Source organism: Schistocerca piceifrons, chromosome 10 (genome assembly GCF_021461385.2).
Source record: "Schistocerca piceifrons isolate TAMUIC-IGC-003096 chromosome 10, iqSchPice1.1, whole genome shotgun sequence".
Taxonomy (NCBI): domain Eukaryota; kingdom Metazoa; phylum Arthropoda; class Insecta; order Orthoptera; family Acrididae; genus Schistocerca; species Schistocerca piceifrons.
This window is the reverse complement of record NC_060147.1, coordinates 45,970,955-46,043,043: the sequence shown is the minus strand read 5'-3', so window position 1 is coordinate 46,043,043 and position 72,089 is coordinate 45,970,955. Positions and strand designations below refer to the sequence as shown.

General features: G+C 40.2%; 1 protein-coding gene and 1 pseudogene across 1 annotated transcript; one reads left to right on the top strand and one right to left on the bottom strand.

Annotated features, from left to right (window-relative positions):
* Positions 1-12,734: 12,734 nt before the first annotated feature.
* Positions 12,735-67,204, top strand: LOC124718994 (translation initiation factor eIF-2B subunit alpha). The gene is made up of 8 exons (XM_047244665.1): positions 12,735-12,880; positions 13,098-13,199; positions 13,300-13,439; positions 17,952-18,068; positions 30,144-30,256; positions 37,401-37,545; positions 49,462-49,587; positions 67,004-67,204. The coding sequence occupies exons 1-8, from the start codon at positions 12,868-12,870 to the stop codon at positions 67,157-67,159; spliced, it is 912 nt and encodes a 303-aa protein (XP_047100621.1). The 5' UTR covers positions 12,735-12,867; the 3' UTR covers positions 67,160-67,204.
* Positions 64,572-64,689, bottom strand: LOC124719317 (annotated as a pseudogene).
* Positions 67,205-72,089: the final 4,885 nt, after the last annotated feature.

Below are 72,089 nucleotides of genomic sequence, written 5' to 3'. Positions count from 1 at the left end.
AAGTTCACTGTACAACATAAAAATCCCTGCTCAAATATCAGAGTGTTTAAATGATTGATTCATAAATGTTGCAAAGTCAGATGTTGATGTAGCAGAGTATCAGAGTAAAGTAAATCCTTTAGCACTCCACCAAGAAGCTGAGTATCTTACAGATTTTAAAAAAGTCACAATAAAGGATGTGGAAAATGTTACATTGTCCTTAAAAAATAAACCCTCTGCTAAGCGGGATTGGATACCCACTAAAGTGACAAACAATGTGTGACATAATAGCACCTCCCCTAACTAAAATATTCCACCAGTCTTTTAAACAGAGATGCTTTCCTGATGTTTTGAAGTGTGTGGAAGTCAGACTTCTGCTCAAGAATAGGTGAAGGAAAGACATGGAAAACTATCACACTATTTTTATTCTTCCAGGCCTGTCAAAAGTTCTAGAGAAAGTAGCTGCAAACTAGATCAAAAATTTTATTGTAAAAAATGATAATATTATAAGTAACCAATCTGGATCTCAAACAAGAAAAAATACTCTGGATTCAGTGAATAACTTTATTGCAAGACATACAAATCATTGGATCAGCAGAGCAAAGTTGCAGATGATACTTCTATCTTAATTGAAGATGACGATGCTGAAAAAATTCCGAGATATATCATAAGCAGATTGGATACCTTAGAAAACTGGTTTCAGTTAAATGGGCTGAAACTGAACATTGTAAAAACCCATACAGCATATTTCAAAACCAAACATTCGAAATGTGTGGAACTTAAAATACAACATAACAGTCAACTTATGTAAGACGCTGACATGGTCAAACTCCTAGGACTAAATGTGGACAAGAACTTAAGCTTGAACATACATATTGACTTCCTATCACATAAACTATGCAGTTTTGCATTTGCAATGCAAATAAAATACTAGCCAATTCCATTGACTTGAGCACATGAAAAATTGCTTATCATAGTTATTTTGAATCTATTATTAGATGTATAATTTTCTTGGGAAGTTCAAGCAGTGCATATCGAATTCTGAAACTGTGAAAGAAAATTGTCAGATACATGTGTACTGCACAACAGAGTGTTGGCACCCATTGTTTCAGAAACTACAAATCTAAACTGTTCACTCCATGTACATTTATGAAATTATAATCTTCCTTCACAGCAGACAAAAATTATTTTAACCACACATATAACAAGAGAAATAAAAATTATTTTATGTTACCCACACACCAGTTGAAATAATGTTCACAGACTCCACTGTGTATGGGGATGACAATGTATAACAGGTTAATGGGCAAAACATTTTAATATGCAGCCAGAAATTTTAAAAATGAGGCTTCAGCAGATTCTGTAGGAGAAATGCTGCTATTCAATAGGAGAATTCATAGAGGATGAACGTAATTTGAGCAATGAGTAATTAAGCATTTGATTTTATTGTGTGTATATATAACAAAATTCTATTATTATTATTATTATTATTATTATGCTTTCTGTTAACATCAGCTGTTCTATGTTTATGGCGAAATTTTACCACAATTTTGACATGTCTCCTGTACCTGAATCAAATGATTTTGTAGTAACTTCAAGTTGAACAAATATATTTCAAGGAAGACGCAATACATGTAAGTCACAGATCAAGTAAACAGAGTAAGACGTGTGTACACTTTAACAGCCAAATTATAACTGAGTCCAAGTCTAGCAGCCGATGGCTGGCTAGCCGCTTAGGTGGCGCTGCTGCTGCTGCATGGCTGGCAGACAGCGCCGCTGTGTAACTTTGAAAGATCGGCGAGTCACAACAGTTTTCCCCCCTTTGAATTTTTTGCACAGGACTTGATGGAGGTGGCCTGTAGATTGCTAACGTCCATAGGTGTCATTTGACTGGCCGTAAAGTCTCGAGGAAGAGGCTTCCTGTACGGACGGAAGTGTCCCCGATGATAACGGGTCGAGATGACAGGAGACATGGGGGTCGAATCTGCTGGGGCCCCGTGCACCAATCTGCCTGCTGCAGCAAGTCCAGTTGTTATAACAGGAGACATGGGCAATGTGTCCATGTCCGTAGGAGAAGGAGGCGAGTAGAGTTGCTCCGACAGATGATGGTCATCTGGTTCCTGCATGGGCACGTCTCCTGGTGGTGTCAGTTCTTGTGCTGGCATTGATATGATGGTGAGAGGACTACGTTATGAGTAATGAGAGATTCCAGTATCCCGAGCATCAGGTAGAGCCGAAGGCAGTGTAGTGGCATCCGGAACAGGCGTTGCCGGCACACTAGGCTGAAGCTGGTCCAAATGACGCACTGCAACACCCGTGTCCATCTGGATTTCATACAGGCGTCGGCCACGGTGTCATAAGATGCAGCCAGGACTCCATTTTGGCCGCCTGCCGTATCACCGTACCCAGACGAGGTCGTCGGCGGTGAACCGGCCAAGCGAAGGCACCCAGGGCCGTGAGGTGGAAGACCGCAGAAGACGAAGTAGCGTGCTGGGCTGTCGGCCATGTAAGAGCTCAGCCGGGCTCTGGTCGCCCATGGGGGTGAAACGATAAGAAGCCAGAAATTGGAGAAGTGCATCATCAGCAGCAGAAGAAGTCAGGAGTTTCCTCATCGAAGCCTTAAAATGTGCGGACCAATCGTTCAGCCTCATCGTTTGACTGTGGATGGAACGGAGGTGCCGTGACATGCATGACGCCATGACGGGCACAAAAATCCGCAAAATCGGAAGAGGCAAATTGCAGACCATTATCAGTAACAAGAGTAGAGGGAAGGCCTTCCAAAGCTAGAGCATTGGTGGTTGCCACGGTGGTAGGCGACGTGCAACGGACAATGAAAGGAAAGTTAGAGTAGGCGTCAATAACGAGAAGCCAATAAGTACCTAAAAAAGGTCCCGCAAAGTCAGCATGAATATGCTACCAGGGCTTCTCAGGCGAAGGCCACGGAGACAAAGATGACTTCCGGGCGGCGGCCTGTGACGCACAAGGGCCACAAGCAGCGACCATGTGTGCGATTTCAGAGTCGATGCCGGGCCAGTACACATTACGGAGCGCCAGAGATTTTGTGAGAGAGACACCCCAGTGCCCTTGGTAAAGGAGGCGCAAGACCGAAGCACGCAAAGACGCAGGTACCACAACACACGGCGAAGCATTGTTGGTGGAAAGGACGATAACACCATCACTAGCCGTGAGGCGGTAACACAAAGTGTAGTAGTTCTGCAACGGATCAGAAGTCTTAGCGGACGGACGATCTGGCCAACCCTTCTGAATATAGCGTAAAACCCGGGAGAGGGTAGGGTCAGAACCCATAGCAGCCACCAACCAGTCCCCGGTGATGGGAACCCGTCCACAACCCGCTGCTCGGCAACATCCAGGTGGAAACACAAAAATTCGTCCCTATTGAAAGCCAGATCAGGACCCATGGGAAGGCGAGACAGTGCATCAGCATTCGCATGTTGAGCCGTCAGCCGGAAATGAATCTCATAATTGAAATGAGACAAGTAAAGAGCCCAATGCTGGAGGCGGTGTGCAGCCTTGTCGGGAAGTGATGATGGATGAAACAAGGAAACACGTGGTTTTTGATCTGTAACAAGATGAAATTTGGATCCATAGAGAAAAACACCAAACTTATGAAGAGCATAAATAATGGCCAAAGCTTCTTTTTCAATTTGAGAATACTTTTGTTGGGCATCCGTGAGCGTTTTGGAGGCATAAGCAATGGGTTGTTCAGAACCGTCAGAAAAACGGTGCGCAAGGACTGTACCGCCCCCGTATTGAGAGGCGTCCATGGCAAGAACAAGATGTTGGCCAGGTCGATAAGTAGCCAGGCATAGGGCCTGTTTCAGCATAGTCTTCAATTTCTGGAAAGCCGCATCTCATGACACGGACCAGTGAAAAGGCACATTTTTATGCAACAGGCAATGCAACGGCTGAGTCACTGAAGCAGCAGATGGTAAAAAAGATTACACTTAAGACCAGCAGTCTGTAAGACATGAAAAAGTGTGCGGAGATTTTGAAGATGTTCGTCAGTGGCGGAGCCAGTGACAACAATGTCGTCCTGGTGATTTATACACCCAGGGACAGTGAGCAATAATTGTTCCAAGAATCGCTGAAAGAGAGCAGGGGCGCTTGCAACCCCGAATAGCAATCGTTGGTATTGATAGAGGCCTAAAAGCGTGTTAAGGACCAGGAACTGCCAGGAAGCAATGTTGAGAGGAAGTTGATGATAAGCTTCTGACAGGTCAAGTTTAGAAAAATACTGGCCTCCAGCAAGTTTAGTGAACAATTCTTCAGGTCGAGGCGTAGGGTAAGTGTCGATAAGGCATTTAGCATTTACAGTGGGTTTGAAATCGCCAAATATCACCATTTGCCTTAGCAACAACAATGACAGGAGAGGACCACTCACTGAAAGTGAGAGGAAGCAAGACCACTGAAGCAGTGAGACAATCCAGCTCCCGTTTGACCTGATCACGAAGGGCCACAGGAATGGGCCGAGCCTGAAAAAACTTAGGCCGAGCAGTGGGTTTGAGCGTGATATGAGCTTCAAAGTCGTTTGCACGGCCTAACCCAGGAGAAAAAAGGGACAAAAATGTCATCGACATGGAATCCAATTGAGCATAAGGAATAGCATCAGAGACGAGATAGACAGAGTCATCTGTGGAGAACCCAAAAACGCGAAAGGCATCGAAACCAAAAAGATGCTCTGCGTTACTATGGTCGACCACAAATATGGGAACAGTGCGAACGACAGATTTGTAAGATACCTCAGCATCAAATTGTCCCAAGAGAGAAATCTTCTGTTTATTGTAAGTCTGTAATTGCCTAGTGACAGGTGACAGGATTGGAGAACCCAACTGAAGGTACGTCTGAGAATTGATGATAGTGGCAGCAGAACCAGTATCCACCTGCATGCGAACATCTCGACCAGGTATTTGGACAGTGAGGAATAACTTCCCTGAAAGGGAAGAAGGACAATTGGCAGACAACACAGAATCAGAATCAGCGTCATGTTCATGAACAGCATGTATGCGGTCGGATTTACAAACGGATGACACATGACCCTTTTTTTTTGCATTTGTGACACACGGCCCAACGTTTTGGACAATCTTCTCATGAATGTTTTGTAAAACACTGTGGACATGAAGGAAGTTGCTGTGGGTTTTGCTGCAGTTTCTTAGAGGTTCGTTTACGGTTATGCTGAGGCTGCGCTTGGGAGCGTACTGCGGCCACGTCGGCTGCTGGGGACACGCCACACGCTTCGTCAACATCGCACAGAGGTCGTATTTCCCCGACGTTGACCCATGCCTCTATTTGCGCTCCAGCGGCGCAAGAAATTTCAAAAGACTGAGCGATGGATAGGACTTCGTCTAGAGTCGGATTTGCCAACTAAAGGGCATGTTGCCGAACTTCTTTGTCGGGCGCCGATCGGATAATAGCATCCTGTACCATGGAATCGGTGTAGGATTCTTTGTGAACTTCAGTAACAAATTGACACTTTCTACTGAGGTCGTGAAGTTCAGCAGCCCAAGTGTGATAGGATTGATTCGGTTGTTTTTGACAACGATAAAAGGCAACACGAGAGGCTACCACATGCGTTTGCTTTTGAAAATAGACGGACAGAAGTGAGCACATTTCAGCAAAGGACAGAGACGCAGGATCTTTCAAAGGAGCCAATTGCGACAACAACCGATACATTTGAGGTGAAATCCATGAAAGGAATAGAGACTTACAGTTTGTTCGTCCGCGACATGAGATACCAAGAAGTGCTGACGAAGACATTTTTCGTAATCAGACCAGTCTTCTGCCGTCTCGTCGTAAGGAAGGGAAACTGGGTAGAGACAACAATGAGAGACGCCCCGCATTTGATGCCACGACGAAATTACGAATCGCATTTGTGAGAAGCGTTTGCTGTCCTATGAGATCTTGTAATAGTTGCTCTAAAGTAGCCATGGAAACATGTGTGTCAACGATGGAAAAGAAAAATCACTATCTCATCACCATTTGTAGTAACTTCAAGTTGAACAAATATATTTCAAGGAAGACGCAATACATGTAAGTCACAGATCAAGTAAACAGAGTAAGACGTGTGTACACTTTAACAGTCAAATCATAACTGAGTCTGAGTCTAGCAGCCGCTGGCTGGCTGGCCGCTTAGGTGGCGCTGCTGCTGCATGGCTGGCAGACAGCGCCGCATGTAGAGGACGCACGTAACTGCGCGGCAGCACTTTGAAAGATTGGCGAGTCACAACAGATTTAGATTATGTGCATTATGAGATGAATAAACCACAATTCACAATTGACTGCAGACTCCGCATCTTTTTTGGCTAATCTTTTAACACCAATCTGTTTCTTTCAAGTTCAGAAATAGAAAATAATGAGAGATGGCTAAATCTGGTAAATAGGGAGCATGAGGAAGCAATTTGAACTTTTAAAGCAATGATTTTGAGCATGGTGATAATGGATGTATGGACTGGTGCACTGTCAAGATGAAAAAAAACTTTCTATTTAGCTAAGTATGACTGTTTTTGATTGATTTCATCATTCGAATGCTAGCATAAGTTCACATAATAAGCATTATTGACTGCTTTCCCTTTTGGAAGACAATCGGTGAAAATTATCACACATGTATCCCTAAAAATTGACACCATGACCTTCCCTGTAGATGGATCTGTCTTTGGCTTCTTTGCAGCAGATGAAGCCTTGCAGTCCACTGTTTTGACTTTCACTTTATCTCTGGTTTAAGGTGATGGACACAGGTTTCATCCACAGTTATGAATCAACACACGAACTTGGCTTTATTGTAGTGAAACATGGCCAAACAATTGACCGACACGTCCTCATGACAGTGTTTTTGTTCCACCGGGAGTAAATATGGCATTCTTGTTGCACACAGGTTTCTTGTGTCCACATTTTTAGCCATTATGCTATGTACAACACAGTTTGATATGCCTATGATGTCTGACAGCTTGTACATTTCAATTGACAGTTATCTGATATGATTTTGTGCATTTTCTTCACACTTCCTGTTGTGATTACTACATTTGGTCGGCCAATGCTATGCCTGTCTTGGCAGCTCTTGCAGCCTTGCTTGAACTCTGCCACCCAATATTTTACTGTTGTAAATGAAGGAGCAGACCCCACCCCAGAGTTTATTCTAGCTCTTTAATATAAGATGAACTAAGACCTTTCAACTGAAAATACTATATCACATAACAAGGATCAGTTTTATCCATGTCTGCAAATTCGCTGAGACTGTTCACTATTGATAGTTCCCAAACAAATACTAAACAATGTAGCATTGTCAAAGTTCAAACTCAAGTTTTATAATGCAGTATTTTCTACCTACTCATTTCTTTGAAACAACGGCTGTTATCTTTATGCCATGTCAGTCCTCCTTAGTAGGATTGTGCATTGCACTAGCTGCCAATAACAAAGTCAGAATAGTAGATAATCTTTGTTCTTTGCATGTCTGCTACCAGCCTTGTAACAAGTTTAAAGTGCCTGCACATCAAAATTCAACGATTGAAAAATCAAAAATTCTTTGGAAGCATCGCCATAATGTTAAGCAACTAACTAACTCACTGACTGTGATAAAAATCCACTGACAAAAGAAATGGCTACAAATAGTAAAACTAGTGTATGATTCTCATTACTACATTTTGTGCCACTTCATGTATTTAACGAAAAGGCTCAAAGGAACTGATCTTTACACCTACGTCAAACATCTACACGGTGATTTAAAAAAGTTCACAAACTGACAAGGCACAGCGGGCATACAGCAAGGATCAGTAATAGCAAAGGAATCAGGGGTCGTAAAGGCCATACAGGGCTATTAAATGGTGTTGCAGTTATTTAGTCACAGGTTACAAACGGAACACACAACAGGAGATGTTCAACGTTTTGCCCAGATGCGTCGAGACACACCTGAGTTGATACTGCATTGAATGGCGCACTCCCTCAAAGATATCTGGTATATCTCAAAGACATCCTGCTGCTGGAACAATTTTGTCCACTGGAGCCTCCGGTGGTGTAACATGTATTTCATACACAAGGCCCTTCAGAAAACCCCAAGGAAAAAAGCTATTGGGGACAGATAGGGTGATCACGGTGGCCATGCGACTGTCCCAGCATAACCAATCCAGCAGCTGGGAAAGGTTGCCTGCAGATGTGCCCTCACCTGTCTGCTGAAATGCTTGGAGGCTCCATCGTGCTGAAATTGAATGCGGTGATGAAAAGGCATGGGATGATCATTCAGCATGTTTGGCAGAACCTGTTGTTGGAATACAAGATACATGCAATCACAGAGTCAGTCTGGGAAAATGTACGGCCCAATTAAACAGTTTCCGATGATGCCAGCCCACACATGACTGTAGCACCCTCTCATGGCATTTGTGATCCCCAGTTCCTATGTGATTACTGATCCTTGTTCCATGTCAGTTTGTAAAATTTTTTTGAATCGCCCTGTATATCCATAGTTGGCAAACCACTGGGAGGTGCATGACACAGAGTATGTCCCACTCTACAACATATTACAACAGTGGTTCCCAATCTTTCTGAGATCATTATCCTTGACCGCAATCAGATATTTGCTAGAATCGTCCACCCCACCATTATATACATTAGTGCATAACTAAACTTTAGAAAGGAAAAGAATTTTCTTTGATTATTTTTTTTAAATGACAAAAGATAAATGACATTTAGTTTTCATAGGTGTTTTATTAAACTGCAAACCAATGAGTCAGTGACGTAATTGCCACTGCTTATTTCTAACAACCCTTTTGTATAGAATGATGAAGAAATTCTCAGAGTGTCACTAGTAAAACCTACAACTCTCTCTCAGAAAAGAAAGCTAACTATCCACTTATGCTGGAACATACTTCCTCTGCACCACTCCTCTCCCTAGCAGCACTTGCTTCAGCCACATGCTGTATTCTCACTTAAAACCAAACAAGTTAAAAAGCAAGCACTATACTTACTGTTTGTAAATCACTTAATTGCTAGATTCCTTATTTCTGAACTGGCAGAAATTGGAAGACTTCATGTTGCCAGCACTTTGTGTCTGACAACCACCACCATCACTGACAATAATACAGTGAGATGACTAAAGTCACAAGACAGGGACATGCACATATACAGATGGTGGTAGTATCATGTACACAGGGTATAAAAAGGCAGTGCATTGGCGGAGCTGTCATTTGTATTCAGATGACTCATGTGAAAAAGTTCCGGACATGATTATAGCTGCACAATGGAAATAACTGACTTTGAATGTGGAATGGTAGTTGGGGCTAGATGCATGGGACATTCAATTTTCGAAAATGTTAGGGAATTCAGTATTCCGAGATCCACACTGTAAACAGTGTGCTGAGAATACCAAACTTCAGGCATTATCTCTCACCACGAGCAACAGAGTGGTTGACGGCCTGCTCCTAATGACTAAGAGCAACAGTATTACAGTGTAACGATAATTTTTACTTTTGGGCAGTCTAACTACAACTGAAAGAAACAGTTTTCATGCCATGTGCATTTTGCTTTTATTCTCTGCAAGGCACCTTCAGTGGCAGGTTCTGTGAACAATTTTCTACATGTTGTGTTTTTGTTCCATTTTCACCACTATTCTTGTTCTTATAATTTTCAATTTGAGGGTTTTTTTCCACACTTAACAACACTAGGAAAATTGTGTTTCATTCAGTTGTAGTTAGGGAGTCCTAAAGTAAAAATTATCATTATACCGTAATATTACATGCAACTGAGGAAGACAGGAAAGCAAAAGTTGAAGAGAGAAACATTGTTTGCCTAGAGTTGTCAGTGCTAACAGGCCAGCAGTACTGCGTGAAATAATCACAGAAATCAATGTGTGACGTACGACGAACATATGTGATAAGACAGTGCAGCGAAATGTGGCATTAACGGGCTATGGCAGCAGATGACCAATGCAAGTGCCTTTGCTAACAGCACAAAATTGCCCAGCCTCTCTTGAGCTCATGATCATATCGGTTGGATCCTAGAACCTGACTGGAAAACTACAGCTTGGTCAGATGAGTGCCTGTTTCAGTTGGTAAGAGCTGATGATAGGGTTAGAGTGTGGTGCAGACCCCAAGAAGCTGTGGACCCAAATTATCAACAAGGCACTGTGCAAACTGATGGTGGTTCCATAACGATGTGTGCCCTGTTTACACAGAATGGACTGGGTTCTCTGGTCCAATTGAATCAATTGTTGTCTGAAAATGGTTATGTTTGGAGACCATATGCAGCCATTCATGGACTTCATGTTTTATGGATGACAATGCTCCATGTCATCAGACCATAACTGTTCACAGCTGGTTTGATGAATATTCCAAACAATTTGAGCAAATGATTTGGCCACCCAGATTGCCTAACACGAATCCCATTGAACATTTATGGGACAAAAATGTTCATGCACAAAATCCTGCACCAGCAACATTTTCACAGTTATGAACAGCTATAGAGGCAGCATGACTCGACATTTCTGCAAAGGACTTCGAACAACTTGTCGAGTCCAAGCTGCGTCGAGTTGCTGCTATATGCCAAGCAAAAGGATGTCTGACAGTGTATTGCTTACATCCTAAAACGTAATCAGTTTTTGTGGCTACAACTGGACTGTTTAACTTGTCAGTCATCAGCGATCTTCAGTGAGATCTGTAACTCAGGGTTGCTGTATTTCCTCCACCTGTGATATAACGTATGTCCATTTAGCATATGTCAGGCATTCTGTGTCATGTTAATCAAATAAAAGATGAAGTTGAAATAGTCCAAATACTTTCAACAACATGTTTTATCACCTCATGAACTGATGGAGACTGACACAGGTTTAGTGCCTCACGGGTGAAATAATACTGACTCTGCACGGCCACTGCTGCTGTCCCTTACACAACTGTTTACAATCATGAAGTTACAATCTACATTGTTTCAACTGAAGTTAGTTGAATTTACAGTTAAGGAAAGGACATACTGGTACTCACTGTAAGGATGACACATTAAGTTGCCGACGGGCATGATGAAAAGACTGTTACATATAAGCTTTTGGCCAAAGACTTCCTGGTAAAAGAAAAATGCACATCCATTTACACAAACAGGCACACCTCACAAGAAAACGGACAGTAAGCATTTCAACATAAAGAGGAGGAGCAACTCTTGTCTCTAGACGATAAATCTGTAGATTGTGAAGCAAACACTTAGTTTTTCGGAATGAGCTTTGATTGTCAGCTAATATGGTGTGAACATACAAAGGTACTGGCAAAAAGCTTGTTACCAGCATGCTATGCTCTTAGAGTGTTAGTATGTCTGTAATTGCCAATGACTTGTGGTAACATACTAGGCATACATACACTCAATTCTGAGCTATGGGATTCATTTCTGGAGATTGAAGACAAAAAATATGGACATAGTTTTTAAACTGCACAGAACAGCCATACATAAGAATAATAACTGGAAATAGTAGTGGGACTCATTGTAAACAGCTATTTTAAAAAATTAAATAGTCTTACTTAACGAAGTGTGTACATATAACAGTCTGTGGAGCATATCATGGAAAATATTATCAAATACTGCAGTAATTATTCTATTGATGATCATGGCACAAGAGATAGTTTAGAGTTATAGTTACTGAGGAAGAACAAATAAAAAACTAGAAACAATACCTTATATCAGTCAATAAAACTGTATAATAAACTTCCAAAGGAAGTGAAAAAGATTGCTAAAATACATTTTTTTAAAAGGCAGCTAAAACTTTCTTAAGAAGTAATGCTTATTACACAGTTAAAGAGTACTTAGATAACTAAGAGTAGTGGATAGCAATTAAAGGGGATACTACAACACCTGTCACATTTCAATACACGGTAATGTTTGACTGCTTTTGTGAGGATCATGTGTCAAGCCTAGCTTAGTTTTTCAGGTGAACAGTTTGAGTATCGAGATCGGAATTGAGGCTGACAGTATAGAAGTGTCTTCTCAGTCCAGGAGTCATCGGTAGGTGTCTTGGTGTGTGCGGCAGTGGAGAGTGGAATTAAGTTTTACATTGCAAGTGGTTGGAAAGAGTCCAGGCGACCTTGGCACATAGGCAGGGACGAAGAAAACAATGTTTTATTTAGCAAGTTAACTGAAACAAATTGTGTGTAACTGAAGGAACATGAACATCTGTCCTACCTCCATAGGCTACCAGTCCTATCCTCATAAAGCATGTTATATTTTCGGCTATTGATAGGCACTGTATTACCTTGAAAAATCGTATATCATTTTGAGATAATCTTTAAATGAATAAAGATAGATAGGCAGATAAATAATGTGAATAGACGACACGTTCGAGTTTACAGAAAACATTTGTGGTTGCACGTACTGTTGCATCAATTCTACAGCTCTTCGCAGCTCATCGTCGTTCCCTGAGTTTGCTTATGATCGCGTGATTATTATTATTAACGACACAAGTAAGAGAATATCCGGAATAGAAAACGTCTTTCGGCGAACACTTTCAAATTTTGCGCGACATATCGTATTGACAACAACTGTTCGACAAACGATATCGAAATCTCTACAAAGACCTCCTTTAATAAATTTAGTATGCGAACAATTACGAGTAACACAGCCCCTTGAACGAGTCACGATAATATTCAAAACAAGGAAAAATAGTTTGAAATCGTAACGTATATATTTTCAGCCAAGTTGAAAGTAAAACAGCTTAGCTTTCGATATAATCAGTCACTCCAACAGTGTTACCAACACTCATAACCTTGCCATGTGTGTACTGTGGATACTGTGATTGTCATGTGGACTCTGAATGTAAACATACTGTTGTGGTTTTGTGTGTGTGCTGTGTAAAACACATATTGACGAAGAAGCAAGTAAGAAATAACCCTCGTTTGAAACCAATTAGCGATGGATAAGAAGGGTAAGTAAATATTGGAAGCTGGAAAAATTAGAACTACAGAGAAAATAAAATTATAAATAGCGTTATATATTTTCGGTGGGTATGCTCGTTAGCTTTTGACATATACATTCTAGCTTGCGAAATGCTGACAGATGCATCCTACACTGAATGGTTATATGCCAACTGTGGCCAAAACTTTGTGCATGATGAAATTTATTTCAAAAACTTGGGTTTCCAGAGATACAAGATTATTTTATCGGAATATTGGAGGAAGAAGAAGATGTTTCAGCTGGAATTGCCGCAATAAGGACCTTACTTACCGTTCTGGAGCGAGACAAATGTAAGTTTTGTTTTGACGGAAAAGAAATACTATCTCCTTTTGGTGGTTGAACGTCGTGAGTAAAGTATCATAACGCAACACTTTTGTATACATTTTCCAGCAGAGACAGTACAAGAGTTGGATTCAAACCTTCGCGCAGCCGGAGATGCAATGCGAAAGACAGATCATCCAGGTGCAGCTGTCAGATCTGGATGCGAACTGTTTCTGCGTTTCATTACCCTCGCAAAACTTGATACAGAGGTATGTTGCAAATGAATCCTGCCTGAGAATGATTCCTTTAATGTTTTTACGCCAGGGACTTTAGAGTCATTTGACAATCTCATTCCATTTTTGTGTGTTGCCTCACTCCCTTCCTAAATTCGTACTTCAAATAATAGATGTATGTAACACCTATAATAATTCCACTTCCTTGTCATTTGTAATGCCTGGTTGATCTAGTAATGGACTAATCCTAAATTGTATAATGTAAGTTCAGATTAGATTAGATTCACTTTTCGTTCAATAGAGCCAAAAAATGAGATGATATTCGTGGGTGTGGAACATGTCAGAAAGTATAACATAAAAATATAATACATTTGAAAATAATATGAATTACCCTGATCTTTTCTCAGGGGATTGTCAAAATAGGTGAATACAGTGCGGTAAACTGGAACAGTTAATATTTGTAGAATTAACATGCTGTCAGAATGAAACATTGTTATGCACTATTAATAAATGTATCATACACAAAATGCCTAAACTTGACTGTTCTACCAAGTGCTGTCAAAACTGAAATCTAACAGACATTTTTACTTAATCTGGTTTAACAATCTCTGTTAAGATATTCATCTATAGAGTAGAAGAAGTTGCCTATCAAAAAGTCTCTCAAACTCTGTTTAATCCATGCTTTATCAGAAACCAAGTTTTTAATGGTTGCTGGCAATTTATTGAAAATGTGTGTTCCTGAATATTGGACCCCTTTTTGGACCAAGATAAGTGATTTTAGGTCTTTATGTAGATTGTTCTTATCCCTACTATTGATACTATGTATTGAGCTATTGGTTGGAAATAGAGATATATTACTTGCAACAAATTTCATTAAGGAGTGAATATACTGAGAAGCAGTGGTTAGAATACAAAGTTCCTTGAACAGGTTTCTACATGATGTTCTTGAATTTACACCACAAATGATTCTTGTCGCATACTTTTGCACACTAAAATCTTTTGCTCAGTTTGATGAGTTACCCCTGAATTTGATGCCACAAGACATAATAGAATGAAAGTAAGCAAAGTATGCAAGTTTTTTATGTTTATATCTCCTACATCTGACATCATTCTTACTGCAAATACAGACTTGTTTAGGCGCTTAAGCAATTCTGTGGTATGCCCTTCCCAAATAAATTTATTATCGAGTTGTAATCCCAGAAATTTATGCATGCTGGAAGGAAATCTCTTACATGTTCAGAACTACATACAGTGGGTCTTCTCAAAGTTTAATGACAGTGATTAGCTTTAAACCATTTATAAATGTCGGTGAAAATTTGATTAGCAGCTATTTCTAAATCTATACTTGACTTGCTACTTATTGTTCATTCAACCTATTCCATGTTCTAGTAAGGTTCTCATCCACTTTATTTTTAATGTTGTTTAGTTTCATGTAGCCAAACTATAAATGTTCTTTGTGTTCTGTTTTCATTTTGGTCTTTGTGTTATTCAAAGTTCGCTGTTGTGTGTGTTTCTTGTCAGGATACTAGTGTACTTCAGCTACACAACTTTCTAAATAATTTACTTTTAGCCCAGTTCACCTTTTTACATAAGCTTATTTACTGCAGAAGCCTTTTTTTATGATGATCTTAATAAGTCTCCTTTTCTTTGGCACCTCGACCAATATTGCTTATTGGAAACAAAATTCTATCTTGTTTCCTCAGTTTTATACATTTGTGAGGTAGCACTCAACTGCAAGGTTCTCAATGGCCAAGGTTTGGAATGTAACATTTTTTCTTGATACATTGTATGTCTTTTTTTTTTTGCAGTTAGACTGAATTCTTTGTTCAGCTGCCTACTTCTCACATTGATCAGTTCATCTCAAGTTACTTATTCCCCGTCAACAATGATTCTTAACACTGGTATCTTTCCGGGTCGACAGAAGCGTCCGATCCAACGCGTCGGCTTTGACCCGTGACGTAAGGGTGTTGTGTGTGACGTCATGACGGCGCGGAGTTTGGTTTGAGTGTAGCTGTCTCCAATTCTGTTTTATCTTATTTTATTTACTTTTCTGATCTGTTCGTTCTATCTCGTGAGATTTTTTTTTTTTTTTAATTTAAAAACACTTATTACTTATTTTAATTATCTGTTTCCTCGAATTTCTGTTTTAGTTTATTATATTTATCTTTCTGATCTGTTCGTTCTATCCTGTGAGATTTTTTTTTTTTAAAAGACAAAAAACACTAATCAGCTACTGAAGCATCTTCATCTTCTATGGGTTGCAGGGGTTATGACCCCTGGGGAGGTGGGTGGGTATTCATGCATGGCTGTCTTCACTTACATGTTGTAGCTACGCAAGGCGTCTAAATTTGTTTATATTTAGTTTGCCCCCCACCCAAAACACCCCATTTCCCGCTCTTGTCCCGTTAGTGTCATTAGGCTTCTTGTGGAAAGTATGTGTGTTTGTTTTTGTTTCCGCCATATTTGTGACATCATGGGTCAAAGCAGACGGGTGGGATCGGACGCTTCCGTATTTCCATCTTTCCTTTTGTGTTAAAGCTTTTTGTACCCTTGTTATTTTAGGTTGAGCATTGTTATGTATTTTGGAGTAATTTTTATTCAAAATTTTACAACTAATGACCACCTTCATATTGGAGTAATATGCAGATTTAGACAAAATTTATTCCTCCAAAAGACTGAAGAGTTGAGATGTGTCTATGTTAAGCATAAAGTCATCATAAGGACCTATGAAAATAAGTTTCACAAATACCCAGTCACATCTTGATGAGGTTTCAAAGTGGTGCAAAGATTGGTTGCTGGAGGTTCAATCAACAGTAAAGCAGGTGGCAACCTGTGGTAAATTGTACAATACTGGGAAAATGCAATCTGTGTATAACAGTTCTGGAACTCACTCTAGGATGTTGCTGGAATTACTGGAGACTGGGTTAGCACCTGTCTGCTATGACTAGTGACATCACCATGCCAATAATTCCTATTTCTGTGGATCCAGTATGGCAACCAAAACATGTCAGAACCCACACAAAAATCCAAATACTACACAAACCAATACGCTGACTAAACTCAATGAGATTAGCGGGATGACGACAGGGAAGAGGGGGTTTTGGGCAGGGAAAAACTAAACATTCAATAATAAAAACACCACCACCATTCAAAATGCAGCACTAATATAATATATATATTGTGTCTGTGTGTGTGTGTGTGTCCTTTCGTCTTTCGCTCTCCTTCCCTCTTTCCTGATGAAGCAACCGTGGGTTGCAAAAGCTTGATATTTGTGTGTGTGTTTGTGTGTTTTTTAAAGTGATGGAATTTTCTCGTTTGGTAAGTTACAGCATCTTTGTTTATATATTAGACTTGAAACTGATAAAAAATAAAACCTGTCAAAACCCTACAAAACACACCGTAATGTTACGGTTTCCCAATCTCCAATTCACTCAGCTCAAAAGTGTTGGGAAGTGAACATGACAAATGATGAGTCTGATATGACAAGATGGCAGAACTCGTGAGAAAGTATTTTCAATAAGCATTGTAAGTGAATCAATGTTTTTTAATTAAATCATGGAAGAAGGTAGGTGGATCAATGCTTATTAATATATTGAGCATGTGAGTATTATTAATAAGCATTGATCAACCTACCATCTCCCATGATTTAATTAAAAACATTGATCCACTTAATCAGTGGTTACACAGGCATCTAAGAGTATGGTTTAAATTCTACGACATATTTTGTTTTATATGACAAAATTCTGCATAATGAATTGTGATACCACCTAATTTCATGCATTCCACATCATGATGACTGGAGCACACTAAATGACACAATAAAATACCTCACAAATACATCGGCATCACACAATTAAATTGTTAGAGCACGCCACTTCTTCATGTACCATATTCTCGGCAGCAACATTTCACTTCCACTCCAAAACAAGCACACCGCAGCTCGATAACATCAGACAACACATTGTGGTACAGCACAACTACATCACAGTTCGGGTGGTGTCCTGCAACTAAGGATACACATATTGCTGGAGTCGGCATACCAAGTAGGACTACAGGGGATATTGAGCTATGCAAGAAAAGTCACCTGTTTTTTTTTTTTTTTTTTTTTTTTTTTTTTTTTTTTTTTTTACTCGTGGAAAAGATTTATGGAAATCCTACAATGTAAGCACTGGCGGCCACTTAAAGATGGATGCCAACAATTCTAGAAAGCCTACTTACAAAATTTCATCAAGTAGTGTCACATGAGGAATCTAAAAATATTGCTGCTGTAGGGATTGTGAAGACAAGACTTGACTAATTTCTGGGTCACAGAGTCATTCAAGCTGTTATTCCCACTCTTCGTACCCTAATGGTATGGTAAGAAGTTCTAGTAGGAAGCATTTTCTGCTAGAATTTTTCAAAAAGAAAAAAAATTTAGTCGCTTTGCACCATACTTATGAATTTACATGTGTGCTAAGTTTGTTTTATATGCCTGTTCTATGTACAGCACGTTTAAAAGGATCTATTTCAGAGACTCTGTTACTAACGAGCAAATGTTATAAATTACAGACATTTGCCGAGTGTAAGGCAATTATGCTGCATCGAGGGAAGTTGTTTCTCAAGAAACTAATGGAGGCAAGAGGCAAGGTTGCCAAGCTGGCCTCTAATTTCATAATAGATGGCTCGGTGAGTAGATTCATCCTGAGTTCAGTATGTAGAAAGCTTCAACGTGTGTTAATTTGCATTGAAATGTGTGCACATGAGTTTGCACTCCGTATTCCTGGCAAGACTGGAAATATTTTCTGTTTCTGTACTGTACACTAGCGTAGTGACCACTGCTTTGTTCGCATAGTCTGTATGGACTGCACAGATATTTTTTTTTTTTTTTTTCCTTAATTGAATTTTTATGGCATTCAAAAACTTCAGCACTTTCTAAACTTTTCAGGCTAATTAAGACCACAGAAGCATGGTATTTTTTGAATGTACTTCTGACCAAGAAGAGATTCTGGCAGCTGGCGCCAGAGGTTTTTGTTTATCACATCTTTTGTGTTTTTGTGGTGATAGTGGCACAGCGACTTTCATACTCTAACATGTATTTCTTTATATCTAACTGAGAAGTGTAATACTGATTTCCATAATTTAGCTTTAAAAAATTTTTAATATACCAAAATATTTTCTAACAGTTTTAATCCCCTACTTCATCCACGTAGGGGTTGACTATTCAAAAAGAATGAAACATGTGTATTTTTACTTCTAATTGAGAGGCGAAATACAATTTTTTATAGATTTAGCTTTGAAAATGCTTTCATAATGAAATAGTTTCATAAAACCTTTCCTCTTCTATTTCACTCCCTTCAGAGATTGAATTTCCAACAACACTGAAAAACATATTTTTTAATTTCTATACAATGTGATTTTCCTTGAGAAAATAAAAAAAATAATAATAAATATTACACGACAGCAATAAAGAAACTTATTGGGTCATGGCAAATGACCCATCCCAACTCATCCAAATACTCACCAATGATTCACCAACAACACTGACAGGGGGGGGAACCATGGGAATGGGGGGAGCTGTGCTCCCATCTTTGATTATATATTTCTTTCGTCTTTCCCTCTCTTTCCCTCTTTCCTGATGAGGCAACAGTTTGTTGCGAAAGCTTGAATTTTGTGTGTATGTATGTGTCTGTTTGTGTTTCTATCGACCTGCCAGCACTTTCGTATAGTAAGTCACATCATCTTTGTTTTTTTAATATATATATATATATATATATATATATATATATATATATATATATATATATAAAAAAAAACAAAGATGAGGTGACTTACCGAACAAAAGCGCTGGCAGGTCGATAGACACACAAACAAACACAAACATACACACAAAATTCAAGCTTTCGCAACAGACTGTTGCCTCATCAGGAAAGAGGGAAGGAGAGGGGAAGACGAAAGGAAGTGGGTTTTAAGGGAGAGGGTAAGGAGTCATTCCAATCCCTGGAGCGGAAAGACTTACCTTCGGGGGAAAAAAGGACAGGTATACACTCGCACACACGCACATATCCATCCACACATACAGACACAAGCAGACATATTTAAAGACTGGTCATTAAATTTGAACAAAGCTTCAGGGCCCGATGTAATCCCTGTCAGTGAATCACTGTTGGAATCTGACAACTCATACATATACCTGGGTGTAACAATATTGTGAAAAGGAAAGTTGCTACTCACCATATAGCAGAGATTCTGAATCGCAGATAGGCACAACAAAAATACTGTCGCAAATATAGCTTTCGGCCAGTAAGGCCTTCATCAGAATTAGATGATCCTCCACTCCACCCAGTCTTTTTACTTGTCTCTTTTTCTGCTATTCCCTCCCCCTCCCCACCTCTCCGCTGCCCTCCATCTAACCTCCTGAGTGCACATAGCAGCCCTACCCTCTTTCCACCTCGTCCCTGCTCGCTCGCCAACAGGACGTCACTGACCAGCACCCCTACCCTACTATCCCCTCCATCCTTCCCCCTCCCCACCCCAGCCTCCTCTTTACCCCCCACCCAGTCACCACTCCCATCATGCCCTGGTACTGCTGCTCGTAGTGTGGAATTGTGTTTGTGTGAGTGTGTACGTGTGTGTTTGTCGTCTAATTTTGACGAAGGTCTTACTGGCTGAAAGCTATATTTATGACAGCATTTTTGTTGTGCCTGTCTGCGACTCAGCATCTCTGCTATATGGTGAGTAGCAACTTTCCTTTTCACAATATTGTTACAGTCCATCCTGGATTTAACGCTAGTAGGAATATGAAGTGGAATAATGACATAGGTTCAGTCGTGGGTAAAGCAGGCGGTGGACTTCGGTTTATTGGTAGAAAATTGGGGAAGCGCAATCAGTGTAAAAAGGAGATTGCTTACGAATCACTTGTGTTACCCGTCCTAAAATATTGGTCAAGTGTATGGGGCACGTACGTGATAGGACTAACAGCAGATATTGAACCTGCACAGAGAAGGGCAGCAGGAAGGGCTAGCGGTTTGTTTAATTCCTTTGGAGAGTGTCACAGAGATACTGAAAGAACTGAACTGGAAGACTCTTGACGATAGACATAAACTATTTTTAGGAAGTCTCTTAATAAAGTTCCAAGAAATGGCTTTAAATGATTACACTTTGAATATATTACAACCCCGTATGTATCGCTCACGTAGGAATTGTGTTGATAAGATTAGAATAATTACTGCATGCACAGAGGCATTCAAACAGTTATTCTTCCTGCACTCCATATGTGAAAGGAGCAGGAAAAAACTGTAATAACTTGTATAATGAGACGTGCCCTCTGCCACGCAACTCACGATGGTTTGCAGAGTCAATACATAGATGTTGATTTTTCAAAAAAATCTTTCATCCCCTGTTTCACCCCTTAGGATTTTGAAAAATCCTTTCCTGTACAGCACTTGCAGTATAATATCAACAACATCTCCAAATGCATGGTTTCTATCCTATTGTTATTGTTCTTTTGTTAACAACTTACAAAGTGTGCACAAATATTTGACTGATTTGGACTGCTCACTATCTCCCAATTGTTAAGGCCCCAGAAGCAAGCACATTAAACCATGCTCAAACTTGTTCCAAATATGTGATGTATTAAATGTGTATTTTGGCACCACTTACGGCATTGTGAAATAATAAAAATCATTTGGGCACAACCGATAATTTAAGGTATCCGGTAAATAAGTATAATCAATTCATCAGTGAACAAACATATTTTATTATTTGCATGTGGATAATGTATCAGTAACATCTATTCAAATTAATTATATAATTATGTTTTGAGTACACTCATAGCCAATTAGTAATTTTCAAATTGTGAAATTTTTTGAAACAATGAGGTACATGTAATGGAACTTGAAAGTGTTTACATTCCCACATTGTTTCATTCCATTTCTAATTTTTTGTACCTACTCTGCAGGCTGTTGGATTATTTTCAATGGTGTATATGTTTCAGAAAGTAACAATATTATGAAAAGGAAAGTTGCTACTCACCATATAGTAGAGATGCTGAGTTGCAGAGAGGCACAACGAAAAGACTGTCACAATTAAAGCTTTCGGCCAGTAAGACCTTCATAAAAAATTGATGACACACACTCACAATCATGCACTCACACTAACACAAATGCAGATCACACACATGACTGGAATCTCAGGCAACTGGTGTGGCTTCAGTTGCCAGAGACTGCAGTCGTGTGTGTGTGTGTGTGTGTGTGTGTGTGTGTGTGTGTGTGTGCGCGCGCGTGCATGTGTGTGTGTGCGGGCAGGCACTTGTCATCTATTTTTGATGAAGGCATTACTGGCTAAAAGCTTTATTTGTGAGAGTCTTTTTGTTGTGCCTCTCTGCGACTCAGCATCTCTGCTATATGGTGAGTAGCAACTTTCCTTTTCATAATATTGTTACTTTCTGAAACATATACACCATTGAAAATAATCCAACAGCCTGCAAAGTATGTACAAAAAATTAGAAATGGAATGAAACAATGTGGGAATGTAAACACTTTCAAGTTCCATTACATGTACCTCATTGTTTCAAAAAATATCACTGAAAATTGTGTGAGGTGAGTAGCAACTTTCCTTTTCATAATATTGATAATGATCCTCATGTTTTATAAATTTGTGACAGCACATTGGGTATTAATGCTTCTGCTATTTGAAGTAATTCTGTTTCTTTTTCATATTGTTTTTGTTGTACAGAGTATATTAATCATAAAGTACCATATCAAATGTTAAAAAAAAAGATATTTCAGTGCCCTTTCAAGTATTGCCTCATAATACTCAACCTGCTAATCTCTGATCTTGGCAGCCAGCAACAATCATTCCCGTGTTGTAATGAATAGTACATTTTAGTGCGAAAGTAGGGTTATGTTGACTTTCGTTTTGTTCAGTCATTTCTACATTTTTGTACCAGCCTGTTTATCCTTTCACTTCAACAGTAATGTGCCAATGCAGCTTCTCATTATGAGTTCCAACTTTTTTTAATTTTACTTTAACAGAATCTCCTGGCATATATTTCCTATTAAAACTATTGGACCAACAACATTTGTTCCATTTTCAGCTAAACTTACAAACAGTTTCACCAAAGAGTACCAACTATCCAAATATAAAGTGTGCCTTTTATCTGGTATTGAAATAACAACAGTTTCAGGTTCATTGTACTCAAGTTCTGCTTTATCATTTCGTGAATATATTTTACAATTATGGGAATAGGCTGATGGTGAATCGCACAGTTTATAACATTTTATTCCAAATCTCACCCTCTTCAAAGGACTAAATTTTTTGAGACCTGCGTTTTTTAAATTTCATCAGTGATTCATCAATTTCAGTGTTTTCTCCCATTACGTGTACTTCTTTGAATTTTTTATCAAAATAGTTTAGCAGAGGCATGGCTTTACATAATTTATCATTTATGTAAGTCGTATTGTTATTTGCAAAATGAAAAAAAAACTTGTAATTTGCAAAAATCTTTACAGTGACATAATGTTCTTGAATGTTGGTGTTTCTATGATGGATCTTTTATACTAGTAAATTTGAATTTTTGTTCTTTTTTACCTGAGCTATTGTTATCTATAAAACAAAGTATATGTTACATTCACTACAATTGACAGGGATCCATGTCTTATTTTCTTTCTTGTCTTTTCATTGATCATTGTTTGTTCTATGTACCGATTTGTTTCCGTGACAATATTATCAAAACATTGTCAAACATTATATAAAAGAGTCAGACACTCTTGTACTTCAGTTCTCCAATTGGCACTCTTATGCCAGGAGCCTGTGTATATTCAGAGATTTTTGTCTTGATATTTTCTGCTTTCCAAATGCAATACTTCAACGATGAGGATCAATACAGTCTTCATTATTGGTGTCATTTTTGGTGATTAGTATTTTGGACATTTTCATGCAGCCCACTGCCATCACTGTTATTATTGGTGGGATCTACTGAATCACTGTCCACAATAACAATGCACTTATGACTAGTGTCATCAGTATTAGATAATCTTTTTATAGACATTACAGGTATGTGGGTTGTTTAATTATTTTAGGGAATTATAATGAACACGAGTGAGTGCAACAAAGGAGTTCATGTAATTGACTATTAAGAATTGTTTAACTATGATCCAATTCATGTTGTTGATGTTTGTGCCATATGATGCGCCAGGCTTGTCTTTTTTATGTGTGGTCTGCATTGAATCCCACAGGGCAGCTGCTTGCTTATCGTTTATGGCCCAACTTCCTTATTGCAAATCTCACTTGTGGTTGTGGGCCAAGTTGAAGAAAAAGAAATCAAGCCTTGACCTTGACACTTGGTGATGATTTAGACTTCCTCTGCATGTTCACCCTTCAATGCAACACATTTTTCTTAATTACGGTTGACTCGGTGGACACCTCTGTAATAGATGTCTACATTTTGGTAGATCTGGTCATTTTCCACCTTGAAAATCAACTTGTTGTTACTGAGAAAAATGTGTGCCATCCAATGCTCTGCTCAGCCAGTGGAACAGGAAGAAGTTATTGGCTGCCATGACAGAAGAATATGGGAGTGTGAAAGCATTTGCTGTGACAGTGTGCCATGCAGAATGAGCTGGAGTGTCACAGTGGACCAGAAGCAGCCCCTAGCTGCCTATGATGCTTGATCTTGATAGCCTCCTGCAAATTCAACATGAATTGGTGCCATGCTCTGATGATGGTTTGCCCCTTACGAGCATGATCTGTTAGCACCACACTGTTTCAAGTCTGTGAAACTCTGGAGATCACCTCTGTTAATGACAGTCCGATCTCCACCTTTTTTGTTGATGGCAGATCTGCATGTTTCCTCTGCTTGCTTCACTCCTTTGTATTTGGGTCACAGTGATACACACAGAACTCATCCATGATGATTAGATCGCTAAAGATCACTTCTTCGCACCGACTGTCACGTAACAGCTCCGGCACGTCAGGGTTTATACACACTGTCTGTCACGTCAGGTCATTTCACTTAGCCCAGCACTGAATGGTGAAAGTGAGGTACCATTCATGATACAAAAAGTCAGAGTATAGTATCGGAATTGAGGAACTAATGACTATTAAGTTTATTAATGGCCAAAGCAAACTTCATATTGTATCAGTAGGATGAAAAACCAGTCCAAATGTGCAAATTTTTCAGATGAGCTCATAATTGCGAATAATGACTACCATCAACTGTAGAATGGAATGACGACAATGAAAATTTGTGCCGGACAGGGACTCGGAACACGGATTTCCAACTTATTGCAAACAGTCCCCGTACCATTTGGCTACGTACGCACAACTCATGAACAGACCCAAACTTTGCAATTGCGAATTCATCTGATGTGTTTCATAATGGCTGTGATCACTACAGTGCATTGTCATCAGAATAACACAGGCACATAGTATTGTATTTATCTGCTGATACCGGGCATCCTACTTTGAAGCACGTCGTCCGATCTGTACGGGAATACACACAATAGATGTGCGAGTACAGATCGTAGACATATTGTTGACGACAAGTGGAAGTTTGGGTCTGGCCGTGAGTCGTGCACGGATAGCCAAACGGTAAAGCGACCGCTCATGATAAGCAGGAAATCCGTACTCGAGTTCCGGTCTGGCACAAATTTTCATTGTCGTCATTCCATTCTACAGCTGATGGTAGTCATTATTCGCAATTGTGAATTCGTCTGATGTGTTTTGTAACGGTTGTGGTCACCGCAGTGCATCATCAACAGAATAACACAGGCCCTGCAATATCATATTGCAAATTTTTACTTTCTATTCACTAGATGACTATTTCGGGCCAAGGCCTATTTTCAAATCATCATAACCTAGTCAAAAATGGCATTTCCGAAGATATCAGAAATGTGCCATGAACATTTGTGACATCTTCGGAAATGCCACTTTCGAGCACTGTAAATGTTCGTTGCACATTTTTTACATCTTCGGAAATCCCATTTTCGACTATGTTATGATGATTTGAAAGTGGGTCTTGGCCCGAACTAGTCATCTAGTGAATAAAAGTAAAAATCTGCAACTTTGGACTGGTTTTTCATTCTACTGATTAACAGAAGTTGCTGACTCAAGCTACTCCAGCATTCTAGAAGTCCGTTCGTATCGTATATTCTTTATCAGTTTCACATGGTAAAATGTTTAGATGAAACATTTCAGAATATAGATATTTATTTGGTAGTGAAAATATATATACGCAAGCACATCGAACAATATTTTTGTTGTTGTTGTTGTTGTTGTTGTTGTCGTTGTTGTCATTGTTATTGTTTTGTCTTCAATCTGAAGACTGGTTTGATGCAGCTCTCCATGCTACTTTATCCTGTGCAAGCCTCTTCATCTCCGTTTAACTACTTCAACATACATCCTCCTGAATCTACTTACTGGATTTATCTCTTGATCTGTGTCTATGATTTTTACCCCCTTCAGTTCCCTCCAGTACTAAATTGGTGATTCCTTAATGTCTCAGAATGTTTCCTATCAACTGGTCTGTTCTTCTAGTCAGTTTGCGCCACAAATTCTTTTTTCCCCAATTCTATTCAGTACCTCCTCATTAATTACATGATCTACCTACCTAATCTTCAGCATTCTTATGTAGCACCACATTTCAAAACTTCTATTGTCATCTTGTCTAAACGGTTTATTGTCTGTGTTTCACTTCCGTACATAGCTACAGTCCACAGAATTGCTTTCAGAAAAGACTTCCTAACACTTAAATCTATATTCGATGTTCACAAATTTCTCTACTTCAGAAATGTGTTTCTGACCCTTACCAGTCTACATTTATATAATCTCTACTTCGGCCATCATCAGTTATTTTAGTGCCCAAATAAGGAAATTCATCTACTACTTTGTATGTCTCGTTTTCTAATCTAATTCCCTAAGCATCACCTGATTCAATTCGACTACATTCCTTTATCCCCCCCCCCCCCCCCCCCCCCGTTTTTTGGTCGGTGTTCATCTTATATCCTGCTTTCAGACACTGTCATTCTATTCAACTGTTCTTGCAAGTCTTTTGCTGTCTCTGACAGGTTACAATATCATCAGAAAACCTCAAAGATTTTATTTCTTCTCCATGAATTTAAATACATTCTCCAAATATTTCTTTGGTTTCTTTACTACTTGCTCAATGTTCAGATTGAATAACATCTGGGACAGGCTATGAACGTGTCTCACTCCCTTCTCAACCACTACTTCCGTTTCATACCCTTCAGCTCTTATAACTGCCATCTGGTTTGTGTTCAAGTTGTAAATACCCTTTCTCACCCTGTATTTTAAACCTGCTACCTTCGGAATTTCAAAGAGAGTATTCCAGTCAACACTGTCAAAAGCTGTCTCTTAAGTCTACAAATGCCGTAAATGTAGATTTGCCTTTCCTTAACCTAACTTCCAAGATAAGTCTTGGGGTCAGTGTTGCCTCCTGTGTTCCTACATTGCTCCAGAATCCAAACCTACATTTCCCTGGAATCCAAACAGCTTTCCTGAGGTTGGCTTCTATCAGTTTTTCCATTCTTCTGTAAAGAATTAATGTTAGTATTTTGCAACTGTGACTTATTAAACGGATAGTTCAATAATATTCACACCTGTCAGCACCTACTCTCTTTGGAATTGGAATTATTATATTCTTCTTGAAGTTGAGGCTATTTTGCCTGTCTCATATATCTTGCAGACGAGATGGAAGAGTTTTGTCGTGGTTGACAGTCCCAAGGCTATCAGTAGGTCTGATAGAATGTCATCTGCTCCTGGGGTCTTGTTTCCATATAAGTGTTTTCAGTGCTATGTCAAATTCTTCTAGCAATATCACACGTCCCATCTCCCTTTCATCTTCTTCCATTCTATAATATTTATTGGGGAATATATAGAGCCTGTGTACCTTATGATTTATGTTGTTTCTCTCATACCTAACCAATAACATCATAAATGATTGTATTTTTCTCCTTCACTAGAGCTGACTTTTGCAGTTAAAATGTTATTTAATGAAAATTACTTCATCAATTTATGTTCTTATTTATACGCGGTGTGGACATCAGCACTTTTCTGTTACTGTAAACTTATTGTCTGAACTACATGAGAATGCATCGTGACCCATCCCCATAGCTTTACTTCTGCCAATACCTCATCTCCTACCTTTTAAATTTCACATAAGTTCTCCTGCGTACCTTGTGGGACTAGCGCTCCTGGAAGGAAGGGTATTGCAGACACACAGCCTAACCACAGCCTGGGGCATTGTTACCAGAATGAATTTTCTCTTTGTGGTGGAGCATGTGCTGATTTGAAACTTTGTGGCAGGTTAAGGCTGTGAGAGTGGGTCTTGAGACATGCTTGGATAGCTCAGACGGTAGAGTAAATGCCAATTAAAGGCAAAGATTGTAGGTTCGAGTCGCGGTCTGTAGCACAATTTTAATCAACTAGGAAGTTTCAAATCACTGCACACTCCAGAGTGAAAATACATTACTAATCATGATGTCATTATAGCACCTATGGTTACAAAAGTTAGTAAACCAGTCAAGAAAGATACGCGTGTGTTTCTGCTAGAAAGAGCATATAAGTGGTCGTTAGCATCTCACTTAAACAGTGAATTGACATCACTTAATTCCAGTTGGATGGACGTAGAGTAATTATGGGCAAAGTTTAAGCTAATTGTAAATCGAGGTCTGGAGAGTTACTTGCATAGTAAGTGGATTAAGGATGGGAAAGACCCATCATGGTTTCATAATGAGATTCGGAAAACACTAAGGAAGCAGATTCTGTTGCACTCTCGGTTCAAAAGAGAAAGCACAAATGATAACAAGCAAAGATTAGTAGACATTGTCGTGTCTGGGAAAAGATCTGTGCATGAAGTGTACAATAACAGCCACAGTCATATCTTAGCAAAAGATCTGGCAGAAAACCTGAGAAAATTGTGGTCCTGTGTAAAATTGCTAAGTAGGTCTAAGGCTCCGCCCAATCACTTGTTGACCAGTCTGGTGTGGCAGCTGAAGATAGCAAAGCCAAAGTTTTAAATTTAACATTGAAGAAATAGTTCACGAAGGAGAATTGTTCAAACATACCATTGTTTGACCATCGAACAGACTCCCGTATGGATGGCATAGCAATACCCATCCCCAGCGTGGAGAAACAACTGAAAGAGTTGGAAAGATATATGTCACCAGGTGGAGATGGAATTCCATTTGGTTTTTCAAAGAGTACTCTACAGCATTGGCTCCTTACCTAGCCCGAATTTATTGCAAATCTCTCACCATGCTCAAAGTCCCAAGTGACTGGGAAAAAGCACAGGTGACTCCTATATATAAGAACGGCAAAAGAACAAACCTGCAAAATTGCAGACCAATATCCTTAACATTGGTTTGCTGCAGGATCCATGAACACGTCCTCAGATTGAATATAATACATTTTCTGGAGACCAAGAATCTTATGTCCACGAATCAGCATGGTTTTAGAAAGCATCACTCTTGCAAAACTCAGCTTTCACTTATCTCACATGATATACTATGAACTATGGACGAGGGGCAACAGCCAGATTCCGTATTTTTTTATTTCCGGAAAGTGTGTGACATGATGCCCCATTGCATGTAGAAGGTACATGAACATGGAGTACCTTCATAAATATGTGACCGATTTGAAGACTTCTTGAGTAACAGAAACCATTGTTGTCCTCAATGGTTGTGGTGTACAGTAAGGTGTCAAAGTTAAGTGACAGTAGCGTGATACAATATGACTTAAACAAAATTTCCAATTGGTGTGATGAATGACAGCTAGCTCTGAATGTAGAAAAATGTAAGTGAATGTGTATTAGTAGGAAAAACAAATCCATAATGTTCAGATACAGTATTATTAGTGTCCTGCTTGACAGTCATGTTGTTTAAATATGTGGGCTTAACATTGCAAAGCAGTATGAAATGGAATGCGCATGTAAGGATTGTTGTCGGAAAGGTGAATGGTCAGCTTCGATTTATTGGGAGACTACAAGTAAAGTGTGGTTCATCTGTAAAGGAGGTATATATAGGACACTTGTGTGACCTATTCTTGATTTCTTCTTATGTGTTTGGGATCCGTACCAGGCAAATTAAAGGAAGACACTGTAACAATTCTGAGGTGGGCTGCTAGATTTGTACGAACAACACGCGAGTATTATGGACATGCTTTGGGATCTCATATGGGAATCCCTGCAGGGAAGATGACATTCTTTTCGAGGGACACTATCGAGAAAATTCAGAGAACTGGTATTTGAAGCTGACTGCAGAACGATTCTGTTGCCTTGAACATACATTGCACGTAAGGACCGTGAAGGTAAGATATGAGAAATTAGTACTCTTATGGAGGCATGTAGATGTTCGTGTTTCCCTTGCTCTATTTGCGAGTGGAACAGGAAAGGAAATGACTAGTTGTGGTACGGGATACCCTCCGCCACATGCTGTACAGTGGATTGCAGAGTATCTGTGTAGATGTAAATATAGATTCTGGAAGCTGTGTATTACACATTGAAATGTCCTCTGTTAGGTTTAAAACAAATGTAAAAATGGGATGAGAGTTTGGAAATAGCACTGACATTTACAGTTAAGCAATAAACATGCAAGAGTCTCAAAACTCTCCAGCAGTCGTGCACTCGACCACACCTATCGCAGAGTCTGTTTCGACTTTTGTGGTGGTCCTTTGCAGTCGGAGGAGTTACGAGTACACTGCTACTAAATTTGAGTCCTCAGTCACTTTTACACAGTTTTGTTGCAGCGAGTATTGACCCATTCCCACTCGCGTGTCGTGCTGCAAGCGATGAAGGAAGCGGCCAAAGCAAACAAGCGTTTCGATGTCTATGTCACTGTGTCTTCACCAGATAATAGTGGGTAAGTGTCTCTTATTCTTGCTATTATTATTGTCAGTAGTAGTAGTGAATTCTCCCAATAAATGGAAGATGTTAACACTCTTACTTGTGCGATAATGCCTGACATGGTCATTCGTGCGGATGACAGGTGTCATCCACAACATAAACAGTGTATTTGGACATTGATTGATTTATGTGGATGATTTTAGTTGTCTTTTATTTACATCTAAATGTAATCCATTTAGTACACATCTACAGTAAGGTGTACACTATGTGAGAAATATTTTTGACAGTTGCTCATAAACAGCTCCACTCCATCTCCATTAGCAGCCAACTTGTCAGTCTCTCTGCAGACACCTCTATCAAGGATGCTATCAGACATCAGACATCTCAAGAGCAACATGAATCGGTCTGCACATGTGCATAAATTACATGATTCAAGTCCGTTGCCATTTGAGTTGTCCCAGAATTTCAATAAATTCTTTCTAGAACATCTCAGAGGTTCACACAGATATTAAAGACCAATGAAAGCTCTGATCTCTATAACTCCAGTTTCTGCAGCGTCCCTTTCGCTAGAAAAGTTACCAAGAACTTCGTTGACATAAATATTAGTACATGTTGCAATAATGTGTACTATTATATTTTCATCCAGGATTAACTTCAGAATGTCTAATTCTGTCTTTGTTATGCAGAATTCATTTTTTGGATCCAAGTAAATGCATAATAATAATAATAATAATAATAATAATAATAATAATAATAATAATACAATATCATGTTCTGATATCGGAAGGATATTTATTTCTCCTCTTTTTAGTTATTCCAGCTTTTCCTCAAAGAAACATATCCTCTTAAATTACTTCTTCCTGTGATTCAAATTCATCATTTTCTGTTCCTGAACAACAGCTGATTTCAGGTACACAAACTTCTTTCCCCAAGTCAGTAATATCACTCTCAGGATGCTCACCACTCACAGCTCATGGTGACATTCCAGTCATACATCAGGGTCTTTGCTAAACCCTGTCCTATGTTTCTTTGACATTTATTCCACAATATTTACTTTTCTTAGGTAGGTGCTGTAGGTAAAAAGCAAATTAACTGTTATTAGTTTCGATATGTCTCAAATTATGCATACAAAAGTAGGATTGAATCTAGGAAAGCAATAAAGTAACACACACTTGGTTGAGATTGTAGCAACATGGACAACCAGTGTTCTCCAAGTTACAATAATGTTTCAAAAACAATGCAACACGTGTTACTGAAAGCTACTAATGCCTGAAGCTGACGTATGGAGAGTTTATGCCCAGTAAGACAAAATAGATTGGGATAATTGTGTGGATGATGAGTGTCATCCACTCAAAGGGTTAAACAAATGACTCGATCAGCTTTTCTTTAGGTTTTTCTTGCTGTTCCAGTAGGCTTGCCTTCTTGTTGATGTTCATCTGACCACTTACGTTTGTACTCCTTTTGTCTTGGTTGTTCTGCTGTAACTTCAGATTTGTCTTGTGAAGGTATCTCTTTCTAAAATGTTGGTTTGACTTATGTTTGCATTTTTGAGGCCTTCGGAATTTCATTCAGCCAAGTTGTTAAAGTTCTTAAGTGATCTTACATAGTCTGTTATCCTTTTTGTTAGTCGCTTTTCTGGTAGTCAGTTGAGATGACCAACTACATTCATTCACCTTTTCTTAATATCATTGTGATGTTTGAAGACTTTTCTATGGTTTTGGATCGATTGTAGCCTGTAAACATGTTGAGTATGTCTTGCTCCGAAAACTTTCATAGTGATCTTTCTCTCTTCTTTCTTGAGTGTCAATGTTTCTCTTGCATAGAGGACTATTGATTTTGATATTATTATTATTTTTATTATTATTATTATTATTATTAGTAGTAGTAGTATTATGCAGTAGTAGTAATAGTATTATGCAGTACAATAGTTGTGTCTTGATGTTTGAGAGACACTTTATGGTCCAGTTGGATCCCTTTTCTTTTATAAAAGGGATGAGGATACAAACTGTGCGTGAGGAATTTGTATCAGATTGGATTACTTTCAATTCAGTACCTAACTGATGGCTCCTAAAAAAGGTATTTTCATACAGGGTATGCAGTCCTGTTTTGTGAATGAATTGTATCGTATTAAAAGAAAGGGGCATACAAGAACAAAGAAGTAACTTCTGATGTGCCTCAGGGAAGTGTCATACTGTTGAGTTCTTCAAAGGTAGGTATCAAACAATAAGGTAGCTGGAAGCGAATATCTAGTTACCGAAATCTGTGGCTGTAGAAAAGCGGCCTACTGCACTCTGCCATGTCACAGAACAATGTATCTTAAGCAGAATCACTCTGGCAACACACAAGTAATAAAAATCAGTTACTAGGATATTGTACACCAAAATAAACTCGGTTTTTACTTGCAGAGAGGACATTCCGCTGATGTAGTTGAAGTTGAGTTTGGGCTGCAGTTTAGATTGTAATCAGTTCAGTCTCTGAATAAATTAGCCTTCTGGTGTCACCTTCACTAATGTCTGACACTCTGTGCAAACTGTCAGACAGCTGGAACTGGTCGCACTGTAGATAACTTGTAGCCAACTCTGGGACTGGAAGTGATAACAGTAGGAACTAATGAGAACTGGCAAAGTGTCGGCATGCGCTCACTTATATCAAGTGCTTACCATCTGAATGTCATCTTGTGAACTATTTGGTAGTGACAGACATAACTGTTGGCTGATGGACGCCCTTATTAAGATGTCAATTGCAGAAATATAAAGTACTTCCTGGTATGAGCACCACCTGGGAGGCGACTGACCATACTACAAGGGTGGTTTGATAAATCTGGTAAAATAGCAAGGAAAAAGGCTTTGTAAGCAACTCACTTCTTAACATAATCTCTGTGGAGGGATACACACTTGGTCCAGTTATCCTCCAGACTTTTCAATCCCATCGTAAAAATACTTGTCGACTTCAAATTTCACTTCCTCATTCTGTGAAATTTCTTCCCAGCAAGCCAAAGTTTCAAGTTAGGCAACAGGAAGAAGTCACTTGGGGTTAAGTCTGGTAACTAGAGTGCATGAGAAACCAATTCAAAGCCCAGTTCGTGCACTTTCACCATTGTTATCGCTGATGTGTGGGGTGGTGCATTATCCTGGTAAAAGAACAGTTTTTTGCGTGTCAACCTTGGTTGTATTTTTTTTTTTTTTTTTCAAACAATGCAATTTTCAAGCAGTCCAACAATGAAGCATATTAGGGTCCAGTTATGATTCTGCCTTTTTCCAAGTAATCTATGTCAGTTATTCTGTGGGAATGCCAAAAATAGTCCTCACCTTGTCAGCTGACAAAATGGTCTCTGTCCTCTATGGTTCTCATTCATCAGCTTTTGTCCATAGATTGGCCTGTTGTTTTGACTCTGCTGTGTAATGATGGATGCCTACAGTCTCAGCAATCTCACAAATTTTCATTTGGGCACCTTGGATTACCATATCGTCTTCAGTTGTTGTCCAACTATGTTTAAATTTAGTAATCCAAAAGTAAATGGTCTTCAGTGATGGTGCAAAATTGGTGTTAACTTCATCTGATTCTGTTTTCATTTGTACGGCAGTCCTACCATTTAAATGAAAATGTTTAGTAACAGCACAAAACTCACTTTTGTCAATTTGGAATCACGGTCGACACACTGACCAGTTCAGATGGCCATCAGCAATGAATTGTACGCTGTAAATTGTTGAAACTCTTTATATGGTCCTTGGAATAACTGAGCTCACCAACTGTAAAGGAGCAACAAAAATGTTCCATTCTTAATGGAAATTTACCAGACTTATTAAACCACACTCTTATATGAGGTGCCACACTGTTATCGCCATCAGAAGGAAAATTCTGTCAAAACAAATTAAAATTGTGTGATGGAATTGCCTGCAGTGCATAACTTCAGGGAAAATGTAAGCCCTCTCTACACACTGACCAAGCTTTTGGCTGAAAAGGACAGGCAGCTCACCCAGAAAGGCCCATGCCTTCGCCAATCTACCCTCTCACCTGGCACTGTAAAATCTGAAATGACAAATATTTGAGAAAGGTACTTAAATATTTTGTTAATAACTGCTTTGGAAATTCCAGCTGTTACTCATTGTGTTCTGTAAATATTGCTCCCATGGTGACGGCGATTGTAGCCCACTGAGTAAATCTCAGACTATTAAGTGAGAGATCTGGGATTCAGTCTGCAGTCAGTATGAGGATTTTTTTTCTATTACATTTCACTTCTCTCACCTCTGAGAGTGTTTTTTTAATCCCAGCAATACCAACGTCTTTTCCATAACGTATACTACCAACAGGGAGGGGTACTTTATGCCCACAACAAGGAAAATTTTTAAAAACATATAACGTCATTAATTGTTTTTCTTTTTATTAACAACATAGTTTTTAAAGACTTACTTATGTATAAGTAGGGTCCAGAGCCTGAAAATACGCAGACGAGTAAAAAAAATCACACCACCATAAAACAATTAATGTAGAATAATGAAATTTTGGGACATATGTCTAGGTAGTATATTTAAGTGATTAGCATTGCAAGATCACAGATAAATGCAAATGTGTGAGAAACCATTGAAAATGTGAAATGCTGGCACATTAATAACTGATCTAACCACCAGAATGTCGAATGCAAGTGTGCAAATGTGCATGCATTGTGTTGTATAGGTGCCAGATGTTAGTTTGTGGGATGGAGTTTCATGCTTGTTGCACTTGGTCGGTCAGTTCAGGGACAGTTAATGTTGCTTGTAGATAACGTTGGAGTTGTCATCCAATATGTGCTTCATTGGAGACAGGTCTAGTGTCAACGAGTCGACATACTGTGGAGCATGTTGAGTTTACAACAGCGGTATTTGGGCAAGCGTTATCCTGTTGGAAAACATCCCCTGCAGTGCTTTTCATGAATGGCAGAACAATAGGTCAAATCACCAGATTTGCAGTCGAAGTGAGTGGGATAACCATGAAAGTGCTCTTGCTGTCATATGGAATCGCATGCCAGATCACAGCTCCAAGTGTAGGTTCAGCATATCTACCATGCAGGCAGGTTGGATGCAGGCCTTCAGCTGATCTCCTCCTGACAGATAAAAATCATTGGCACTGGGCCAAAACCAGCTTTCATCAGGAAACACAACAGACCTCTACCGTGCCCTCCGGTGAGCTCTTGTTGGACACAGGTAGATATTTCTCTGCAGTAGAAAACATTCCCCATCGTTGGTCGACAAAACCTCAGCAATGGGTCTGTAACTATCGACAACAGTCTGATCCGCAAGCAGTATGACCCAGCTATCCCACAGTATTACATTGTATTGCTTCCACATTGCAGCAATGTTGACTGCTACACTTTTGCGGCTACCCATTGCTGTACAATCTGACACATGCAAATGCGCGTAAGGTATCATATGTTGATGTTCATGTAGCTGTCTTAAGAAAATGAATGAACCCATGTATATACTTACAATGGGGGGGACCCAGAAAAAACAGAATTTTTCTTATTTTGTACTTTTATTGAACTCTACATTCACTATACTTTGGTCCTCTTCAGAGTCTTGTCCATTCACTATACTTTAGTCCTCTTCGAAGTACTGTCCATGTGCATTACTGCACTTGTCCTAGCACTTTTGCCACTGCTGTAAACAGTTCTGGAACTCTTTTCTTTGACATCACCCACATCACTGAAATGCTTTCCTTTCAGGGTTTTCTTCATCCGTGGAAACAAAAAAAATCATATGGAACCACATTGGGTGAGTGGGTAAAGCACAAGCACCATGTTGGTGTTTGCCATGAACTTTTGTACCGTCGGAGCTGTGTGGGCTGGAGCTTTGTTGTGATGCACCAACCAGTCCCCATTGCTCCCCATTTCTGGCCATTTTTGCTGCACATTCTCTCGTAATCTTCATAACACATCTAGATAAAATGTCCTGGAGGAATGATCTCCTTGTGGAGAATGCCATTGTCTTAAAAGGTTTTCACATTGGATCGCACTTCATGCGCTTTCTTGGGCCATGGTGGCATTTCAGTTTTCCTCTAGCTCGATGTTTGCTTTGACTCTGAATTATACCTATAGCACCAACTTGCATCCCAAGTCACAATTCTATTAAGAAAATTTGGATCATCTGCACTTAACTCTTCAAGTTGTGGCAAACATTCACGCAGTTTTTTCTTTGGTCATATGTGAGAAAGTGAGGAACAAATTTTGCTGACATCTGTCTCATGCGCAAATCTTCAGTTAAAATTTGCTTGACCATGCTCTGTGACACTTTTGTTTCCTCAGAAATTTGGTCAGTGGTCCTTTGATGATCTTAATCAATTGCGCTTTTCATTGTGGCAATGTTTTCGTCACTTCTTCCTATCAAAGAACGACTGGGTCATGGCATGTCTTCAGTTGACATGTTGGCAGATTTGAAACAAGAAAACCACTCCTAGACCTGTGATTTCCCCAAAGCATCGTCAGTAAAGGCTTACCGAAAAATTCTGTGGCGTATCTTCAGTTGACACATTGCCACATTTGAAACGAGGAAACGACTTGTAGATCTGTGATTTGCCCAAAGCACCACCATTAAAGGATTGCTGAAACAGAAAACAATATTTCACTCAGACTCTTTGTGCCTTCTTGTTGACCACGTCATTAATCACATAAGGGTTGAAACAGGAACACAAACAACTTAACACCACAAACAAACTACTTAACTCCGACTGACATCAGCATACTCGGTAACATGGGAGACTCCAAACTAACACCACCTAGTGGCACAATGCGTAACTACAAAGTGTATGCATGCGACAGTTTGAGTTCGGTTATTTTTGGGCTCCCCTCGTAGACTTATTGCTCATTTATTTTCTTAAGACAGTCACATAAACATTAATAAGTGATACCTAAGGTGCATTTATGTGGGCCATACCTTACAGCAATGTGAGAGTGCAAAAGTTCAGCAGTCAACATTTCTGCATTGTGAGAGCAGCAAAAGCTAATATTGCAGGATATAGCTACACATCTGTGAAGGGAACATAAACAAGCCTGGATATATATGCTGCAATAAAAGTGTTCTCTGCTTCGAACCTTACAGTGGTTGTTCCATTTCCTTACTCATTGTTTTAATTTGCAATTTTTTCTATAATATGGTTATAACCTGAGATTTTTTTTCTCGTTTCCTAAGGGTTCTGATGAGCAAAAAGTTGCGTGACCTGGGTATTCCGGTGACAGTCATCCTCGACTCCGCTGTCGGCTACATCATGGAACAAGTCGACCTCGTCATGGTTGGAGCAGAAGGTGTTGTGGAAAGTGGAGGCATCATAAACAAGGTGACACAGCTTTCGCATCTCCTACAGTGAAACACGTCACCTTTTAGTGTTAATCTCAGTGCACAATCTATGTATACGTGTATGTAACACACAATTCTCTTGTTTTCAACACTTTGATTCCTATTCAGTTGTAGTTTGATGGCTAACGTTAAAACAGAACATTACTACTGCACGATGCCTGGCTAACAAGGGGAGGCCACGATGTTGGCATCACAGATGTACTTCTAACTTTGTACATCTTTAGTAGACCATTAAAACAACATAATGTACAATTCGTAAAGTGAACTACTGTGGCAATTCAGAGAAAATCATAAGAGAAGTTATACGTATCTACTATATAACTGAACAATGGAAAATTCAGGGTGGAATGTAACAATACGATAGAAGGAAAGTTGCCACTCACCACATAGTGGAGATGCTGAGTCACGATAGGCACAATAAAAAAAGATTCACACAATCACAGCTTTCGGCCATTAAGCAGTAGACACACACACACACACACACACACACACACACACACACACACAAGCGCAACTTGCACACACGTCTGCAGTCTCAGAGAGCTGAAACTACACTTCGAGCAGCAGCGCCAGTGCATGACGGGAGTGGCGACTGGGTGGGGGTAAGGAGGAGGCAGGGGCGGGGAGGGGGACGGATAGTATGGTGGGGGTGGCGGACAGTGAAGTGTTGCGGTTTAGACGGAGGGTAGGAGAGAAGGTATGGAGGGGGTAAGTAGCGGATAGGAGAGAAATAAAAATAAAAATTAATTAAAAGACTGGGTGTGGCGGTGAAATGACGGCTGTGTAGTGCTGGGATGGGAACAGGGAGGGGGCTGTATGGGTTAGGACAGTGACTAACAAAGGTTGAAGCCAGGAGGGTTACGGGACCGTAGGATGTATTGCAGGGAAAGTTCCCACCTGTGCAATTCAGAAAAGCTGGTGTTGGTGGGAAGGATCCATATGGCACTGGCTGAGAAATAGTCATTGAGATGAGGGATATCATGTTTGGCTGCGTGTTCAGTTACAGGGTGGTCCACTTGCTTTTTGGCCACAGTTTGTCGGTGGCCGTTCATTCGGACAGGCAGCTTGTTTGTTGTCATGCGTACGTAGAATGCAGCACAGTGGTTGCAGCTTAGCTTGTAAATCACATGACTGGTTTCACAGGTAGTCCTGCCTTTGATGGGATAGGTGATGTTAGTGACCGGACTGGAGTAGGTGGTGGTAGGAGGATGTATGGGACAGGTCTTTCTTTTCCAAAGGCCTCACCTTTTGCCCCACTCCCAAATTCAACCATGCAGAACTAGTTAAAGACCTTCTCTCCTTCTCCTGGTCCCTACAGTGGAAACACTTTTTCACCAACAACCCGACCAGACTCAACCAAAGACCAATATTGAACCTTGCCTAACTCAGTTCACTCCTCCATTCAACCGTGATCCACCCCCACTGCTTTCAAATCACCCCCTGTTAACTTTCCAGACTTTCTTATCCTCGAACCTTGCCTCACCATCATTCCCCAAATCCCTCAACATGCATACTAACCTTACATCCACAGAAAGAATTGCAGTCCACCATCTAAAAACTGATCCCGATCTTATAATCCTACCTGCAGACAAAGGCTCCACCACCGTAGTTTTGAACTACAAGGATTACGTGGCAGAAGGACTCCATCAGCTGTCAGATACTTCCACCTACAAACCATGCCACTGTGATCCCGTTCCAGCAATCCAGCAGGATCTCCAGTCACTACTCAAATCCTTAGGCCCATCCCAGAACCTCTCCCCAGAGTCCATCTCTCTACTTACCCCTATCACTCCCCCGCATTCCCACCTTCTACATGCTTCCTAAAGTCCATAAACCCAACCACCCAGCACACCCCATTTATATAAAAGATACCAACCATTTCCTCGACCGACTCTCCACAGTTCTTTTCCCTTTACCACACAGTGCCCTGCTTGTCACTATTGATGGCACCTCCCTGTACACTAACATTCCTAATGCCCATGGCCTTACTGCTATCGAGCACTACCTTTCCAGACACCCTATGGATTCCAAACCAACAACCTCCTTCCTGGTGTCCATGACCAACTATATCCTCACCCACAATTACTTCTCCTTTGAAGGCATTACCTACAAACAAATCTGCAGTACAGCTATGGGCACCTGCATGGCGCCATCCTATGCTAACCTATTCATGGGCCATCTAGAGGAATCCTTCCTAAAAACCCAGAATCCTAAACCTCTCACCTGGTTCAGATTAATTGATGACATCTTTGCTATCTGGATTGAAGGTGAGGACCTCAACAACTTCTCCCCCATTTGTTTCACCTGGTCCTACTCAACCCTACAAGCCACCTTCCTAGATGTTGACCTCTACCTCAGAGATGGCCACATCAGTACCTCTGTCCATATCAAACCTACTAACCACCAGAAATACCTCCACTTCGACAGCTGCCACCCGTTTCATACCAAGAAGTCCCTTCCGTGCAGCCTAGCCACCCGTGGTCGTCGCATCTGCAGTGACGAGCAGTCCCTCTTTAAATATACCGAGGGGCTCTCTGAAGCCTTTACTGACCGTAATTATCCTCCCATCCTTGTACAAAAACAAATCTCCCATGCCTTATCTTTCCAGTCTCCCACCACGTCCCAAAGTCCCACAGTCCGGCCACAGAGGAGCATTCCCCTCGTAACTCAGTACCATCTGGGACTGGAGGAACTGAATTACATTCCCCGCCAGGGTTTCGATTACCTCTCGTCATGCTCTGAAATGAGAAATGTCCTGCCCACTATCCTTCCCACCCCTCCTACCGTGGTATTCCACCATCACCGAACCTACACAATATACTTGTCCATCCTTACAGAACCTCTGCTCCCAATCCATTACCTCATGGCTCATACCCCTGTAATAGACCTAGGTGCAAGACCTGTCCCATACATCCTCCTACCACCACCACCTACTCCAGTCTGGTCACTAATATCACCTATCCCATCAAAGGCAGGGCTACTTGTGAAACCAGTCATGTGATTTACAAGCTAAGCTGCAACCACTGTGCTGCACTCTATGTAGGCACGACAACCAACAAGCTGTCTGTCCTCATGAATGGCCACCGACAATCTGTGGCCAAAAAACAAGTGGACCACCCTGTAGCTGAACACACTGCCAAACATGATACCCCTCATCTCAATGACAGCTTCACAGCCTGTGCCATATGGATCCTTCCCACCAACACCAGCTTTTCTGAATTGCACAGGTGGGAACTTTCCCAGCAATACATCCTACGTTCCCGTAACCCTCCTGGCCTCAACCTTCGTTAGTCACTGTCCTCACCCATCCAGCCCCCTTCCTGTTCCCATTCCAGCACTGCACAGCCGTCATTTCACCGCCACACCCAGTCTTTTAATTTCTTTTCATTTCTTTTATTTCTCTCCTTTCCACTACTTACCCCCTCCCCCCTCGGCACCTTGTCTCCTACTCTCCATCTAAACTGCAACACTTCACTGTCCGCCACTCCCACCATACTATCCCTCCCCCTCCCCACCCCAGCCTCTTCCTTACCCCCACCCAGTCACCACTTTCATCATGATGCTGCTATTCGCAGTGTAGTTTCAGCTCTCTGAGACTGCAGACGTGTGTGCAAGTTGCGCTTGAGTGTGTGTGTGTGTGTGTGTGTGTGTCTACTGCTTAATGGCCGAAAGCTGTGATTGTGTGAATCTTTTTTTATTGTGCCTATTGTAACTCAACATCTCCGCTATATGGTGAGTGGCAACTTTCCTTCTCTTGTATTATTATATAACTGATGTATCTGTGCGTAGGTGTGGGACATTAGAGTTCTTGCAGGTTAATTGGTTAGTGATCGAGCTTCATAAGACAAACGTGTATGAGGCGATGGTTTGATTCCCACTCAAACCTTTGTTTTTGTAGTACAAGGGTAAATCCTGTGATATAAAAAAAAACTGTACCTACACTATACATTCCTGCTACTTTAGCAATGCCTCACTGCTACGCAGGCTAACTGCCAAATGGGGGCCTGCCTCTGTGTCTGCAGCTTGAACTGTCGAAGTGCAAAGTAGGTCCGGGTACCTTAACAGATTGCATGTACAAGGGATTGCGAAATTCATGACAGTCATACATCTTCAGGAAAACTCCTTGTGTTTCTTCATTTACTTGTCAATAGTTATTTATATGTTTGTTCTAATAATTAAATTTAATTAAAAATAGTAAGTACTCAAATAACATGAAATTCACTAAAACTTCATGCAAATACATCTGATTTTTCAAAATTATATTACCTCTCAAATGGCATATAAATTAAATAATATGAGCAGTGAAGAAAAAGATATAGATTAAGAATTAAGTTTGAGCAAGAGTCAAACCTTACGAAGCTCAAACGCTAACTACTTGACCACCGTGAATTCTAATGTCCAGTGTCCACGCACACATACATCAGTTACATAAGACATGTGTAAAGTTTCTGTAGCGATTTTCTCCTAATTTCCAGTGTAGTCCACCTTACTACTTGCACATTATGTTGTTTTAATGTCTTACTAAAGGCGTAAAAAGTTTGAAGTAAATCTGTAAACTTAACATCATGGCCTCCCCTAAAGTAATACTGTAAAAATGTTTTTTCAGTACAAATCTATGGATGATGGACTGTCACTGTTCTTAACCAGAACAAAAAAAAACTATCTATTCACTGGCTACTGTCTCGTCAGAAAGTTAGAAGTGTTGTGAACTAATGTGCCAGCAAGGTTAACATCTGGACTTGCTAATAAAAGCTAAACCTAAGTACACACATGCAAGCGCGCGCGCACACACACACACACCCACCCACCCACCCATCCACACACACACACACACACACACACACACACACATACACACACAGAGTTACAATTATAACATTAAATAGTGTTTATATATTTAGGTAGGTTATATGCATTGTGTCCAGATTCAGACAGAATTACTGAATAATTATGTCGCTATTGCAAATTTTCCTACATAAGTTTAACTTACTGACTTACTGTGAATTTATTGAAAAACTATTACACGATCTGGGTGTAGTTGATTGTCACTCAACTGAAACTGTAATGTGAAACAGCTATAGCAAAGTACCTAATTCTGTGTATGTAGCCATATGTGACAAGTGTGGTGTTTCAGTAAATATGGCAGCATAATGACATAATTGAACTAATTTTTAATCTGTGTTGTGTTGTCAAAGAAATGGTGAACATTTAAGAATTTATTTAACATTTCCCTTTTAAGAAAACAAGGTTTTCCTGCTTAAGTTTTCTGTATAACCAGTCACTGTATATAGCTGTGAGTAATAATTTAAATTTTCCTGCAAAATAAGAAAAGTATTTTGTTTTATTATAACTTTAGGAATAACCGCCATTGTTCTAATGTTCTTTGATGTTAACTATCTTGAAATATTGCCAGTGGTATCCTATTAACTTCTCGTATCCACACGTTTGTTTGTTATGAAAATGGCTCCACTGAGCTTGTTTTTCTCCTCAGTTGTAGCTGTAGCAGTGGCATTGGCTGAAGATGACTGATAATCTCTGGCACTGCAGATGTCTTACTTATCTCAGAAACTCACAATATGGCAAAGAATAGTTTTGTAATCAAGCATATTGTTTGAAAAATGCTGATGACTCAAACTTTTGTATCGTTGTGTGGACCTGCTGCTAATGCTCCTCAGTGCTGGTGATGGGATGTTTCAATGGGATCCACTCAGTTAATTCACTATGTTCACTACAGATTACACCCTCACAATTATTTATTTAAGCAGCAAACTGTCAATTTATTCAAACTTTCACTTTCAAACTAATGAATGCTTGTCCATAACAATAAATTATTTTGACAATTGATACACTGTTCCAAGTCTGTTTCCAAAGCACAAAAAATCACTCTACAGTCACTTTTTATGTACTGTCCACTGTCGCTGTAGTTCACCTGCTTCTTCCATCTCTCTGTCAAAACAAATAGCTGTTTCTTCTCTGTTCACAGTTACCACTATTGTTCGTACATTTGTATTTCTTTGACAAGAACTTGCACGGTTCTTGTTCTTTTGACTTCTTGATTTCTGTGTGCTTGACATTCTTCTGCATTGACTCTTTTGAGAAATCTCTTGCATATTACTTCTCATTCCGCCTTCTCCCTAATCAAACCCTGTCTCTGTTGAAACTTTAAAACCTCGATGCTTCATCTCACAGTTCAAAGACTCAGTACAACAATTACATGTCCAACAATTACATGTCTAAGGACCTGGTAGTGGTCTTGATTGATTTTGAGATAGCCTCTAATTCAGTTGACTGGCAAATATTGTTTGGCATTTGGATAGCATCTGGAGTGATCTCTACAACAGTGGAAATTATGAAGCAACACCGACACATTCAAAAGTGAAATTCCTTGAAGAACTCTCCGAAGAGTTTTTAACTGAAATTTAAGTCTGGCAGTGTGATGGACTGCCCCCAGTTTCCTTCAATTGCATGTTAGAGAAGATCATTCAAGAATGAGGAAAGGAATTAGCCAGGAATGTGGTGCTGCACAAAGTTCACTTTGGAGGATAGAGGAACTGTATTAGTCAATTGCCTTGGCTTCACTGACAGCCTGGCAGTCCTGTTAAGAAACACAGAGAGAGCTGTGGAACAGATAAATACACTGTAGTAACAGGTAGAAAAAGCTGGCCTCCAAAACAAAGTACATAAGCAACATCCAAACAGTGCACCATCATCTAACAACAGAGTATGAATAAAAGAGAAATAGTGGACAGTCTCAGATACCTCATTCAGATAGTGCAGATGAAAACTAGTGAAAAAGAAGCCATCAACAGCAGCAAGAGAAGATGGGTGCTGCTTTTCGTAGGACACATGTCCTGTACAAGAAAAAGGCAATTTCAAGAAAGATAAACTGGGGTACTATACAGTGATCAAAACCATATGTCTGTACACAATGACATGAAAAGCTGGACTGAGAAAAGCTGAGAAATTTGATCACAAGATCCTTTGCAAAATAATGGGCCCTAGAACAATAGATAGACAGTATAAGCTTTGACAAAGAGGAGAGTTATACAGCAATAATGAATGGCTGATGAAGTCAATAGAGAAATGATGGCTGAAGTCATATGGACATCTGTTCGGGATGGATACAACCTGATTAACAAAGTAGATTTTTTAATGTATTGACTGTGATAAAAGGTTCGAGGAAGTAAGGAATGACCTCAAGAGCATTGAAGTGAATCAGGAGGACATCTGTGAGAGATCAAAGTACAGATCACTCATCAACAACTTTAAGGGCTTTCATGACAAACAAAACCAGAACACTGGATGGGCAGAAGAGAGAAGATGGGTAGCCAGAAAAGAACAAAATGCTTTTGTCTTGCAAAAAAAGACTTCCAGAAATGCGTTATGGTTGCTTGACATGGTCTCTGATGACCCTAAGTGAGAGGGGAAAAAAATGACACCGTCTCCCATTGTGACAACATCTTCATTCCACTTGTCACAACATTTCCAAAATTGGTTGCCACTCTCTCAATACTTTGACTCTCCTCTCCACACTTTATTGTCCAACTGTTAGTATAGAAATAAAACTTCCTTTCCACAAAATACAAACATTTCTCCACTAACAAGCAGAGAAGCCCTCATAGCCCATCTTTCCACTTCCAGCTCCTGTCACCAACTGTCTCTAGTTTCTCAGTAAAGTTACAATAACAAATTTTAACTTACCAGACCATAGCACTTAATTTTACATAGAACTTACTTTTGAGTTTACTTGAAAAATAAAAATCACATATTTAGAGTTACACTGATATATTAAATCATTGTTGAGGACTAAATAGGTGCCGCATTTGAAGTGACATAATTTCTCCATCACAATGTATTCAAGTGCATGTAGTTGCGAATAGAAGTTGCTTAGGTTTTATTACCTAGTTTCCTATGACTCAGTGCTAAAGTACCAGACAGCAGACCCAAAGGTCTCAGGTTTGATCCACGCTCAGCCCTAACATATATATATGTCACTTAAATGTAGCGACTTGCACCATGGTTCAGAATTTACATTACTTTGTAGGTCCCCCTATAACTGGCTGTGTCAGTGAGCTCTTAAGTCGGAGGGCAGCAACGGAATACCATCTTTGATGGGACTGTGCATAGTGAAACATTGTGACATCCCAACCAATCTTCTAGTTGAGTACAGCATTACTTTTTTAAAAATATTTTACCATCTCCCTTTTTTGTTAAGTATTTGAGCTGAGCATAAACAATTTTCCAAATTTTTGTAGTCAAAACAAGAGTGGGAAATGGACATATGGGGTATCAAATTGACAAGTGTGAGGTTTGATTTTGAAGAAGAGGAAGTAAGAAGAAGAAGGAGAAATGTTGATGAAGAAATTATTTTGCTTGAAAATAATGTAGGTAATTAACACAACATTAATGAATGATTTAAGGCAAACTGAAATTTTTCACAAACAGCTGCTGTTATCCATGTGTCTAAAAATATCAAATTTCAGCATAAATTGAAACTTCTCTCTTTTTCTCTTGACCTACATGTGCTTAGTAGTAGTAGTAATAGTAGTAGTAGTAGTAGTAGTAGTAATAGTAATAATAATAATAATAATAATAATAATAATAATAATAGCATACTAGTCTGTATTTAAATTATATTTATTATATATAATTTTATATTATATTTTAAGTGTCCTGAAAAAATGCAAAAATAAAAAAATTTTAAAAATGGGAAGAAGTCATGTTTTCTGAAATGATGATTCTAAAAGCGGGAAATACTTATAGACTAGATTAGAGAAATACATGAGGGTCCTTTGAATGATGCCCAGAATCACATAGAAATGATGTGCTGATTGAGATTTTGAAGTTCATTGTTTAACTGAGAATCCTGCAATTTTATAGAGTACTAGAGAATATTTGTGTGGTGCAATTTCACTTGGTTATCTCCTTATGTCACTAAAGTATGTGAACTTCGAAACTTCCTGGCAGATTAAAACTGTGTGCCAGACTGAGACTCGAACTCAGGACCTTTGCCTTTCGCGGGCAAGTACTCTACTAACTAAGATACCCAGGCACGACTCATGCCCCGTCCTCACAGCTTTAATTCTGCCAGTACCTTGCCTCCTACCTTCCAAACTTCACAGAAGCTCTCCTGCGAACCTTGGTAGAGCGCTTGCCCACGAAAGGCAAAGGTCCCAAGTTCGAGTCTCAGTCTGGCCCACAGTTTTAATCTGCCAGGAAGTTTCATATCAGCACACACTCCACTGTAGAGTGAAAATTTCATTCTAAAAACAACCCCCAGGCAGTGGCTAAGCCATGTGTCCACAATATCCTTTCTTCCAGGAGTGCTAGTTCTGCAAGTTTCACAGGAGAGCTTCTGTGTAGTTTGGAAGGTAGGAGGTGAGGTACTGGCAGAATTAAAGCTGTGAGGACAGGGTGTGAGTTGTGCTTGGATAGCTCAGTTGATAGAGCACTTGCCCGTGAAAGGCAAAGGTCCCGAGTTCGAGTCTCAGTCCGGCACACAGTTTTAATCTGCCAGGGTGTTTCATATGAGCGCACACTCCACTGTAGAGTGAAAATTTCATTCTATGTGAACTTCTACTGTGGTATACAATTTTGAGTACCATTCAAAAGCATGTCTAATGCTTCTCTAACCTATTTTATATCCCACTTGTAGACAAATCATTTCACAAAACATTTAAGTGCCCTTTTTTTCTTTCTTTCAAAGATTTATTTATTCTATCTTTTTTTAACAATCATCTGGTGATGACTTGCTAGAAATTTAAACAGCAGACCAACTCTACTGTATAGGGAAAACAGGGTTTGTACTATATGCTATTACTTTTCTTCTAGAGCTTTTTAATACTCTTCTACATCTATACTCTGCAAACCAGTGTGAAGTGCATGACAGAGGGTACATCCCATTGCACCATTTATTAGGGTTTCTTCCCATTCTATTCATGTATAGAGCACAGGAAAAATTATTGAATGCTTCTGTGTGTGCTGTAACTATTCTAATCTTGTCCTCGAGATCCCTAAGTGAGTGATACATACGGAGTTTAGTATATTCCTGGAGTCATCAATTAAAGCTAGTTCTTGAAGCTTTGCTAGTAGACTTTCTTGAGTTAGGCATAAACTGTCTTCAAGAGTCTGTCAGGTCAGTTTCTTCAGCATCTCAGTAACACTCCCATGGGCCAAACAAACATGTGTCCATTCATGCTGGCCTTCTCTGTACACGTTAGTCCTAATTGGCAAGGGTCCCACGCACTTGGGCAATATTCTAGAATGGATTGCATGAGTGATTTGTAAGCAATGTCCTTTCTAGACTGATAACACTTCCTCAGTATTCCACCAATAACCTGAAACCTACCACCTGCTTTACTCACAGCTGAGCCTATGTGATCATTCCATTTCATATCTCAGGTTACACCCAGGTATTTGTATGAGTTGATCAATTTCAACTGTGACTTATTGATATTACAGTCATAGAATACTATATGTCTTTCTTTTGTGAAGTGCAAAATTTTACATTTCTGAATATCAAAAGCAAGTTGCCAATGTTTACGCCACTTTGAAATCTCATTAAGATCCGAATATTTTTGCAGCTTCTTTCAGATAGTACTTCATTATAGATAACTGCATCATCTGCAAAAAGCCTGGTTTTACTGTTAATATTGTCTGCAACATTATTAATATACAAGGGTCCCAACACATTACCTGGGGCACACACAAAGTCATTTCTATATCTGACCATGACTCTCCAAGATAACACGCAGCATCCTCCCTACCAAAAAGTCCTCAATCCCGACACAAATTTCACTTGATATCCCATACGATCAAACTTTTGACAATAAGCACAGTTGTGGCACTGAGTCAAATGTTTTTTTGGAAACCAAGAAATACGGTGTCTACCTGACTGCCTTGATCCAAAGCCTTCAGTATGTCATGTGAGAAAGGTGCAAGTCAGGTTTCATGTGTTTGATGCTTTCAGAATCCATGCAGGTTGGCATTGAGAAGGACATTCTGTTCAAGATACCTCATCATTTTTTACCCCAAAGTATTATCTAAGATTCTACAACAGATTGATGTCAAGGATATCGGACTGTAGTTTTGTGGATCACTTCTACTACCCTTCTTGTAGATGTGTCACCTGTGCTTTCTTCCAACTACTGGGTGAGGTTTTTTCATAAAGGAATCTAAAATAGATTGTAGTTGGAAGCGGAGCTAACTCAGCTGCAAATTCAGTATAGAATTTGATAGGGATTTCGATTTTTAATGGTTTGAGCTGTTTCTCAAGACCACTGACACTAAGACTGATTTCATTCATGTTTCAATGGCACAAGGATCAAATTGGGGCAATTCTCCTGGGTTTTCCTTTCTGTAGGAACATTTGAAAGCAGAGATAACCATTTCAGCCTCTGCTCTACTACCCACAATGTTGGTTTCTGTCTCTTTCATTAGGGACTGGGCACTGACATTGGTACTACTAACAGCCTTTACATGCTACTAACAGCCTTTACATATAACCAGAATTTTTTTGGATTTTGTGGAAGATTATTTGACAGTATTATACTGTGGTAGTCACTGAATGCTTCACACATTTCTCTCTTGACAGCCAAATGCATTTCATTCAGAATATGGTTGCCTACAGTCCTATGCGTTATTTTATGCCTATTACGCAGTAGTCTCTGTATCTTTAGAAGTTTCTTTACAGTGGCTGTATACTATGGGGTATCCCTCCCGTTACGAATTTTTCTACTGAGCTGTTGCATGTCAAAATGATGTTTTTCTGTTCTCATAAAGCAAGCGATAATTGGAGATTTACTTGTCATTATGATAGCCTTTTTCAAATATTATTATTTACAATTAACACAGTCCTCAATGTTTCACAGTAATGTTACGTATTGTGATCCAACAGGTTGGGAGTTACACAATGGCACTGTGTGCGAGGGAAATGAAGAAGCCGTTCTACGTACTGTGTGAAAGCTTTAAGTTTGTACGCCTCTATCCGCTCAACCAGCAGGATCTACCTGATGAGTTCAAGGTAAGAGAATTCAGAATAGGATATCTGACTGTTTTCTGTAAATTGTCTTAAATTGTTAATTGTCAGTTTATGCTCATAACATACTTTTTTTCTTGAATTTCAGTTTTTTTTACAAAAATAGAAATGATATTCAAATAATTTGAAAGCCCACTAAAATGCTCTGTTCAAGTCGTGTAATACCTGTGATGTCGCTGGCTAGCTCACTGCTCCTACTGTCGTAAAACTAATTCACAGTGATGTCTTGTTTTGGAATTTACGTTTCGGAAAATGGATTACAAAGGCACATAGTACCACACTGTACAGATACATCCATAAAAACTCTTGAAAAATTGTTTTTGAGTGTTTCAGAGAATTAGAAGGAGGGTAAAAATTGGTTGCATTGTACCGGCAAAATGCCACTCTGGTGATGCCCACTGTCTATTACTTAATTAAAAATATCTTGCACTCTGAAGTTAACTTTAATTTACTTCTGTGATATGCTTTCCAACTGTTACAAAGAAGGATAGCATTGCTCGACGAAATTAAACTCTTAGTAAAAACTATTGTTATAGCCACTCCGTTGAATAGCTTGATTAATAGAATGGTGTGCTAAATATTCAAAGATTATATCCCTAGGTCATTGGTTCGAATGGTTAACTTAACAGAGGGTTTCATGAACCATCTGCCAGGCACTTAAATGTGCTCTGTAGAGTGTCCATGTAGATGTAGATAAAACAAATGGACAGTCCTTTCATGTGAAAACCAACTCATAATTACAAAACTTCACCACACCGATTAGAAGCAGAGTATTAATGTGTTTTCCTTGATGTTTATGTGTGCCATTGCAAAATGTCTGGTCACACACCTCACATTCAAGAAGATATTTTCTAGTTAATGTGACCACTTGCTTTTTACTTTATTTCTTTTACTTTATTAGAAGCTTTCTTTTTATATACTGTCCAGTTAGGATCCTTATCATTAAAGCTTTTGAAGTTTCATCATCTTACATGAGATGAAGTTGAGTGGAAATCAGCACTTAGATTTGCCTAGAATAATTTTATCGTGCTTTGGGTCATATTGCATGACTGACAGTCAACAATCTAGATACAAGATTTCAAACCCATTTGCAAAGGTTCCACAATTTCTTAGTTTTGAGCAGGTTTAATGATGTTGCAGGGAGCACATTTTCCATCCTTGCACATATCGCCACTCTAAATGAGAGGAGCATAAACACATCAATTTTTGTAAGATTGCCACTGTCAGTGTTCACAAAATTACTTAAAAGTTGTAAATGCATTTTCCATCACTAAATAGCTTAACTTTTTGCAGAAAAGCTATGTAAAAACCTAGTAACTTTGACTAATACTCGTGCGACACATGTATAACTTCGTCTTACTTCTAGTCTATGATGTCACAAGAGCTTCAGCCAATAACAAGAGAATTTTCGATCATGTGACCAAATTTTGATATTTAGTGATTTTTGAGCTTTAGTTACATAGAAATGAGAGATATTTTGTGAGAATATTGACTGTAAATGCGGTTTGAATATTATAATCACTATGAATAACAACAATCTGAACCATATTTTTAACGTAGGAAAATAGAATATTGCCATATTGTACTATCTTGCTTGTGCATTGACACTTCTCTGGTGAGAAACTTATAAACACTGTGGCAATTTGATGTTGCGACAAAAAGTGACATAATTATTGTAGAGAATAAGTCCTTAATTGCTTGAATGTAGATTTTTTCTGGGCAATGACATTCATTTTTATTTGCATGAAAAGTCACATATTGAAATTTTCTTGCTCTCTGCCCTGAATGTCTCCCCACATTTAATGTTGGGCCTCTTAAAAATGACATTACTCTCAGTGTTGGGTCCTTATTGGAATGGTAGAATGTTGTTATTATTGTTGTTGTTGTGGTCTTCAGTCCAGAGACTGATTCGACGCAGCTCTCCATGCTACTCTATCCTGTGCAAGTTCCTTCATCTCTGAGTAACTACTGCAACCTACATCCTTCTGAATCTGTTTAGTGTATTCATCTCTTGCTCTCCCTCTAAAATTTTTACTCACCATGCTTCCCTCCAGTACTAAATTGGTGATCCCTTGATGCCTTAGAATGTGTCCTACCAACCGATCCCTTCTTTTACTCAGGTTGTGCCACAAATTTCTCTTCTCCCCAATTCTATTCAGTACCTCCTCATTAGTTACATGATCTACTCATCTAATCTTCAGCAGTCTTCTGTAGCACCACATTCTGAAAGCTTCTATTCTCGTCTTGTCTAAACTATTTATTGTCCATGTTTTGCTTCCATACATGGCCACACTCCATACAAATTGTGGTGTCACCGCCAGACACCACACTTGCTAGGTGGTAGCCTTTAAATCGGCCGCGGTCCGTTAGTATACGCCGGACCCGCGTGTCGCCACTGTCAGTGATTGCAGACCGAGCGCCACCACAAGGCAGGTCTAGAGAGACTTACTAGCACTCGCCCCAGTTGTACAGCCGACTTTGCTAGGAAAGGATCACTGACAAAAACGCTCTAATTAGCCGAGACGATAGTTAGCATAGCCTTCAGCTACGTCATTTGCTACGACCTAGCAAGGCGCCATTATCCTTTGAGATAGATATATATATATAAGGAAACATTCCACGTGGGAAAAATTATATATAAAAACAAAGATGAGGTGACTTACCGAACGAAAGCACTGGCAGGTCGATAGACGCTCAGACAAACACAAACATACACACAAAATTCAAGCTTTCGCAACAAACTGTTGCCTCATCAGGAAAGAGGGAAGGAGAGGGGAAGACGAAAGGAAGTGGGTTTTAAGGGAGAGGGTAAGGAGTCATTCCAATCCCGGGAGCGGAAAGACTTACCTTACACATACAGACACAGACAAATATGTCTGCTTGTGTCTGTATGTGTGGATGGATATGTGCGTGTGTGCGAGTGTATACCTATCCTTTTTTCCCCCTAAGGTAAGTCTTTCTGCTCCCGGGATTGGAATGACTCCTTACCCTCTCCCTTAAAACCCACTTCCTTTCGTCTTCCCCTCTCCTTCCCTCTTTCCTGATGAGGCAACAGTTTGTTGCGAAAGCTTGAATTTTGTGTGTATGTTTGTGTTTGTCTGTGTGTCTATCGACCTGCCAGCGCTTTCGTTCGGTAAGTCACCTCATATATATATATATATATATGCCTGTACCGTCAGACCAATGTTCACCAATTGTGGATTAAAGTTAAGTATTACATCAACTACATACTTTATTTGCTACTATTAATTCCTTTAACTGTTCCAGACCTCACGCCAATCTGCGTGAGCTTAACGCGTGCCTTTCGGCTTACTCTCATTGTGACTTGGCTGTCTTGCCAAGTCACAACACAAATACTTTCAGAAAAGAATTCGTGACCCTTAAATCTATACTTGATGTTAACAAATTTCTCTTCTTCAGAAACGCTTTCCTTGCCATTGCCAGTCTACATTTTATATCCTCTCTACTTCGACCATCATCAGTTATTTTGCTCCCCAGATAGCAGAACTCCTTTACTACTTTAAGTGTCTGATTTCCTAATCTAATTCCCTCAGCATCACCCGACTTAATTCGACTACATTCCGTTATCCTCGTTTTGCTTTTGTTGATGTTCATCTTATATCCTCCTTTCAAGACACTGCCCATTCCATTCAACTGCTCTTCCAGGTCCTTTGCTGTCTCTGACAGAATTACAATGTCACTGGTGAACCTCAAAGTTTTTTTTATTTCTTCTCCATGGATTTTAATTCCTACTCCAATTTTTTCTTTCGTTTGCTTTACTGCTTGCTCAATATACAGATTGAATCACATCGGGGAGAGGCTACAACCCTGTCTCACTCCCTTCCCAACTACTGCTTCCCTTTCTCTTCTCCCCAATTACCCCCTCGACTCTTATAACTGCCATCTGGTTCCTGTACAAATTGTAAATACCCTTTGTCACCTTCAGAATTTGAAAGAGAGTATTCCAGTCAACATTGTCAAAAGCTTTGTCTAAGTCTAAAAAAGGTAGAAACGTAGGTTTGCCTTTCCTTAATCTATCCTCTAAGATAAGTCATAGAGTCAGTATTGCTTTGCGTGTGCCTACATTTCTACGGAATTCAGACTGGTCTTTCCCGAGGTCGGCTTCTATCAGTTTTTCCATTTGTCTGTAAAGAATTCATGTTCGTATCTTGCAGCCATGATTTATTAAACACACTATATACTCCTTCCACCTTTCAGCTTTTTCCATCTGCGCTCTCTATATTCATACAGATGGTTCTCTTTTCTCCAAAGATCTCTCTAATTTTCCTGTAGGTACTATCTATCTTACCCCTAGTGATATATGCCTCTACGTGTTTACATTTGTCCAGTAACCATCCTTGCTTAGCCATTTTGCACTTCCTGTCGATCTCATTTTTGAGACATTTGTATTCCTTTTTGCCTGCTTCATTTACTGCATTTTTATATTTTCTCCTTTCATCAATTAAATTCAATCTCTCTTTTGTTACCCAAGGATTTCTACTAGCACTTTTCTTTTTACCTACTTGATCCTTTGCTGTATTCACTATTTCGACTCTCAAAGCTACCGATTCTTCTTCTACTGTATTTCTTTCCCCCGTTCTTATCAGTCGTTCCCTAATGCCCTATCTGAAACTCTCTACAACCTGTGGTTCTTTCAGTTTATCCAGGTCCCATCTCCTTAAATTCCTACCTTTTTGCAGTTTCTTCAGTTTTAATCTACAGTTCATAACCAATATATTATGGGCGGAGTCCACATCGACCCTTGTAAATGTCTTACGATTTAAAAACCTGGTTCCTAAATCTCTGTCTTACCTTTATATAATCTATCTGAAATCTTTGAGTATCTCCAGGCCTCTTCCATGTATGTAACCTTCTTTTATGATTCTTGAACCAAGTGTTAGCTATGATTAACTTATGCCCTGCTCAATATTCTACCAGGAGGCTTCCTCTTTCATTTCATACCCCCAGTCCATATTCACCCACTACTTTTCCTTCTCTTCCTTTCCCCACTTTTGACTTCCAGCCCCCAATTACTATTAAATTTTCGTCTCCCTTAACTATCTGAATAATTTATTTTATCACATTATACATTTCTTCAATCTCTTCATCATCTGCGGAGCTGGTTGGCATATAAACTTGTACTACTGTGGTAGGTATGGGCTTCATGTTTATCTTGGCAACAATAGTGCGTTCACTATGCTGTCTGTGGTAGCTTATCCATGCTCCTTTTTTTTATCCATTATTAAACCTACTCCTGCATTACCCCCATATTCACCTGACCAGAAGTCTTGTTCCTCTTGCCACCGAGCTTCACTAATTCCCACTATATCTAACTTTAACCCATCCATTTCCCTTTTTAAATTTTCTAACCTACCTACCGAATTAAGGGATCTGACATTCCACGCTCCAATCCGTAAAACGCCAGTTTTCTTTCTCCTGATAATGACGTCCTCCAGAGTAGTCCCCGCCGGGAGACACAAATGGGGGGACTATTTTACCTCTGAAATATTTTACCCTAGAGAATGCCATCATCATTTAACCGTACAGTAAAGCAGCAAGACCTCAGGGAAAATTATGACTGTAGTTTCCCATTGCTTTCAGCCATTCACAGTACCAGCACAGCAAGGCCGTTTTGGTTAATGTTACAAGGCCAGATCAGTCAATCATCCAGACTGTTGCCCCTACAGCTACTGGAAAGGCTGCTGCCCCTCCTCAGGAACCACATATTTGTCTGGCCTCTCAACAGATACCCCTCCGTTGTGGTTGCACCTACAGTATGGCCATCTGTATGGCTGAGGCACGCAAGCCTCCCCACCAACGGCGAGGTCCACGGTTCATGGGGGGCGAGGATGTACAAAACAGGAAACTGAACCTGAGTTGTAAGGTGTTGTTCACACAATGTCATGTGGTCTGTACTGATATCATCAGTATCTAGGTATCTAAGTAATCTCTTCTGGACATGATTTGATAATTCAAAAAATAGCATATCACATTCTTCTTTACAAAAAAATTTCTCAGTATAACCTCCGTTGAGCCAATTGCGTATTATTTTAACCAGAATGAAAAATACTCCTACCGTAACACAAAAGAAAGGTGAATATGTCCTGGGGAGAGTTACGGATGTCAAAGAAGGGAACTAGCTTTTCAACTAATCTGGCAGCTTCAATGCCATTTAAATCAAAACATCTTGAAATATTCCCGCTTTTTTACTTGTTGGTATTAATGCCAGTGTCATGTTGTATATATATATGACCAGTAAAGTAACACGATATGTGATATCATGTTGTGTAATATGACATCCCATCATGTCATCCAAAATGGTATTTGACATGTTGAGCAATATAACACAAAGTGTCATTAAAGTTTAGGACGCTTGCATCTCACTCTGGGATATTTACTGTTATAGTTGCACGCCCACTCTCAGATACTTCCTTTAATAGATGCATTCTGCACTCTAGAAGCACATAAATTTGTGTCTGCTTGTTCTTACACCCCTGACCATACATAATACAGGGGGTTGGTATGGGGAAGAAATGGTCGCCTTGTGGAAAAAGTCACCCCTTCTCCTCCCCACACCAAAAAATCAATTCCTTTTGAGTCCCTTGAGGAACAAATACACCATAGAAATTTAATTGCCCCAGAAAAACTTCTTGTAGCTATTTCATGTATGCTCTTCAGCCAAATGATATTTATACAGGGTGCTTTTTTCACCCTGTGTACAAATTCTAGGGATTGATTGATGAGAGTATATGGAACAAAGAAGGTGCAATGAACCTATGTCCGGAAATGCATGGTTTCTATGCTAGAGACCATTTATTCAGTCATACTTTGTTACAGAGACTGCGGTCCAATGCACGCTGTACCGTGCAGTCACAGTTACGGTATGCTTGGTTTCCTCCTAGAGGATGGTACTGTTCCTCACGTCATGTGTCAGTGCCCTCTCCTGCCATAGTAATTGGCAGTGTTGTGTCCAATTCACTTCTCTTGCTGACACACCTCATAGTGGATGTGATACAACATTGTACACAGTGGTATGATATTCAGATCGAGATCATGCCGACATGGTGTTTACTTACAGAAAGGTAAAGGGCAATGGGTGGCAGGCAGCAAGGTTGTATAAGGAGACCTATCCCCACTGACAGCGACCACAGCATTCAATGTTTGCAACAGTGTTTCGCTGTTTGTCTGAGATGTGATCGCTTCAGGAAGCAGGAAATCATGAAGGACATATCCGAAATGTTCAGACATTGGATTTGGAGGAAAATGTGATTTTTGTGGAAGGTTACCGCTGTGTCAGTACCAGGCAGCTGGCTTGCCATTACAGCATAAACCAGACGAGTGTATGGAACATTCTCCATGACAATTGTTACTACCCATATCACTCACAGTGTGTGCCGGGATTAAAGTGCACGTCATTTATGACGGCGGCAGAGTTTAGGTTCGTTCTGCGCATCTGACGTCACAAAACATAGTCAGCCAATGAACAGAGAACGACGTTGCCAGAGCTTGACTGCAGTGCAGAGCATGGACGAGTGTCTTCACTTTTAGAAATGGTCAGTCATAAATAAAGTAATTGAACAAAAGCAATGTCTTGATAGCAGACTTTCTTTTATAGAAAGTTTGGAAAAAGCAGTCTTCATACCAATTGCTTCATATTCTACTAATTAATTAAACCAAACAAGCAATAAGCCTTCTAATTCAGGCGATAGCAAGGAAAGGTGTTTGTATCATTCTCACTAACCACTTTTTCGCAATAAAGAACAGCGGTAATTGTTTATTTCCTATTGTACTTCGACGAAGCGTGAGTAATTCATAATCATACCAACAGTGTTTGTCGGTATTTTGCGTGATTTTTTAAAGTCCTCTGGAAGACATATTGAATTACGAGCTGTGTTAGTGTAATGGTTAAATTGTATGGCTGCTAAGCGAAAGGTTCTGAGTTCAATCCCTGATCGGTGCTTAATATTTTTGTTATTTAAAAACAATATCGAAGTATCTTACTTCATGAATTTTATTCGTTTGAATGTAATTTATTGAAATTTCTAGTGGCAACTAAAATCGACCATACCGAAAGTATACACTACGGACTTTTACCTCTGCAAACTCTTCAAAATTTCGTGCAATGGTTTACTACATCTAATGCTGCACAGAAACTGCATTGAACATCGAAACAAAATTAAGTCATTTGTGGGGGGAAGGTATCAGTCAATAAGATGTGTAAAAATCAAATTTTTGGGCCAAATAGTTTTTGTGAAATCGAATGATAAAGTGTGTCAAAGCAGTCGAAACACCATGTGTCTGCACAGGCGAGCAGTGCAATGATGACAAAATCGCGCTCATCGCGGAATGCGGGGAGCACGTCTCTGTAGCAGTGAAAGGGTTAATGCAGCGGTGGTGGCTTTACTTCATAAACTGCGCACTCCCCCCTAAACGTAAGTTTGTGAACTATACTGTGGCGCTGCTTCTCTTGGCGCGTACAACAGGCAACGCAGCAATCTCCCGCATCTGGGCGGGCATGCGTGAACCGCCAAGATAAAAGAATTGAACTATAGTAGCGACAGACTTTCCACAACAGGAGCTCTGTTGACACTGGTTTCTTCACCAGGCAACCACAATTCCAGGATTTGTGTCATCCATCATAATCACAGATGAGGCTACCTTTAAGCTGAGCGGTACCAAATTTTATAACAGTCATCTGTGAATAGTATGCAGAACACCCATGGTATGGTGTCAGCGAATCATCAACATACGGTTAAGGCGCTCAGTCCGGAACCGCGCGACTGCTACGGTCGCAGGTTCGAATCCTGCCTCGGGCATGGGTGTGTGTGATGTCCTTAGGTTAGTTAGGTTTAAGTAGTTCTAAGTTCTAGGGGACTGATGACCACAGATGTTAAGTCCCATAGTGCTCAGAGCCATTTCATCAGCATTGACGCATCCGGAATGTGTGGGCCGGGATAATTGGCAAACATATTTTGGGACCAGTCTTCCATCCACATCACCTAACATGTTGGAACTATCAGCATTTCTTGTGGGTGACTTTGCCTCCCGTACTAGAAGAACTGCTATTAATGATTCGAAGAGTTTTGTGGCTGCTACATGATGGTGCTCCAGCCCACTTTGCCGTTAACATCCAGACCCATCTCAATCGTGTCTTCCCGGTTCGACGATTGGACGAGGGGGTCCAGTTGCAGGTCTCCTCGTTCTTTGGATCTCAACCCATGCAATTTCCAGTTATGGGGCCACTTCAAAAGTGTCATGTGTGCAGAGCCCATTCAGATGTGGAGACACTGGAGCAGTCTATTCGTGCTGTTCAGATGCAGCCTGGCAAATGTGAATGTGTGAGCCAGAACATGATACGGCGTGTACACGCATGCATTGAGGCACATGGAAACGATTTTCAACACATACCGTAAATCTGGATGCACGGTACAGTGTGTATTAGACCACAGTCTCTGTAACAATGTATGACTGAGTAAATGGTCTCTAGCATGCATGGAAACCATGCGTTTCCGGACATAAGCTCATTAAGCCTTTTATGTTCCGTATCCTTTCATCGATCTCTGCATAGAGTTTGTACACAGTGAAAAAATCATCCTGTATATTGTTTACTACAGTTGGCGAGTCTTCTTTATTTTAGATTCAGAATCAGGGACTTGAGCCTATAAATTGTAAGATTCAGGTGTGCCAACACCTAGCAGCTAAGAGAGCTCACTGCACTGGGGAAGTAGGGTGAACATGTCAGTATGTTTTGATTTAAATGTTTTTGAAGCTGCCAGATAAGTTGTAAATCTAGTCCCATACTTTTACATCCCTAACTGTGCCCAGGGCATATTTGTCTTTTTTTGTGCTGTGATAGGGGCATTTTTCATTCTGGTTCCCACCTTTTACTCTACCATAATTTTCACATTAGACAGCCATAGCTTGGTAACCATTGTAGACTTTTGTTGACTCAGACAATGACTGACCTGGTATAGGTTTTTTCATTGTCTTTCAAATCATGTTGCTTACATTCTAGTAACCAATAAAGCTTTCACAGAACAACAGGATGACCATTAATTACATGTATTTGCCCATCTTCTTACAAAAATTGAAACAACTCGCACTCATTTGAAACATACCAGTTACATGCATCAAAAAGTCACAAAAACTGTGTGTTGTGCCTGTAAAATCTGGATGAAGCTAGATTTTGAAAAGCATTTTATATTTATTTGATGTACTGTACACAATTTCTACACATTTAATTCACGTACAAATGAATTTTACGTGCTACATTTAGCTCTCCTTTAAACTGACGTATCTTGACAGTGGATAAAGATTGCTGGATGAAAAAATTTCATTTTCACTTTATCTTTTTATCTATCTTAGTACGAACTAGGACTTTACTCCTCCATGAAAGTATTTTGTTTGAAGCTTTGTATAATAGTTTTAGATTGGAATGACTCCTTACCCTCTCCCTTAAAACCCACATCCTGTCGTCTTTCCCTCTCCTTCCCTCTTTCCTAACAAAGCAACCGTTGGTTGCGAAAGCTAGAATTTTGTGTGTGTGTTTGTGTTTGTTTGTGTTTGTGTGTCTATCGATGTGCCAGCGCTTTCGTTTGGTAAGTCACATCATCTTTGTTTTTAGATATAAGTTTACAGTATACGAATGTTAAGAGTTCAGATGGCAAGCCTGTACTCAACAAAGAAGGGAAGGCTGAAATGTAAAAGGAATATATAGAAGGCATATACAGCTGAAACAAAGTTAAAGACAATATTATAGAAATGGAAGTAAATAAAGAGGATACAATGGGCAATACGATACTCCAAGGAGACTTATGACAAGAGTTCTGAAAGACCTTAGCCAAAACAAGTCCCCTGGAGCAGACGACATTCCCTCAACATTACTTAGATCTCTGTGAAAGCCAGCTGTGAGAAAACTGTTCCACCTTGTACACAAGATATATCAGATGGGCAAAATACCTCCAGACTCAAAGAATTCCAGTTCCAAAGAAGGCAGGTGCTGATATGTGTGAATATTATTCAACTATCATTTTAATAAGTCATGATTGCAAATTATGGATATGAATTATTTACAGAAGAACAGAAAAACTAGTAAAAGCTGGTCTTGGGTTCCAGAGAAATGTAGGAGCACATGAGAACATACTGACCAAACACTTAGCTTAAAAGATAGATTGAAGAACGGTAAACCTACACCAAGATGACAAAGTCATGGGATACCGATATGCACTTATACAGATAGCGGTAGTATCGCATACACAAAGTGTAAAAATGCAGGGCATTGGTGGAGCTGTGATTTATACTCAGGTGATTCATGTGATTATGGCTGCATGACAGGAATAACTGACTTCGAATGTGGAATGGTAGTTGGAGCTAGACGCGTGGGACATTTCATTTCAGAAACTGTTAGGGAATTCAATATTCTGAGACCCACATTGTCAAGAGTGTGCCAAGAATACCAAATTTCAAGCATTACCTTTCACGACAGATGATACAGTGGTCGACGGCCTCCACTTAACTACCAAGAGCAGTGGCATTTCCATAGAGTTGTCAGTACTAACAAACAAGCAGCACTGAGGGAAGTAACCACAGAAATCAATGTGGAACATGCAACAAACGTCTCCTATAGGAGAGTGGGGCAATATTTGCCATTAATGATCTATGGCAGCAGACGACCAACGCGAGAACCTTTGCTAACAGCACATCACCACCTCCAGCGCCTCTCCTGGGCTCATGACCATATCGATTGAACCCTAGACAACTGGGAAACCGTGTTCTAGTTTGGTTGGTAAGAGCTAATGGTAGGGTTTGAGTGTGGTGTAGATCCCACAAAGCCATTGACTCAGGTTGTCAACAAGGCACTGTGTAAGCTGGTGGTAGTTCCATAATGGTGTGGGCTGTGTTGATAGGGAATAGACCGGGATCTCTGGATGTTTGGCTACTTGGAGACCATTTGCAGCCATTCATGGATGTCATGTTCCCAAACAATGATGGAATTTTTATGGATGACAATGCACCATGTCACCGGACCACAATTGTTCGCAATTGGGTTGAAGAACATTTTGGGCAATTCAAGCAAATGGTTTGGCCACCCAGATCACCCAATGTGAATGCCATCGAACATTTATGGGACATAATTGAGAGGTCAGTTTGTGCACAAACGCCTGCATTGGCAACACTTTCACAATTATGGATGGCTGTAGAGGCAACATGGCTCAATATTTCTGCAGGGGACTTCCATCAACTTGTTGAGTCTGTGCCATATTGAGTAGCTGCAATACACTGGACAAAAGGAGATCCGACATGATATTGGGAGGTATCCCATAACTTTTGCCACCTCGCTGTATGTTTCTAGCATTTTTGTACATTTAGATAAAGCTTTTGACAGTGTTGACTGGTCTGTATCTTTGAAATTTTGAAGGTAGCGGGGGTAAAATACAGGGAGTGAAAACATTAGCAAGTACAGACATAACACTACTAAGAGTCAAAGGGCATGGAACAGAAGCAATGGTAGAGAATGGAGTGAGACTGCATTGTAGCCTCTCTCCAATGTTATTATAATACAAGAATAAGTCAATTAGTATCTGCAAAGTAGTTATAAAATTTTATTGTAATCAAATAGGATACTTTCAAGAGCATCATTTTTCGACATAGTCTCCTTGTGTTTCAACGCACTTGGTCCATCGTTGTACGAGCTTCCTGATGCCCTCATAAAAGAAGGTTCTCAGTTGAGCTGTCAGCCAGGAATGCACAATTCTTTCACTCCTTCGTTTGAGGCAAATCGACGGCTCCATAATGCCTGTTTGAGTTCACTAAACAAGTGATAGTCAGAAGGGGTAAGATCGGGACTATATGGAGGATGATCCAGCACTTCAAATTTGAATTTCTGAAGCGTTTCAGCAGTGTGAGCAGCAGTATGCGGATGGGCATGGTCGTGCAACAACAAAACACTTTTTGACAGCAATCTTTGGTGTTTGCTTCGAATTGCAGGCTTTAGCCTGGCAGCAGTAAGCATCTCACTGTAACGTACACTGTTTATTGTTGTGCCCCTCTCCCCATAATGTTCCAGTACTAGACCTTGTGTGTGCCAAAGAACCGTATGCATCAGTTTTCCTGCGGACAGTTGGGCCTTGAACTTTTTCTTGCACGGCGAATTTGGATGTTTCCATTCCATACTCAGCCATTTACTCTCTGGCTTGTAATGATGGATTCATGTTTCGTCACCAGTAATGATCCTGTCTAAGAAGTTGTCACCTTCGTTACCATAGCGATCCAAATGTTTTTTGCAGATGTCCAAGCATGTTTGTTTATGCAACTGTGTGAGTTGTTTTGGGACCCATCTTGCACAAATATTATGAAGCCCAAGTTTGCTGTGGGTGATTTCGTTGGCAGTACCATGACTAATTGTCAGACAATGTGCTACTTTGTCAAATAGTTAATTGTCTGTCCAAGAGAATCATTTCATGTAAATGCTCAATGGTTTCTTCATTTGTGGCGGTAAACGGTCGTCTGGCTGCTTCGTCGTGCGTAATGTTTGTGCGACCATTTCGAAATTTTTCAATTCATTCGTAGACACTCCATTGTGGCAAAACACTGTTCCCGTACTGTACCGAAAGTCTTCGATGAATTTCGGCCCCTGATACGCCTTCCGACCAGAAAAAATGGACCACTGAATGTTGCTCTTCTTTGGTGCAAATAGACAGTGGAGCAGACATGATTAACAGCATGGCAGCACTAACAAAACTAACGTAGCAGCTTGAAAATTGCAGAGATATAACAGCAAATAAATAAAGCATGCATCACAACAGTACTACCAAAATAAACAAAAATATAACTAAATTGCGGATAATAATTGACTTACCTTTGTATGTACATTGAACAAGTAGTAAAGAAACCTAAGTAGAAATTTGGAAACAAAGAGGAAATAAAATGTTTGTGGTGCTGTTGGTATTGAAATTGTCGCAGACAGCAAAGGACTTGGAAGAGCAGTTGAATGGAATCAGTAGTGACTTGAAAAGAGATAATAAGATGAACATCAAAAGAAGTAAAATGAGAGTAATAGAATGTATTGAGTTAAATTTGACGATGCTGAGAGACTTGTATTTAGGAAACTAGGCACTGAAAGTAGTACGTGGGTTTTGCAATTTGGGCAGCAAAATTACTGATGATGGTCATAGTAGAGAGGATATGAACTGTAGGCTGGCATAGCAGTAGAAGAAGTTCTGAAAAAGAGAAATCTCTTTATAGTGAATATAAATTTAATTGTTAGGTAATTATTTTTGGAGGTTTGACCCCTGCTACCTTCAGAATTTCAAAGAATACACCTCACTCAATACTGTTAAAAGCTTTCTCTAAATCTGCAAATGATACATGGTGTCCCACGTAAAACGGAATACCTCCCACCTGGGACTCAAGTAACAATGAAATAACTAAGAAAGAACAGAAATAGTAATGTTAAAAAACATGTAGATACCTGTTTATAAGAGATGCTGGAAGTGGTGGCCACAGGTACCCGGGCATCGCTGAATTCATGTGATGACATTACCAGCACACAAAAAAACCAGTGTGGCTTCTGAGAAGGACAATCTCCAACTGACTATTTACTCAGAGTGGAAACAGCAATCCAACAAGCTTTTACTAACCACTGGCACCTTGTCACGGTCTTCTTTGACCTACATAAAGCATACGACACGGCTTGGTGGCATAACATTTTCATTACCCTGCATGACTGTGGCTTCCATCGACCCCTTCAGATTTTTATCGAAAACTCCCGAACAGACCATGAAGGCCCAACGGTACCCACCGGCCGCCGTGTCATCCTCAGCCCACAGGCATCACTGGATGCGGATATGGAGGGGCATGTGGTCAGCACACCGCTCACCCGGCTGTATGTCAGTTTCCGAGACTGGAGCCGTTGCTTCTCAATCAAGTAGCTCCTCATTTTGCCTCACAAGGGTTGAGTGGATCCCGCTTGCTAACAGCACTCGGCAGACTGGATGGTCACCCATCCAAGTGCTAGCCCAGCCCAACAGTGCTTAACTTCGGTGATCTGACGGGAACCGGTGTTACCACTACGGCAAGGCCATTGGCTCAGATTTTTATCCGTGACTTTTTATCTCATTGGCGCTTCTGGTTTCGAGTTGGCACTTCACTCAGCTCCTCTCAGATTCAGGAGAACAGTATCCCACAGGGTTCTGTGTTAAGTGTCACGCTCTTCCTCATAGCCATCAATGGGTTTGTAACCTTTGTTGGGCCTTTAATTACCCCAGCATTGTACGTTGACGACTTTGCATCTGGTGCATCTTTCACTCGATAGCATCAGCTGAGCACTGGGTCCAAAGCACCATCCAATGGGCGTCTGTGTGGGCCATCTCCCATAGTTTCCAGTTTCTCCCTCGAAACGCAGGTTATGCATTTTTGTCATCGACCCACGATACACCCCAACCCAGATATTTATTTAGGCGGCCAGCTCCTCGATTTTGTAGCACATTCCCCTTTCTTGGGCCTTATTTTTGATAAAAAGCTGATGTGGCTGCCCCTTATTCGCCATCTAAAGGCTACATGCATGCAGAAGCTTAATGCTCTGTGCCTTCTGGCCCACACATCTTGTGGTTCAGAGTTTGCCACTCTCCTCCATCTTCACCGTACTTGGGGCTGGTCCAGAGTAGATTATGGTAGTCAGTTTTATGGTTCAGTGGCTCCTTCCACTCTGAAAATACTTGACCTGTTCATCATTGTGGGATGCGTCTGACTGTAGTGCATTTTGCACTAGTCATGTTGACAACCTCCTTGCAAAACCAACTCCTGGTTTCTTATGCAATTGCCAGTCGCCAATTCCCTTGCCATCCCCTGTAACCTGTCCTCTTTGCGAATGAGGGATGTCTCCCTCCTGATAACTGCCCACGGGTCAGTTTGCTGGTTAGAATGTGTCTCATTTCCCCGTCAGGATCTCTATCTCCACTCACTGGAATCCATTCCGCATATTTCCTCCCACACACCCCTTTGGATGGCGCCTAGATAACGGATTAGAACTGATATATTCCAGGGTCCTAAGGTCTCTGTTGCCCCTATGGTCATCCAGCATCTTGCATGTTCCATCCTTACAGAGTTCAAGGGTGCTACCATCTTCTACACTGGTGGTTCTAAAATGATAGATAAGGTGAGATATACTTTCACATCTTTTACTGGCTCAGAATACCATTTATTGCTGGGATTATGTATTGTGTTCACATCATCAGAGCTGCCAGCCATTAACAGGACCCTCCATTTCGTTACTCAGGCTTGCCTCCACTATGTTTTAGTATGTACTGACTCAATGAGCAGCCTGCAGGCTATTGACCAGTGCAACTCTCATCACCCTTTGGTCTCTGCTATCCGTGACCTCCTCTCTGCCCTTGGCCGTACCACCTGCTCAGTCGTCTTTCTCTGTGGTCCAGGGAATGAACTCGCTGACCATTTGACTAGAGGAGCGGATGCTTGCCCCCATTCCCTTCCATGATTCCAGCTACAGATATGCGGATATCTATGTCAAATCTTTCTTTACCCAAAAGTGGAATGACATCTGGAGCACTACTGCTCACAGTAATAAACTTGGCACACTCGAGGAGTCTGCCGCCATTTGGCACTCTTCTTTCTGCTCCTATCGGGAGGAGTCCACTGTCTTATGCTGTCTACGCATTGGTCATACCAGGCTAACTCATTGTTTCCTCTTGCGTAACGAACCAACCCCACACTGTGGTTGGGAGCCAGATTCACAGTATCCCATATGTTGATGGGATGTCCCCTTGTTTTGGCCCTTTGTCCTAAGTACTGTCTTTCAGATTCCTTAAAATTAATATTGGCTGACAATTCACGTGTGGTTGAATAGGTCCTCAGTTTCCTCTGTGAAAGCGGTTTTTATTTTCGGATATAAGGTTTTGCTTTGCTCCTGGATCAGGGACGAGATGGTTGTGGTTTGGGCCTCTCTTCATGTTTCCTTGGTCTGGGACCCATGACCACTCCCCTCTGCATAGACCACTCTTTTATCGCTCTGTTTTCCCAGTTTTTAGACTTGGGCTACCATTTTATACCTTCTGGTGTGTGTGTTGTAACTTTCTTATTTTTATAGTTGGACTCCTCTCCACTTTCAGCAGACCCTCTCTCTCCCATGTGTAACTTTGGAATCATGGAGCTGATGATCTCGCCATTCAGTCTCGTACTCTCCTCACTCAATCACTCAATCAATCAAACGTTTTGGCTCACCAGTTTGCTTAGTTGAGTGAAACAGTTATTTGCGCTATGAATGAGCATAATGCTGAGTTGGATATAGACTTCTTGTAACATTATTTTTTGCCCAACTTATCCATCTGCCCGTACAGTACTTGTGCAGTGATATTTATTTTTGATTATTCTCACCTTGTTTCAGCATCCCACTAGCAAGCTGGAGAACGGGAAGGACCTGCAGGAGGAGCACCCACTGGTGGACTATACGCCGCCCTCCTACATCAGCCTCCTCTTCACGGACCTCGGCATCCTCACGCCGTCTGCCGTCAGTGACGAACTTGTCAAACTGTACCTGTAGAGCGTGTCTCTTCTAGTAATAAAACTATTCTTACCACATCCGCCATTCTGTTCCATTTTTCTGAAACTGCCTCGATAACATAATAAACTGGTCGTCAGTTGCCTGTGCTTCTGCTATTGTCTAATGTAATTGTGGGAGGCTCTTTGTGAAAAGGTGAAACAATGTTCCCAGCGATGTGTTTGGGGAATGACTATGCCCAAACCAGTGAATTCACCTCCTACTACGAGTTGTGATGAGATCTTGTCTTCACAATCCACACTGAATAGGTAAAACATGATGATAGATTATCGATGGAAGGTGACAGCACAACTCTGTTTAAATAAGGGTCAACTTCAGACTCAGTTAAAATATATATATTGACAAAGATCCTCTAGTACATTAATACCGAAGCTCCGATAATTGAATAAAGTAAAAAGGCTCTAAAATAGATGGCAAAAGTACAGTGGAACCTCTCATAGCGAGCATTATTCGTTTCAGAATCTTACTCGTAGTGTGAAACACACATTGAGCGAAACAGTTTATCCCGTATAAATTAAAGTAAAATATGATATGCATTCCATGCAGAAAAAGTACTAAATGTTTTATTTTATTAATGCCATTTATTCAAAGAAAATTGTACATACAGTATTATGTACTTTATTATTCATGGCATATAACTAACAATTTTATGAGAAGGAAAGTTGCTACTCACCATATAGCAGAGATGCTGAGTCGGAGAGAGTGGTTTCAGTTGCCTGAGACAGCAGTCATGTGTGTGAGTGGCGTTTGCGTGAGTGTGTATGTGCGTGTGTCTGTCTAATGTTGACGAAGGCCTTAACGGCCGAAAGCTATAATTGTGAGTGTCTTTTATGTTTTGCCTATCTGAGACTCGGTATCTCTGCTATATGGTGAGTAGCAACTTTCCTTCTCATAATATTGTTACATGCCATCGTGGATTTTCCATTGTTTGACATATAACTAATTCTTTTTGCTAGGAAGCTATCTATAGTCATTTGTTTCTTCCGACGCTTCAATGCTTGGCAAAAATGCAAAACAGCATTTTCATCAAATAAATTTCTAGCGCATATAGCCACTGCTTTGTTGGGGTTATGATTTTCATTGTATGATGCTACCATGCAACCGATTCCCATGCTTTCAGCATTTCTCTCATTGCGCCAGAAGATTGCTGCTTTGTTGTTACCTCCTCCTCCTCCTCCTCCTCCTCCTCCTCCTCCTCCTCCTCCTCCCCCGCCCCCCTCCTCCTCTGAAGAACTCCTCTCCACAACTTCCTGCTGTGAAACACACTGCCAACTCCATAAGTTCTTCCGTGGTCATTTCTTGGCTATGATCTTCAACAAGCCCATGGATATCATTGTTAGCCACTTCTAGTCCCATGCTCTTGGCCAAAGACACAATCTTGTTGACCACAGACTCCACAGATACTACTGACTCAAATGCTTAAAAGTAATATTCGACAATGCGTTCTGGCCAACGCTTCTCCCAAGCAGGAGTGAGATTTCTCTTAGTAGCCCTTTCCCACGCCTTTTCAATCATCTTTACACAGGCAAAGATGTTGAAGAGATGTTTCCAAAACTCTCTGTGAGTGAGATTGCTAGCTTCAGTCAAGTGAAAGTAGTCCTTGAAGAGTGCTTAGTGTAGAGCTTCTTAATGTTAGAAATAATCTGTTGGTCCATAGGCTGGAGTAATGAAATGATGTTGGGAGGCCGAAATTGGGTCTTGATGAATTTAAATTCCTCACGGAGATGGTTGTAGGCCAAGAGAATGGGCTGGAGCATTCCATAACAAGCAAGTGGCAGATTAATTTCAAGCAAATATTTTTTCACCAAAGGGCCAAATACTTCATATCCAATCACAAAAAAAGATCACGTTTCACCCAAGCCTTGTTGTCGGACTTCCACATCACATTTAGCCTGCTCTTCAGGGCTTTACACTTTTTGAATGCTCATGGAGTTCTTGAATGGTAAACAAGCAGAATTTTAATTTTCAAATCACTTCTTCCGTTGGCACAGAATAGTAGTGTGAGATGGCCTTTCATTGCCTTGTGACTGAATAATGCACTTTCCTCTGCTGTTATAAAGGCATGCTTCGGCATCTTTTTTCAGAATAGACCCATCTCCTCACAATTAAAAACCTGCTGCAGCAGATAACCCTCAGAATGTACAAGCGTCTTGAAGTTGCTGATGAAGTTATCTGTTTCCTTTGTATCAGAGCTGGCTGCTTTGCCGTGCCTCACAACACTATGGATGCCAGTTCTTTTAGTGCAATTGCTTTTCTCTTATTCATAAAAGCAACAACCTTTGCCGTGCCTCACAACACTATGGATGCCAGTTCTTTTAGTGCAATTGCTTTTCTTTTATTCATAAAAGTAACAACCTTTCGACATCATCCAAAATACAAAACCATTGTTTAGACACTCTTCTCATTCCCTTTGAAGCATGTATCTCCTTAATCTTGTCTCTGTACTTGAGTATAGTGCAAATAGTTGTACATGCATGCTAAATCAGCAATGCTTACACTACGTTCACATTTTTAACAATTTTACATTTCATTTCTGAGGTAATTTTCTTTCTCATATGGTTGTATTCTTGCGGATTTATCTTTGGGGTCATTTCTATGAAGGTTATTAAAATTTACACACAAAAAAACACTGTGTGAACTTAAGTTTAGAAAAATGTGTGATCACAGGCTGCAGTTAGATGGTAGCAGAAAGAGCGCTAAACTCCGACTGCAGTGCAAACTAAAGACATTGTTCATATGCTGTTGCCAACAACAAAAGGTGTTCTCGTTGTCACTCGTTATACGAAATGTCGCTTGTTAAGCTAGTCATGTTTTTACAATTTGTTTCCTTCGTTATTCATGTTATGGGAGGTGCTCATCAAGTGAGGTTCCACTGTACTTGCATATGAGGTAGTTATTGCTGGACTGGGAGCCAACTCTCAGTTCAAGAAAAACCACACACACAAGTAATCAGAGGACAAGACCCATGATATTTTTTGGGGCCACAATATGGTGGAACAAAGTAGAATAGAATGTGGCTATTAAGGAGCTTGGCAAGGTGTAGCCGTAACAGGTGGAATTACCAGCACATCCACTGCTGGCTTGAGACTGTGCTGAATGTGTCGCCATTACATGTATGGGTTAAAATGTGGCATTGTCGGGGGTATACATGCTAAAAACTGGAAATAAGTGGACTCCTTTAGGACATCCGGAATCCCAAACCAGCGAAGGAAATGTAAATAAAGGAATGGACAGGAAAATGCCTGCTGACTACAGAATAACTGCCGGACATTTCAATAAACCTTTCAGTGTAACAGTTGGTAGTAGGGAGCAGTGTAAGAAGAAACCATGACACCATTCAGAACACACAATCTAGTTTACTGATGGGTCAATGACAGACAAAGGCACTGGGACTAGACTCTACAGGGTACAGCCTAGACAAGAGAGCGCAGTGTTTATACAGTGAAAATATCCGCTATCACAGTCTGTGCAGAGAAGAATTTGAGTAGGTGCTACAAGTATTGTAGTGTCTACATGTGTTCGGACAGTCGAGCAGCCCTTAAATCTCTTATCAGCCCTCACAGCAAGATCAAACATCATTGCAGAATACCATGAAGTCCGTGTGAGATTAAAGTGAAAAGGTTAACCTTCTCTGGGTCCCTGGCCACTCAGGAATGATGCATTTTTTTCTTTTTTTTTCAGTATTGTACTGAACAGTTTGAGTACGACACGATTTTGGTGTAGTACGGTAAACAGAGACCAGAGGTAATTGCGCACAATTTCCACTGCTCGATTGAAGAAACACACAGTGCTACTCTGAGCTGCCAGTGGTGGGGCCAAGTCTTCCATTACTCGTCTCTCACTGCTCCTCTCAGTCCGTCACTCCGCAGTGACGGACCTGTTTTCCTTTCCCCACCCAATTCAGCCATGGCCCAGCACATTGTGGTCCATACTACATCCACACCCGCAGCTCTGTAACTGCAGTTGTAGTGATGTCATCTAGCCATTTCCCATCTTCTGCCTCATCCCTTGCCACGGCACAGCTCGGGTCACATCGCGTAGTCCCAGCGGACTGACTGTCTCCTGCGTACTCCTCTTTTTCCTGCACCCCAGCGAACCATGGGGTCTGCCGTGTCACCCCTCGTCCGCATCTGTATACAGTGTCTGGGGCAGCTGCCTCAGGATTGTAACCCGAATTTTCACCTATGTCACTTTATACCTCTGGGCCGACAGGAAATGCCACAAACAGCAAAAGTAGTCATCTATCAGTAGTGTTCTGTATTCTGGAGCTTTGTGGCTGAAACTTGAGTATTCTTACAGTAAAATCTTTTGTAAACTATGCTTCACAAAAATGTTGTTATATTCTAGGACATAAATGTAAAAGAAGTGAACACTACTGTCCGACTGTGGGCTCAGACTCAAAACTAGTAATGATATAAAAAAATAATTTCAAGAAAACTTGTGGCTGGTTACAGTATTTCCTACAGTGTAATGTACAAAATCAACGGTGGTGTTCTCCAGCCAAAGTGGATATAATAACTCATACAGTGATTTTAAAATTAATGAAGTAGATTGTTTGCTAAAAAAGCCTTTAATTTATTAAGTGTGAAACAGAAGCTAGAAATCAAGCAGTCATGTGGACATTGAGTGAAAAGTTTCTTAATGCCTCAGCCCAATGGAAGGAAGAAAACAACTTTCTGCAATACACGGGTCTACAAAAAGTAGTGGTTAACGGTGACTGCAGAGAAAGAAAAGTTATTTCAATGGTGAAGAGTTGTGAACACTATCTGACCGTAAGGATCTAAAGCATTTAAGTGAACGGATTAAGATGTGGAGAAAGCAGACTGTATTTAGAAAATACTTGTAAATACAAAATATTTGGCACCATTAACATTGCTGCTCAAATTGATTTAGTGTATAACATGTTAATTCA

Excerpts from the sequence above, each read along its gene's own strand:
- LOC124718994 (XM_047244665.1), top strand. Across the intron at positions 18,069-30,143 it reads ATTTCATAATAGATGGCTCG|CGAGTATTGACCCATTCCCA; the intron begins GTGAGTAGATTC and ends GTTTTGTTGCAG. Across the intron at positions 30,257-37,400 it reads TCTTCACCAGATAATAGTGG|GGTTCTGATGAGCAAAAAGT; the intron begins GTAAGTGTCTCT and ends TCGTTTCCTAAG.